The sequence below is a fragment of the Eretmochelys imbricata genome, chromosome 4, assembly GCF_965152235.1.
Source record: "Eretmochelys imbricata isolate rEreImb1 chromosome 4, rEreImb1.hap1, whole genome shotgun sequence".
In the NCBI taxonomy this organism is placed as follows: domain Eukaryota; kingdom Metazoa; phylum Chordata; order Testudines; family Cheloniidae; genus Eretmochelys; species Eretmochelys imbricata.
The window spans coordinates 132,982,915-133,055,003 of record NC_135575.1 but is presented as its reverse complement, the minus strand read 5'-3'; the positions used below and the strand labels follow the sequence as shown (position 1 = coordinate 133,055,003).

Here is a 72,089-nt window from a genome sequence, read left to right as displayed (position 1 = left end):
AAATGGAAATGGATGAACGTTTATGTGTTAACTGGAGTGGGCATTAGCAGTATGATTTTTTTTTCTGAAGGCTTCAGGGAATAGCAGCCACAGCCATATGAGTTTAGGCGTAATGAAGAAAGATTGAGCGATAGAAAAAGGATGCGTCAAGTGTCCACATGTGCAAAGATCCTACATTCCCTGAACCCACGGGGGCTACTGCAGAAATGAAATTCAAGTGCAGGGTTATGGGGGTGAAAGGTAGAGAAAAGTGGCTGAGCCTCGAGTAACAAGTTTGTTTTTAAAACTCTGTTGCAAGCCTGGGATTGGTGCAGTGAGCTCCTGGTACCTAAGTTTGCATTCTTCTTAGGTTGCCTATGGAATAAGCGTCATAGCCTGTCCATCAAACCCTCAGCAGGGCACAATTTAGCATGGTTAGCAGCCTCAGGAAAGTCTGAAATGGCCAGTAACACATGAGGACTGAGGTCTTGGAACAGAACTAGAGGCTTGATTAAAATCCTACTGAAGTCAATAGAAAGACTCCCATTGATTTCCTTGCTGTGAAGCTGGAAGGGACAATTCTGGTAATCTAGTCTGACCTCTGCATAGCACAGGCCAAAAACACTCAGCCAATAATTTTTGCAGCACTCCCATAATTTCAGTAGGTATTTGATTTACATATTCATAGATTCTAAGACCAGAAGGGACCATTGTGATCATCTAGTCTGACCTCCTGTATAGCACATCCCAGCCATAGAACTTTCCCCAAAATAATTCCTAGAGCAGAACTTTTAGAAAAACATCCAATCTTGATTTAAAAATTGCCAGTGATGGAGAATCCATCATAACCCTTAGTAAGTTGATCCAATGGTTAATTACTCTCACCCTTAAAATTTTACAGCTTATTTGCAGTCTGAATTTGTCTAGCTTCAACTTCCAGCCATGGGATTGTGTTAGATTGAAGAGCCCATTTTTCAATATTTTTCTCCATGTAGATACTTATAGACTGTAATCAAGTCAACCCTTAACCTTCTCTTTGTTAAACTAAATTGATTGAGGTTCAACAAGGACAAGTGCAGAGTCCTGCACTTAGGACAGAAGAATCCCATGCACCACTACAGACTAGGGACCAAATGGCTAGGCAGCAGTTCTGCAGAGAAGGACCTAGGGGTTACAGTGGACAAGAAGCTGGATATGAGTCAACAGTGTGCCCTTGTTGCCAAAAAGGCCAATGGCATTTTGAGATGTATAAGTAGGGACGTTGCCAGCAGATCAAGGGACGTGATCATTCCCTTCTATTTGACATTGGTGAGGCCTCATCTGGAGTACTGTGTCCAGTTTTGGGCCCCACGCTACAAGAAGGATGTGGAAAAATTGGAAAACATCCAGCAGAGGGCAAAAAAATTATTAGGGGACTGGAACACATGACTTATGAGGAGAGACTGAGGGAACTGGGATTGTTTAGTCTGCGGAAGAGAAGAATGAGGGGGGATTTGATAGCTGCTTTCAACTACCTGAAAGGGGGTTCCAAAGAGGATGGATCTAGAATGTTCTCAGTGGTAGCAGATGACAGAACAAGGAGTAATGGTCTCAAGTTGCAGTGGGGGAGGTTTAGGTTGGATATTAGGAAAATCTTTTTCACTAGGAGGGTGATGAAACACTGGAATGCGTTACCTAGGGAGGTGATGGAATCTCCTTCCTTAGAAGTTTTTAAGGTCAGGCTTGACAAAGCCCTGGTTGGGATGATTTAATTGGGGATTGGTCCTGCTTTGAGCAGGGGGTTGGACTAGATGACCTCCTGAGGTCCCTTCCAGCCCTGATATTCTATGATTCTATGATTGAGCTCCTTGAGTCTATCATTATAATACATGTTCTCTAATCCTTTAATCATTCTTGTGGCTCTTCCCTGAACCCTCTACAATTTATCAGTATCTATCTTGAATTATGGGCACCAGAACTGCACAGAGTATTCCAGCAGCGGTCACACCAGTGCCAAATACAGAGGTAAAATAATCTCTCTCCTGCTACTTAAGATTGCCCTGTTTATGCTTCCAAGGATCACACTAGCTTAGCTCTTTTGGCCACTGCTTCAAACTGGGAACTCATAGCCAGCTGATTATCCTCCATGACCTCCAAATCTATTTCAGAGTCACTGCTTCCCAGGATAGAATCCCCCATCCTATAAATATGACCTATATTCTTTGTTCCACGATGTACACATTTACATTTAGTCATATTAAAATGCATATTGTTTGCTTGAGACCAGTTTACTCAATGATCTATATTGCCCTGAATCAGTGACTTGTCCTCGTCATTATTTACCCCACACACACACAACACACCATTTTTTGGTGTCATCTGCAAACTTTATCAGTACGAATATGGGGGTTACAAAGTGCCATTTGGAGGTACAATGTGTCACATTAACACCCTCCAGAAATATCAGTAGAATGGAAAGAGTGTTATCGTGGCCATATGATGCAACTGCATCATCTGTTTTTTTCCCAAATACAGAACAGAAATATTTATTGAACACTTCTGCATTTCTGCATTATTGAAAATTCTACCATTTTGATCTAGTAATGGATTAATACCACTGTCAGGATTCTTTTTGTTCCTAATATATTTTAAAGAATGCCATATCATTTTAAAATAGTTTCCAGTACAACACTGGATCTAGATCTTATGACTGGTCTTTATCTCTGTAAAGGATTGAAGTACGAACACCCTGTCTAACTCTATGAATGGGGAGTGGAGGAGAGGGATGAAATCTAGGTCTGAACCAAATTTTGTAGTTCAGGACCAGGTAGAGTTTTAAAATATAAATGCACTTGTAATATTTTGCCTGCAGAAGTAAATGGAATTAACATATTCCAGGCTGAATGCTTGTATTCAGTCCTCTACTGACAAGTTGACCAGTTTGGAAGCTCAGGACTGAATACCACCCCAGAATACTTCTTGAATAATACATAGACTTTGTTCACTTGTCATATTTTAATAGATTCACAAAGGATAGGACTGGTTTGAGAATTCTTCCTCACGCCAAAATTCACTGAGTAGTTTTTTTCAGCAACTAATACAGACCAGTTTTAGACAACTGTATTCTTTATTTTCTGTGCTAAGCGTTTTGCACTGTTAAACAGCTGCTGCATTGACCTCCAGAGATGGCTGCCTTTTAATGGTGGATGGGATCCTCTCTACTGAAATGTAATGGTTCATGTTTCTGAAGGGCTTTGAGATCCTTCAGCAGGAAAGATACATTGAAAAGGTAAGTCATTAATAATCATTATGGACCAGCTTCTGATACCCTTATTCACGATGAATAGCATCTTACTTCCCACGTAGTTCCCACTGACAGCAATGCAAATAATAGACCAGAATTTGGCCCTGTCTTTTAAACTCTTCAGCGTGAGAGGTTTAAGGGAGAAAACAAGAGCAAGTGCTGTTTCATGCTCACTAACAAACAATCTTCAATCCCGAGGTTTCTTTCCATTCAAATGAGTCATCACAGCATTGTAGCTTTCAGCCCTTCAGGGAGCTTCTGCCACCTGGAGTATCTGGAGCTTATTAGCTGCTCCCCAGAGCTGTGTCTGTAAATAACATCATATTCTGATTACGAGGCTCGAATTTATTTCCTTAACTGGAAAAAACAGTATAAAAAATAAAATGCACACCAATAAAATGCCAGCTAGGAGCTAATCTCCCTCGCTGTCTTTCTAATCAGTTGGTTCATTTAATGACACCAAATGTTTTTTAACTAAGGAGCATCAGGGTTTAAAATCTGTAAATCCTCCCAGGGTTGAACCTATTCAGGGTTTGTTGTGTCCGTTGTGTTTCTAAATGGGGATACGGGGGTGACAATTTACTTTACAGGCCTGCTAGGGACACACAGATTAAGCGAGCTTTACACTTTAACTCACGTCCAAGGCTAAACCACTGCCGCCCACATCACATTCCTTCTCCTGTAAATATCCAGGTAATTAATGGTAATCCTCACCATTAATTCTCTGGCATGTTGCTGTTGATTTGAGGGAAATGAAAGTTATTCAGGGGGAGGGTGGAATTCAGCATCAGAGGGACATGATAATGAAGCTGGTACCACTAGGGTCAGATTCTCGCTTGCCCGTTACATCTCCCTGTCCACCCTAGCTCACTGCACCCCAGGGGGATGCACCCAGGACAAACCAAGATGATTATGCCACATGCCCACCATTAGCTTTGTACTTGTGGAAAGTGAGCATCTACTTACCCTTTGTACATGCAGACCCAAGGTCTGGAAGCTCACATGGTGGTTAAGGGGAAGGGGGTGGGGGGTCTTCTGACTCTCCCCTACCCCCTGCGTAACCCAAATCACAGTCTAGTCCATCATTTCTGCTGCTGAAGCCAAGGGATATTCTGAGTAACTTTCACCCACCAGCCCAAACAGACATAGACGCTGGGCTGAACCTGACCCGATGTGTCATCTTACGTCTCATGCTAATTCCGTGTCATTTCCAGCTGTTAATAGCAGTCCTTATGATGTGTAGAGCTGGTTGGAAAATAGATGTTCCATCCCATGAAAAATGTAGAGATTTCGAAAACAAATGATCCCAAATCACGGAAATTTCTAAATCTTTCACAAAATAAAATTCTAAAACAATAAAAAAATAAAGAAGTTTGTAGTCAATTGAAACCCAGGATGTTTTGACACTTTCAAAATGTTTTTTAACAAAATGTCATATGAATCGATACAATTTTGTGACAAATTTTGATTTCATGAAAGTGCCATTTGCTGAGGGGAAAAAGTCTCAATGAACATTTTCTGACTAGCCCTATTTATGTGCTGAGACCTTGCTTCCTATCAAGATAAAAGGAGACAGGAAGCTATTACAGCTTCTAATCTAAACATAGCTTTGTGTGCAAGGCTGTTTCTGGGTTATTCAGTTTGCCTCACTGCAATGCAGGCTCTGTGGAAGGATAGAAATACAGCCGTGTCTCTCTTCTTCAGACTGGACACTTGGAAATAGGCTTTTTCTATGAGGCTTAACTTCTGGCTCTTCTTTTCTCAGTTCTGACTCCTATTGATTGAAAGGATTTGATCAGGCAAACACTTCTTATTTTCCCTTCTGGTCTTAGATCTTCTTTGAAAACCATTGCCAAATTTTCACACTGTGATCACCAAAGATTTGAAAATCAGCATAAGAAGAAATGAGCCTCAGAGCTTCCCAGTAATTAACCCTATCACAATTGTCCCCTTATTTATTCTTTTCACACTATCAGAGGCTCGTTCACCTGCACATCCATCAATGTGATACATGCCATCATGTGCCAGCAATGCCCCTCTGCCATGTACATTGGTCAAACTGGACAGTCTCTACGTAAAAGAATAAATGGACATAAATCAGATGTCAAGAATTATAACATTCATAAACCAGTCGGAGAACACTTCAATCTCTCTGGTCACGCGATTACAGACATGAAAGTTGCAATATTACAACAGAAAAACTTCAAATCCAGACTCCAGCAAGAGACTGTTGAATTGGAATTCATTTGCAAATTGGATACAATTAACTTAGGCTTGAATAGAGACTGGGAGTGGCTAAGTCATTATGCAAGGTAACCTATTTCCCCTTGTTTTTTCCTACCCCGCCCCCCCCCCCCCCCGACCTTCTTGTTAAACCCTGGATTTGTGCTGGAAATGGCCCACCTTGATTATCATACACATTGTAGGGAGAGTGATCACTTTAGATAAGCTATTACCAGCAGGAGAGTGGGGTGGGGGGAGAGAAAACCTTTTGTAGTGGTAAACACCCATTTTTTCATGGTCTGTGTGTATAAAAAGATCTTCTGTACTTTCCACAGTATGCATCCAATGAAGTGAGCTGTAGCTCACAAAAGCTTATGCTCAAATAAATTGGTTAGTCTCTAAGGTGCCACAAGTCCTCCTTTTCTTTTTATTCATTCTTGTGTCAAAGAGAGATATTCTGAGAGGATTTGGCCAGATCCTCAGCTGGTGAAATCAGTGTAGCGCCATTGACTTCAAGGTAGGGAGTTTAGCGCTGGTGAAGGGCACTTGGCTGAGACCTGTGCTGGTTTCTTTAGCAGTAAGTGATACCCAGGGGGCAGAGCTAAGGGTAAGAGATCAGCATGCTGAAAGGCCAGTGTCACATGCTGAGGCGAGTTTGTATGGTAGCAGCCCAGTCTTGCCTTGCATTCCTAAACCCGTTGTCACACCAAACCAGGTCCCTCCTGAAATCTAACCCTCCTTTTCCAGTTCCTCTCACCCAGCTCTACTCGTATTATCCTTAGAAGAGATACAGCAAAGGGTGCAGGCTTCCCTGTACTTCTCTACCCATATACCCCATCTCTGAGGATGACAGCTTGTTCACTGATCCAGACCTTGCCTTCTGTGCTGAGAGAGCCAGCCAGGGGCCTTACCTGAGCTTTCTCACATGGTTATTCTTCATAATTCATGAGGCCTAAATCTTACCCTGGGCTCCACCAGTCACGGTACGGGTGGTGGTAGAGAGGCTGTGCAGCAGCCAGAGTTCCCAGGAGTAAATCTAGCTGAATTGGGCAGAATTCCTCTGAGGGCTCCTACTTCCAGGCAGTTCATAATGTCATGGCAGCTACACCAGCCTTGACAAAGGGTACGGCATACACCCAGTGAGCAGTGCTGGCCAGTACAGGAGAGGGAGAACCATGGCTCTTCCCCTTCCCTCAACCCCTTTCAGGCACTTGAAGTGCATCTTGGAAGGAGCAAAGATTACACTTTCCAAAGCGGTTCTGGCCAGCTCTTGAGTAGAGGTGCACATTTTTGGGGTGGGGAGAATTCCTTGAGCCTTCCTCCTCCCTGGCAGGCCCAGTCAAGGACTGGCTGGTTTGTGGTAGTGTAACAGCCACCATCTTGGCCAGCACACCAGGGTTTGAAGTGGGGCTCTCCAAAGCTACATTTACAAGCTGCTACAGTTTCTAACGCACTCTGAGTGGGACTGTAACAGGCTCTCATCCCTTCCCTGTGCATTAGGCACAGAGGGGGACCTGGAACACACACTTGACCGGGTTACATTCCACATTCATGTCATTTCAAGCTGCCTGTGCCAATATCCGACACATCTTGTATTGTACCATTTCCACAGAGGGGCCAGTGTTGAATCTGAAGCTTGTGCAGCATTGTTAACACCAAGCATTCAAATATCATGAGTCAGGCCTCAAAGGAAAATTCATGCTTGGCTTAAAAATCATCAGATTTTAAAAACACAATAAATTTGAGGTTCTTTCTATTTGCCTTTTGACTTCTTTGGGTATACGCAGATCAAATTCTCAAGCTTTTCTTTATAACTAGAGCTAGAAATTAACAAAAACAAACCAACAAAAACTAGTGGGTCTTATGAAATCACTTGAGTCCAGAAGCTGGGGCTTTAAATGACAAACTCAGCATCACACACCTCAAGATGAAATTGCAGGTTTTAACAATGCTGCTTTCAGTTCAAAACTAAGAAAGACTTGCAAGCAAGCAATATCAAAATCCCATTCTCACAAAGACTTCCAGATCTCTGAAAGTTGTGACACTTAACCAGTGTCTGAGTGATACTGGTATTTAAAAGAAAATGAGTTTATAATGGAGTCGTCCACTTAAAAATAAAGTTTCAAGCCGTAAATCAGAAGGCCCAGCCTGTAGCAATGTAAAAAAACAATACATCCAAGAGAACACATTGTCTATTAATGCTATTGCTAATATTGCTCAGACATTAAATCAGAACTGACAAAGTAACTGTTTCACTTGAGCAGTTTCCATTCTTCTTTTTATCATGATAAAACAATTCCACTTTTTAACAACCTCCATCTGAATCATATAGATGCACCATTAGGGTGACAGTGCAGAACTCTAAGATGATGTGATTTTGGCTTTTCAATGCTTTACCAAGGCAGGGTGCTACTGAATTAGAAAGTTATTAAAATTTGTTTTACAAGAGAGAGTATTTTTAATTGTATAAAAATAGTTGTAATTATCAAGTATCTTATTATCAGGTCAGTTTCTTCCTCCATAAAGTCAGTTTATGATCGTAAGCCATTCTAAATCTCTCACCAGGTTTAATATAGTTGCCATTTGAAGACCATGATGCTGGATTTCTTTGCTGTAATCTAAAAAAAAAAAAAAAAAACAGTTGCAAGAAGCCACAGTTCATTTTTCAACCATCATACATAAAGCCGTCACTGGAGGACTTTCCAGAGCAAGTGTCTATGGGACAATGGTCTCACAAAAGGCACTGGAAAGGTGCACAGGGAAAAAAACACATTTTTATGTGGATTTCAAATTTATGAATGCAAGGATTTTACAGAGGCTATGTTGTTACCAGTTTTATATTAACCATAAACTAAAGGTAATAAACCCTGCATAGAATAGCTCTGTGTTTACTACACCTCAGTTTCCACTGTGGCAAGCAAGAGTCCAATGGACGATTTGCTATGTTAATTGGCAATGTAATACCGCAAGGGACCTGAACGTTCACCCTCAGGCCAGCTGTGCAGGGGATCGTCTATCTGTAGTCCCTCATCGCAAACAGGTTGATCACGGGTCACTCCACATTACAAAGATGACCTGGAGAACCCTGTCCTTCAGGGACCGCTCATGGCTTAGGGAGAAAACCCTGCTGAGATGAACCATGATGATTTTGCACCCCAGTAAATGGACTGCTCCCAGAGTGATGTCATCACAGGTTGATCACCTCCAGGCAGAATACCTTGGAATGTGCCCTTCCCTTGCTTGTACTGTCAGTGAGTATGTGAACCACTGAGTGTCTGATGTGGTCACAGAAGGCATGACATGCATTGCAGAGGCCAGACGTTCCAACATGTTGATATGGACCAAAGTTTCCTGTTCTGACCACAGGCCCTGCACCCTTCATGAGTCCACATGTGCCCCCCCAACCCAGAAGAGAAGCATCGGTAACCACTGACTTGGTCGGAGAGGGCCAAACAAAGGTCCTTGGGACACACTGTGCAGGGACTTCCAGCAGCGCAAGGAATCTAGGACTGTGGAGGAAAGCGAACCAACCTGTCCAGAGAATGCAGGGCAGGACGGTACACCATCCTGAGCCACACCTAAAGAGGGCAAAGGTGCAGCCTGGCCAACTGGACCACCTGCGTGCAAGTAGACATGTGGCCCAACAGGCTCAGACACATGCAGACTCTTGTGGAAGTCTGCGACTGCGGACTGATGCAGAGCTCTTGTAGTGCCTGGAAGCAGTCGGTTGGCAGGAACGCCCTCCACATATGGAATCTAACAGGGCCCCAAGAAACTTGGTTTTTTGAGTGGGAGCCAAAGTTGACTTTGCGATGTTTAAAATGAGTCCAAGACAGTCCCACAAATGCAACCTGGTGTCAACGTGGGTGAGAACCTCCTCTCTAGCACCGCCCTTCAGCAACCAGTCATTGAGGTACAGGCATATGTGGATTCCCCTCCTCCTGACCACCGCCATGCATTTGGGGAAGATTCAAAGGGAAGAAGAGAGGCCAAATGGGAGAACCATATACTGAAAATAGTGGTTCTCCTACCACAAAATAAAGAAACTTTCTATGGGTCAGTGGAATTGCCACACGAAAGTAAGCGTCCTGAAGGCCCAGAGCAGTGAACCAATCATTCTGGGACAGTGCAGAGAGGATAGCCAGTAGAGTGGCCATGCAGAATCTCATGTACTTGATCAATTTGCTGAGGCCATGAAGGTTGAGAATGGGTCTCATCCCGCCCTTGAATTTTGGTATCAGGAGGTACCAAGAGTAAAAGCTGTGGCCCTTGTGTTCTGGCAGAACCTCCTCCACTGCTCCTAACTGCAACAGAGAGCCTGGTCAATGAGCAGTGTCTTGTGAGCAGGGTCCCTGAAGAGGGACAAGGAAAGGGGATGGGAAGAGGGCATAGAAAGGAATTGGATTGCGTAGCCTGATCTGATAGTTTAGGACCCAGCTGTCAGAGGAAATCGAGTCCCAAGCATTGTAAAAGCAGGCCAGCCTGTCCCCAAAGGGATGGGGGAATGGAGATGGCAGGGTAACTACTGGACCAGTGTTCTGGACTAAGGAGTCAAAATAGGGGCTTAGCCCCTGCTGAGGGAGGGCGGGAGGGTGGGCTGCCCGAAGCCTGAGCCCAACTGCTTCCTCTTGTGGGATCTCGTTCTCTGCCTAGGGTAGTCCTGCTCCTTCCGGGGGAACGGTTGTGCAGGGGAATGCTGAGGGTGATCTTGTTGTTGCTGCTGCATGCCACAGTAGCCCTGGAATCCTTGAAGGAGTGCAAAGTGTCGTCAGGCTTGTCCAAGAAAAAGACTTGGGCGTCAAAGGCAACTCCTTGATAGACTGCTGGACGTCCAGAGTGATTGCAGGGTTTTGCAACCAGGAAACCCTCACAGTTACCACCGGGACCGTTACCCTGACTGAGGTGTCTGCAACATCAAGATGTCTGCAACGAACACCTGGAACTCTTCACTCTAGGCCTTGGGCAACTGGTCCTTGAATTTAGCTATAGCGAACCAGTTAAGGAAATGATACTTGGCCAGAAATGCATGTTGATGTGTGATCCTCATCTGTAGGGATGATGACGTGCAGATCTTCCTGCCCAGAAGATCCAACCTCTTGGAGTCTCTATCCTTACGGGGTAGACTTGAACCTACCCTGCCGGGCCCCATCATTGACCAGGGAACTTGGGGCCGGGTGGGAATAGAACCCCTCAAATTCCTGCATGGGAACAAAGTAGAGCTTTCTCATGCACTTAGCCACTGGTGTTACTGAGGCTGGTGTACTTTACAGGGCTCTTTCTGGCTGGTGTCACAAACAGTCCTGGTATGCCTTAAAGTCCTCTGGGATAGAAGTGTGTGTGTGGGGGCAGGGGAATGAACCCAGCAGCACAGCATCATCCAGCGATGAGGACAAATGTCTTGGATGAGCCAAAAGAGGCTCTCGCTCCCAGGGAAACGTGCCCAGGAGGGAGGACTCCTGTGGCTCTATGGAGAGGAAAACCACTGATGCCTGGGCCGGGGCAAATCTGAAGCTGCCACCATTGACCTGGCAGGTGACTTTGGCTTCAAACAGGATGAAGAGCAGGGTCTCTGTGAACAAGGAGCATCCCACTGAGTCCATGGCCACTGATATAGGTAGGGCCTGTAAGGGGCAGGACAGCAACCTCCGTCCTGGCCATAGGATGCAGACCAACTCTGGGAGCCATATTGGTCCACTGACAACCCCCAGAGCTAATCGGGTGATGCGGAGCAGTAGGATGATGACTCCAACTTGGAATCAGAGCACCTGAGATCTCAGCAACATGGGAAGAGTGATGCTTGAGGGAGCCAATAGGCAGTCCATTTCAACCATTGCACAGACTAAGGTGGAATTGGTGCCTCCAAAGAAGGCAGCATCATTGGTACTGAACGCAAAGGTCCTAACGCAAAAAGCAGTGCGAAAATGTCAATGTGGATGGTGGATGGCTGGGACCACTTGCGGTGTTGAATACAGCCGAGGGTGGGGGCAAAGAGGGTCCTAGTGCCAAGGTCTCCTGCACTGATTCTGGTAGCAGGTCCATGCCCACGATGGGGACGGGAGTGTCTACGTGTCATGCCGAGAAGCACAAAGGCTCCATTGGAGGAGCTTGCCGAAGACACAAACGTCAGAAAGTCCTCACCCAACAGTGAGGAGAGAACAGAAGGGCAGAGCAGGTCCACCATAGGCTGGTATGCTGACGCAGTGGTTACAGTCAGTACTGGCATTGCCTTCATTGGTACCAGACTCAACGGACGCCTGGAGGCCGGAAGCAGAGTCAACTGTACGGGGTTTCTGCCCTTCCCGCTGGGTACCAGGGAAAGGTCAGCGGTAGCCATACCATCCCATGCACCAGCACCAGTCCCATGCCAGTCTGCACTTTTCCTGGGGTAGGCAGAGGAGTCGCCCCAAGACCTGGAGCAGTCCTAGTTGGTCTTATGAGACCTCTTCCTCAATGCCAACGATGGAGAACGTCTCCTCTGTCTCTTCAGAGCAACGCCTGCCATGAAATGAGAGGCAGCTGTACTCTGAGTCTGAAGGTGTTTTTCGACCTGAGGAGGGCCTCGATACTGGATCAGGCTGTGTGGCCTGTTCAAGCAGGTAACAGACTGGCTGTGTAAAACCCAAAGCCGGGGTACTCAATAGGCGGACTGTCCCCTGAGCTTACACCCCGGCCTTGTGTTCCCTGAGCCCACCTCCATCTCAGCCTCATACCCCCACCCCGTAGCCCACCCCAGCCTTGTGATCCTCACTCTCCAACCCCACCCCAGTCTCATGCTCCCTGCTGCTGAGCAGTTCACAGAGCCCTCCACCCTGCCCTGATGTCCTCCCTACCCCACATCCTTCAGGGCCAGTTCCTGGAGCCCTCTCCAGCCCCCAACCCCACCCAAACAGGCCTCTTCCCTCCACAGTCCGCCTCCAGTCACCTGCTTCTCCCACATCCTGGCCTCCTCCCATCTCCCCAGGGCTGCTGTCTGGAGTCTCCTTAGTCCCTCCCAGTACCCGGAGCCTCCTTCCTGTCCCTCTGCTATCCCAGCTCCCAAAGGGGCATCACACTGCTAGCTGGATCATAGTCCAATAGCGTCACTGCCTGGCTCTGAGCAAGGCCTCACACACATACACATCCTGCTTTGCTGCCCAGATCCCAGCCCATACCCATTCCTCGCCCCCTGCCCCATCTCCGCTGCTTGGCTCAACTGGGGGCATGGGGGAATGTGTGGGGTTTTTGTTGGGGGGGGGTGGGGGCGGAGGGGGGAGGAAATAGCAACACCAAGTGGCTCAGGCCAGCCCCATGTGTCCCGTTTTCAGTTTAGGGAAATAAGGTCACCTAACTCTCTAGGCAGGGAGCTGGAAGACGATCATAGAGCTTTGGCGGAGGCGGGGGGGGGGGGGGAGACTGGGGAGTTAGAGGAGGGGAGCTGGGCCAACATTCCCTCGAATTTTTAACAGGCCTTGTGCGCAAAAAATTTCTTCTCTGCAAATTGCTGTGCAAATGTTTGTGCGTGCGGTCTGTCGCCGTGTGTGTGGGGTTTAGGATCTGTGTGCTCGTGCACACAGGCACAGCTTAGAGGGAACAGTGGTCTGGACTGTGACTATGCCTTGACCAAGAAATTTGGACCGTGACAAAAAATAATTTTTTACCCCTGCCCTAAGGCATGATTGATATCAGCAAGCCAGGCCAGCCCTGGGCATGTCCTAGTTAAAAGATACTATTTCTCAGGCTGGTCGGTGTAGAACCAAGCCCACCTGGAAATTAGCAGAGCCCATTTTCTTTAGTTCACTAATTCTTGTTTATTTTTTTGGAAGCCGCTGTCATAAAATGTACAATCCGATTGCAATGTGCAATGGTTTCGAATGATATTGTTTCCCATTGCTGCAAAAAAGCATGGATTAATGGTGTGTGGGTTGGCTTTCTGTGTTACAGATACAGCTCCCAGTGTTGCAGGTTCATTTATAAAAGTCATATTAAATCACTTGTTTAGTAGAGGTTTTGCAACAGAAATAGGCCATCGAGTAAACAGGACCAACTGAAAAATAGTGGGTTATTGCTTCCCTCACATACACATGAAATGATACTATAATAAAGACGGTTCATTGTCTATGACTGTTTATCTGCACTATAAGCAGAGAGGAGGAGCTGGGGCATAGTTGAAGTGCTGGCCTGGAATTCCAGAGAGCTGTGTTTGATTTCTGGCTCTGCTACAGACTCCTTTTGTGACCTTGGGCAAGTCGTTTAATCCTTCTGTGCCTCGGTTCCCTACGGGTGAAATGAGGATGATAATGTTTCCTTGCAGGTTTGTCTGTTTAGATTGTAAGCTCTGTTGCGCCTTTGCTGATTTATAGGTAGTCACGTCTGAATCCATCCCTGCTGCTACAGAGCCAAGCGCAGGGTCCAAGGGGGAGACACAGCAACTCCCTTAGCCTAGGGCTGCAAAACCTTGACTGTTGCACTAACTTGCTCCACTATAGCCATAGCTGCTGCGGGTCACTGCAGAACAGCAAGGATGCACAAATGTCCTGACCATGTCCCCAGCAGCCCCTCTGGTGGGGGTGGAGAGGGGATGTGCTATTTATCCTAGCTGGGAGCCTGCTGATGAAGCCCCTTGTGCTGGGGGCATGAGTATACCGACATGAGCGGCAATCACACCTCTGACTGCAGGATAGCCATACCCTTAAATACAAAGGGGGTCAGGTTCCCAACTGAAAGGTGTAAATTGGGCCATTGAAGGCAATACAGCCCCATGAGCTGAGATTCTGGCTCAGTGGCTTAAAACTCATCTCTGGTGCAATTCCGTTGAGCTAACAGGGCTGACTCTGGGCCCTGCCCCAAACTGTCCAGCTGCTTAAGTGCTTTGCTGAATCCGCACCTTGATTTGCAGGCCCCAATGCTGATCGCGCAGCAGTGTAACTCCTGGTGGCGTTAATCCTGATTCACTCATGTGGTGGGGGAGAGGGCGCAAGCCAGTGCCACTCTAGCATCACAGTCATTGCACGCGGATGGACTTGCAGGTGCAGGAGACCCCTGGACATTTACTGGGACACAGCCTGTTCACGGGCCGCCTTGGGGAAAGAGGACTGTGCCTTCCACCTACCTCTCCCCCCAGAGTTTGATGATCCCCAATAGCCTGACTGTTCTTGTCCGAGAGGAGAGGGATGAGGGGCAGGCAGAGGTTCTGCACACAAGCCTGAGACTTCTGCATTTCCCGCCTATGGCACAAACCCTCCAGACGCGAGGCCAAGGCGCACAGCACAATTTAGATGTGACAAAACTACTCTGGAGGAGCAATTTTTATTTTTTTGCGTTGGTTCAAATATGACAGATATTCTCAAACTCTGCTCATAAGGCACAAAGCCCTGGACTGCTTTGTGAGTGATTGAGTGCCTCGTGTGCAAAGTTTGAACACCAGCAGCCTGGTTGTTGGTTGCTGGAAGTCAACGGGAGTTAAGTGTGTGGAACAATTTCAGAAACAGGCCCAAGAGGCCACATCATGTCCACCCCAAGGCTTGCTTGCCGCGACACCTCAATCATGTCTAAGTGGCAACGCTGTCACGATTCACGTGCTCTACAGCGCAGTGCCTCGTGCTCATATAGCGAAGTAATTGAGAAGAATCTTTTCTTCCCAGTTTAATTTTCTCTATCTATAGCTCAGGGGAGCAACCAATGACTGCAGAAGTCTTTGGTTCTTTTTAATTTTAATATGATATTGCTTAAAAAAATTTCTGTTTGAGCCTAACAATGCTCTATTCTGTTAGTGGGCAGAAGAGCAAACACAAAGAAGGTATCAGAGGATCTCGGCACCTCTAGAAATTCAATTTAAAACTCATCCAATTTCAAAGTGAGGAAGGTGCTTCTTTGAGCCCTTGCCCTGACGCCTCTCTGAGGACTGCACTGCATCCTGGGAGATATATTCATGCCAAGGATAGAGGATGTCCATAGAGGATAATGGCAGCATGAGGGAGCACAGCTACATTTCCAAATCAAAACATTTGGGATTTCCGACCAAGCATGTAGTTTTTCAGCTGGCAATTTTTGGTATTTGAATTTTCCCAGAAAAGCTGAAGTTTTTCCATAGAAAAAATTGATTACAATGATTTTTTTTTATTGGCAGTTGTTTTCATTGAAATTTTCCTCATGAAAAAAAACAAACATTTTTCAACCAGTGCTAGGCAATACATGGACGGTGGCCTTGTCTCCAGTATTAATGAATACCATGTGAAAAGGACTATGTTGCATTTACTAATGCCCAGTGGCTCACTGCTTAACCCACTTCTATAGAAGTGAACTTGGCAAGCATTGTTTTGGAAGTTAAAAAAAAAAAAAAAACTATACATCCCTGCCCACCACCACCAAACTTCCCTGAACTTCTTGGGTACCTGTCAAGTTCGAGCACCTTGTCACTTGTAAAGCAGGCATGGGCATGCCTCTCAGAAGTGCCTCACACAGGAAGTCAGACAGAAACAGACAACTCATGAAGTGTGCAGAGCAGCATAGGAGAACCTAGCCATGATGCAGGCATGGAAGTGTACTTTGCCTAGGGAAACAGGACCATAGAGGTGAATGAGGTTCAGAGGCAACCAAACTACAAATCCCATGAGACAGTACAGTAGCATTTTCAAATTGAAATATTTCAGTTTTCACAACATTCCGGTTTTTTTACAACGATCAAACATTTCCCCCAGAAAGCAGGCACCTTCTGTGAAAATGTGTTCAGTTAAAAACCCAATTCTCTATGAAAACATTTTGATGCAACTTGTCAGTTAGCTCTAGTGATGGCTAATTTTCAGGAGGTAACACACATCCAAAAGTTGAGGCTTCATGGAAGGGTAAAGGCTGAGTCCAAGAAGGCTCGTAGGCTTGACCAAAAGCCCATTGAAACACATGGAATGGCACCTGTTGACGAATCAGGCTCTCTGTGAAGCTGATCCTTGAAGGTCTCATGGTAGAAAGACAGGTCAAAATTCTCAAACGTGCTTTGATTTTGGGTGCCCTCCGTTTTGGTCTGCAACTTGCAAAACTTTGGGCCTGTCTTTCAGAGGTGCTGCACACCTGCAGCTTCTAATGAAATCAACAGTGGGATACACAGTCCAAAATAAAACAAGGAAAGAAGTGCACATTTTTAACAGTGAGAGTAATGAACCATTGGAACAATTTCCCAAGGACAGTGGTGGATGCTCCATCACTGGCAATTTTTAACTCGAGATCGGATGTTTTTTTCTAAAAAAATCTGCTCTAGGAATTATTTTGGAGCAGTTCTCTGGGCTGAGTTATACAGATTAGAATAGATGATCACAATGGTCCTTTCTGGCTTTGAAATCTATAAAATGTTATAAGCTGAGAAGCCACTTTTGAAAACACTGGCCTATGCTCATGCAGTAGTTGTGTGATTAGAAAGGGCAAAGGGAATAAGCCTCTGTTTATAGAAAACCCCTCCAAAATATCTGAATTAAGAGGACGGAAAGAATACTCCCTATACCCCATGCCATCGCTGAACCAAATGTATCACCATTTTTGTTGGGAACTGCCACAATCGCTCACAGTGACCTCTGTACTCTGCAGATACATAATGGTCTTTTAAAACATGTTGTTACAGTGAAACTGCAGTAAATGTACAGACTGCAGCCCAGCGGCCATGTCATGAGCCATTCAGAAAATAAATTTCTGCTCATTTGCCTGGTTTTTATGTTGTTTGGGAGAACAGCTATTAAAACACAGTTTGGGCTCCCATCTTTATAAGCGGGCTGGAAGTGCAGTTGCCAAAATAGAGAGTAAAGCAAAAGTGACAAGACTTTTCATTCTGTAAGATGTTAAACTGAATTGTGATGAGTATCATCTCACGGTTGCTTTGGGCAACTGCAAACTGTCTGGTGTGGGGAGTCACCATGCCTGTGTTATTTATTGATAGGAGAGGAGCATCTAAAGTCACCAGTCAGGATCGGGGCCCCACTGCAATAGGTGCTGTACAAAAGTATAGGAAGACACAGACCTGTCATGAAGAACTTACAGTTGAGTTTAATACAAGACATGACAAGTAATGAACAATAGGCGGGAAGGGCAAGGGAGGACAAGGCTAACAGTAAGAAGAGCACATGGTTATATTCAGTAGCTCCACACAACTTCATGATTCCAAACTGCTTAGAAGTTTTGGGATTTTTTGCCTCTGATGCGGCCATCAGGTGCTGACTGATATCTTGCAGACATTGCCTCAGAAGCAAGTAACCTTAGTCAAAGATCCACCAAGGCTTTTTCACCACCAGTACAGTAAATGAGTATGACCTGAATTCCAGGTAAAAAAATGTGTTTTTTTTTTATAGTCCTATAGATTTATGTTTAAAATGCTCTGCTGTCATTAAATTCCACTTTCAAATGAACCCATTTTATGGAGGTTGATGGCATCAGTGTTTATTAGCCGATGTTCCCAGGAATTCATTTTATTGAACTTAATAGGGTCTTTAATTCATAACATCTTTTTAAATACAGAAGGTAATTTTCCACGTAGGGAGACTAGTCAAAAATAGTCATATCCCTAACATTCCAGAAGGAAGCAAATGGCTGACCCTTAGAAATCATGTAAGCCATGTAGAATACACACACAAAAAGATGATTTTTAGAATTATTGCATAGACTGCCAAGCCAATCAATACACTGATTTGTATATACACAGTATGCACTCACTGGGCCCAGTACTCTCCTCTTCCTCATAAATCAGTAATAACTCAACTGAAGTCAATGGACATACACAAGTGTTAGTGAGAAGACAAGGTCATAGTGTCCAAGGGCAGACGCAGCTATCAATGAAAAGGAACGTAGAATAGACCTGTGGCCATTTTTTAAATATATAGCAGAAGTTGTTCTATGCTAAACTTTCTTACATTAACTTAAATGAAGCCTCTGCTATTGCTCCTCCTTAGGAGGCATGAGTGACTTATACAGCCTGAACATAAGCAGGAGACAATTAAAATCAGGCCCTTCAAATTTAGAATCAGCCTCTTGGAAAATGATTACATTTAGTGAGTCTTGACAGTTAGCTTGTCATTACAAGCAGGCACTCTCTCTTTTTCCATCAGCAGGAATTAAGTTACAGGGAAACAGAAGATCAGTGAACCAAAACTGTAACAAGACTTAATGGTAGAAGGTATTTGCCTTTTCTTTTTTTCTTTTTTTTTGGGGGGGGGGCCGCAAAGGAGGACTAATGTTCCCATTCCAGCCTTTTAAAGTATTTATGCACAAGCACATGAAACATTAACACACCACGTTCTTGAAGCAATTTTAAAAAAATACATTGCCTATGAAACTGTAACAGCAGCAGGAGCTGACAACTTACATTTGTTAAGAGTTATACTCTCACTTCAGAGGCAGCTGCACAAATTAAGCTTTATATCCAGGTAAGGATATACTTCGCCCACGTCTGTAAGTGTTGCAGAGTTCTAGGCTAGCAGAGGCTGTCCTACTATATAGGAGAATGGCTGGCTGGCTAGTGAATAGCTGGTGGTGAAGTGTTGTAATTGTTAAAGCACATGCAATTTAAAACACCACTTTTCAGAAGTAGAGGTAGCATTCTGTCACCGGATAATTGCCATTGGTTTTATGGTAGCCTGTGCCCCTGAAAGGGCTTTAATGAAGCAGTCTCCAATAGGCAGCTTATTACACTGAAGGTGGGTGTGACTTTGCATGTCATACTTCTAATGGCATGGAAGTTCATGCAAGTTGAGCGGTAGGTGCCTGCTGGGAACTGTCCCTGGGCAAGCATCAGCACACCACTGAAGGCAACTCAACTATTAAGAGGGGGTCACTGCTACAGTGGTCTCAAAGCTGTCACAGCTTATTGGTTAAGAGGTAGGCATACATTCTCATAAATTAAACAGTAATTTCTCTCTCCTCATCAGCAAATGTTCCAGATTAAACCATGCATAGGTTGCAAAGCTCAGCATATTAGCAAGAATAATTAAGAAATTACTATTATAAAGTCTAACATAAGTATAGCCCTATTGGATAAGATCAACTGTCCATCTAGCCTAGTATCCTGTTTTCTGACAGTGGCCAGTGTCAGAGGGAATGAACCAAAGAGGAGAATTTGTCCAGTCCCAACTTCTGGCAGTCAGAGGTTTAGGGACACCCAGAGCATGGGGTTTTGTCCCTGACTGTCTTAGCTAAGAGCCATTGATGAACATATCCTCCGTGAAATTATCCACTTCTTTTTTTAAACCTAGGTATACCTTTGGCTTTCACAACATCCCATGGCAACAAGCTCCACAAGTTAACTGTGTGTTAAGTAGTGTGTGTGAAGTAGTACTTCATTACATTGGTTTTAAACCTATTTTCATTGGGGATCCTTGGTTCTTGTGGTACATGAGGGGGCAAATAACACTTCCTTATTCACTTTCTTTACACCATTCATAATTTTATAGACCTCTATCATATCTGCCTTAGTCATCTCTTTCTTAAGATGAACAGTCCTGGTCTTTTTCTTCTGTCCTCATATGGAAGATGTCCCATACCTCAAATCATTTTTGTTGACCTTCTCTGTACTTCAATTTTATTTATTTGGGGGGGCAGAGGGGAAACCAGAATTCAATGCAGTATTGAAGGTGTGGTCATTCCAGTATTGAAGGTGTGGTCATTCCATGGACTTGTACACGGGTATTATGACACTGTCTTATCTCTCTTTCCTAATGGTTACTAATATTCTGTTAGTTTTTGTCTGCTGCTGCACCTGGAGCACATGGTTTCAGAGAACTATCCACAATGACTCTGAGATCTCTTTCTTGAGTAGTAACAGCCATCATTTTATATGGCTAGTCGGGATTGTGTATTCCAATTTAAATTACTTTGGATTTATCAACTTTTAAATTCATCTGCCATTTTGTTGCCCAGGCACCCAGTAACTCTTCACAGTCTGCTTTGGACTTGACAATTCTGAGTAATTTTGTATAGTCTGTAAACTATGCCACCTCATGGTTTATTCTTTTTTTCCAGATTTACGAATACATTGAACAGCTTTGGTACCTGTACAGATCCCTTGGAGGATACCAATATTTAAGCTCTCTCCATTGTAAAAACTGACCGTTTATTCCTAACCTTCGTTTAGTCTTCTAATCCATAAGGGGACCTTCCCTCTTATCCCATGACTGCCTACTTTGCTTAAGAGCCTTGAAGAGCCTTGTCAACTCTTTCTGAAAGTCTTGTGCAAATGTGCTATTTATCCAACTCATACCACCTTCAACCATCCACTGACAGTCTTAGGACAAGTTACTTCTGTAAACTAAACTGAGATGAATATTGTATTTGTACCCAATAGCCCACCTTGTAAATACTAGGGTAATATTGACAGAGTTTGTTTCCAGTGCTTCAGGACCAAGGTTTCCAAGACCTGAAACAGCCGCCTTAGAAAACCTGTTCACCACGGACCATGGAGCATCAAGACAAACTGCAGAGTGTGCTGCTGAAAACCACAACTACAGCTTTACATAATAAGGACATGAGATTTTGGAATAGAATTGTTATGGCATAGCATTTGTTCTTCAAGAAATGTTACATAAGCAGCTAATTTTGGTTTCCCTAGCTGATTTTATTTGTTTATAATGAAAGCAATCCTAAATTCAGTCACTTATTATAACTTGTAATCCTCATTCACAGGCACTCAATTTGCTCTATTCCTACAGTAAAATAGAACCTTTGCATGTAGCACTGGTGGATCATTTACAAGAAATATACCCCAGCACGTTTGTTTTCAGAATTTTTTTTTTTTACTGCAGCAAGTCCTAACATTATCAGTATTTCAAAACATTCAAAGCAAAGCACCATCTGTCTAAGGTTAAAAGAAGAAAAGTTAAGGTAATATAAGCAGAAAGAATGCGATTTCCAAGTTACACACAGTATGAATATGCATTTTCATGGGAAACTATAATTTAAACTCTTATGAACATAAATATAACTCTGAAATATCAATTAAAGCATTTATGGGGCATTGGCTCCACTCTGGACAAGCATTTAAGTGAAATCCTTGTCAATAAAAGGAAGACAAACTCTCTGAAGCTTTCCCCAGAAATTACACAAAATAACAAGCCCCTCACTAATGTGGGGCTATGCTCTGTATGGTTCAGCAGCTCTGAATAATACATTTTGACGTATACCAACATAGCCAGCTGCAAGGATCAGCAGGACACACTCTGTGGATCCAACAGCAGTAATTCAATGGACGGCATCAACTTTTGCCTAAAGCTCAGAAAGTATTTCCTAGTCACTAATAAGCAAGAAAGACTGCTTGGTTTTTAAAACGTGCGTGCTCACAAAGCGGATATCTTACCCCACTCAATGCATCTTTGTACAAGCTACATTAACTCAGAGTGCAATGAGTATATAAATCTAAAGCTATAAAAATGCTCTCAAATGCTTCCAGATAGGGTTGTGCTGTTTTTTTCTCCTCTTAAAAAGCTGTCTTGCAATGAGGGGGAGGAAAAAAAAAAAATCACTGAGCTGCAGAATTCAAAAATCAAATTTAGTGATAGATTTATTAATTTGCTATGATGTACAATCAGGTGACCGTTTCTGAGCAGGAGACAGTGAAATAAAGTTTATGGCTTTAAAGTCAAATTCAGAACCAAGTATCAGTCACATTCAGGCAGCTGAAGATTAGTGGACGACATATACAGAGGCAAGGTGCTGTCTTGACTTTTCTGTGATAACGTTCCAGGGGTTTTACAGCAGTTTCCTCTTCTCAAACTCCTTCAGAGAGAGCAAAAAATAGACATATTACTGTTGTGACAAGAGAGTTTTCCAAAAAGCTGTACGTTTCAGTATCCTTTTAAAAACACAGGCAAAACACACTAGAAGGAGGGCACTTAAAAGAAATGCTATTCCAAGTCACCCTTGTTTGGGTCTGTTTAAAATTTCACTGAGCCAGGTGCAGGGCTTTAACCTCCCATATACAGATTCACTCAACCTCATTTTCACATTGCAACTTGTTTTTTGTTGACAGTTTCTTAAACAGTGAAAATATTGACAGTCTTACATCTTCCTTTTATTATTAAATGCATCTGCCCATGTCATTATTGTATTATATTTTATATATATCTATATAAAAATCTCCACTCACGCCTTTATCTCAAGTGAAGCTGATTTTTGGAATGAAAAAGATGGCAGAATTTTGCTGCCAAATTCTCAAAAAAGATGGTAACACCAAACTATATATCCACTTCTCACAGTCATTTCCTAGTCGACCCTCCCCTCTACCTGCTAGCAAGATGGACAACATGCCTCAATTTTCAATCAGAAGCCTGATACACCAACAGGGAGTCTTAGTACCAAGTTAAAATTGGAAGATAGTGGATTCTACAGGAGAGAAGGAGGAAAATATCTCCCCCATCTCATACCCCAAAAAGAGTCCATGGCAGATGCAGGAGGGGAGGGGAAAGAAAAAAGAACCAATACACACCCCACTGTGCGGGGCCTGTAATATATTAACTCATCAGCCTCATCTAAATATGATGTTGTCAAGGCGCTCCTGTTGCCCCCCGTCAGGGTCTAACATTCTTTCAGTGAATTCTTATAACGGTGCTGCATCAGAACAGCAGTTTGCATTTCAGCTCTTTAAAGAAATGACTAGAAATGGTTAAGGCTAATAATTGATTTGTCAGTCCAAAGGACGAACCAAAAACATCCAAAAAAAATTCTGTTTGGAACTAAACTGAACTCTTCAGATAAATTTCAAAATGGTCAAAACGAACTGTTTCAACTTTTTGAAAAAACTAATTTTTCCAAGCCGAAACCCATTGGAATTTGGGAATAGTTTTGCTGTCCTGAAAAATGCATTTTTTGGTGAATTTCCTATTTGCTGAAGAAATTTCACCCAGCTTTAGTTAAGACCTCCATTTTAAAGTATACAGAAATACAGCAGAAACCGTGAAAATTTTCTAAATATCTTGCAAATATCTTGCTGTGCAACAAGAAAAGGAGTACTTGTGGCACCTTAGAGACTAACAAATTTATTTGAGCTTATGCTTTCGTGAGCTACAGCTCACTTCATCGGATGTATGCAGTGGAAAATACAGCGGGGAGATTTATATACACAAAGAACATGAAACAATGGGTGTTACCATACACACTGTAACGAGAGTGATCAGGTAAGGTGAGCTATTACCAGCAGGAGAGCCGGGGGGGGAGGGGGGGTCTTTTGTAGTGATAATCAAGGTGGGCCATTTCTAGCAGTTGACAAGAACATCTGAGGAACAGTGGGGGCGTGGAGGGGGGGAATAAACATGGGGAAACATGCTGTGCAACGTAGACAGTTATCCCGAAAGAAAAGCAAAGATAGTTAAAATAGATGTTAAGTGACTGTGTATACTTTGAAAAATTTAGGGCTAGATCCACAAAAAGGCCTTAGGTGCCTACCTGCAGCTTCAGGCAGCACAGAGATCCTCAAAACCCCTGCTCAGCTGTCACCCAATGCTGAAGACACCTAAAGTTCACAAGCATCTAAACTTCCACCATTCAAGTTCTGTAGGCATCCTACTTTTCTGCCAGTGAGCATGCACGCAGACACATCAGTCTAGAGCCCTGTTTCATACCTAAGCCCCCTGGGGAGGAAGGGGTCATCAAAATAGGTATTCCCCCACCTATCTCACCTGCAAGGCCCAAATCAGTAGGTGTGTTCTGAGCATACTCAAAACAGTTGGCGGGGGGGGGGGGGGGGGGAAGCGGGAGACTCCCTTGTAACTTTCAGCCTTGTGGTTAGAGTACTCATCTGGGAGATCTAAATTCCATTGCCCACTCTGCCCAATGTGGAGAAGGCATTCCAACTTGGGTCTCCCATCTCTCAGGTGAGTGCCCAAACCACTGGTCAATATTCATTGGGCCAGAGAAAATGAGTGATTCTATTTAATTTGTACCCAGAGGAATAGCTGCAACAGGTGAGAATGAGTCTCCAACACCAGAATACCCCATAGTCCAGTGCTTAGGGGAAATCCCTGCCCCTCTTCTCAACATTTCCAACTGCCTAGCTTAGGTAGCTCCATGTTGAGCGTGTTGGCTTTTGTGGATCCCATCTGTAGGCTCCTAACTCTCCCCATGAGTTGTACAGAGAACCTAGGCTCTAACTCAGGGCTGTGGATTCCACCAGACGACAAGGTGCTTAGAAGTTCAGCATCGCAATTTGCTGAGTGTTGCAATGCCTAAGACCCTTTGTAGATCTATGCGGGAGAAATCAGAAAGGAGTTCAACTTCTGTATGAGGTACAGGATTGTTATGAATTGCATGCATGTGCCCAGGGATATGAATTAGCTTTTTTTTTTTTTTTTTTTTAAGTCAAAATAATGTTCTTAAATAACATCAGTAGATAGCTGTGGAAAAAGATAAGCTAGTCCATGCACTGTTACAAAGTTACCGAGTATCTGTAATGTAAAAAAAGTAAAGGGTGTTTTCTGATCTAGAATCAATTTAGGTTCATATGATGTTTAGCTGCTGTAAAAGAAGAGTGGTACTAGTCTGTTACTGAGCCAAATATTCTCTGAATTTTGCCACATGGCTTTGACAAAGGAGAACATGACACAAAGTTGCTTGTGTGAATAAAGACTCAGCTGCAACTGTTATTTAATGGCTTTTTTGTTCAGTAGAGCCGCTACATGTCAAGATGCAGTTTTAAATAGACTTAAATGAGGAAACAGTGTATTATAACTGTTCACTTGGAAGAAGCAAAACTGACACAAAAGCAAAAGGCAGCTTTCATATGTCTGTTGTTCTGGTTATACTGGCTAAATGCCATCATTTCAAAGCACTTCTGACATCTGTGTAACTCACCTTGTGTATAGTGCTACCCAACTGAGCAGGAGACATACTGACAACAACGCCAGCATTTTGAAGAGCAGCAATTTTCTCTTTAGCACCACCTTTCCCCCCAGCAATGATTGCCCCAGCATGACCCATTCTTCTGCCAGGAGGAGCAGTCAGACCAGCTATGAATGACACTACAGGCTTGGCATTTGGACCCTGTGGTGAAAGAAGAAACACCTACCATGAAAGAGATGTACCACTTCTGGCCAAGTACTCAAAAGGGGAGCAAGAACTCGACATCTAGATTTGGAAAACCCCGCGGGTAAGGGACTGAAAGCACTGGCCGAGGATACTTAGAATGGCTTCTCTCAGAAGAAGTGTGCATGTAAACAGCAGTCATGAATATATAACAGTGCTTCTACAGAGGAGCCATATATGGGTCACAAAACAATTAAAATATAAAAACTTTGTTGTTGTAGCCATCTTGGTCTCAAGATATTCGAGAGACAAGGTGTAGGAGGTAACATCTTTTATTGGACTGACTTCAGTTGGTGAAAGACAAGCTTTGAGTTACCCAAAGGCTCTTCTTCTGGCAGACAGCACTGTAGAATTGTGACCCAAAATTATTCTCAAGAGAGTCTTTAAACCCTAGCTTTAACTGGCTTTAACTGCATTTTCCAAACTTTCTAGTAGTGGCTTTTTATTAATTGAGAACTAAACAAGTTTCTCTACAGTGGTAAATGCTTAAAAGGTGGTACACATTTAATAGAGTCTTTTGGAATGAATGGCACATTCTCTGAAACTTACGGAATTATTTTCCTTCAAGAACGCTGCTGCATCTTCTTCGGCATTGCCTCCAATCTCACCAATCAATATTATCCCCTCTGTTTGGGGATCCTTCAGGAAGACATCAAGACAGTCAATAAAATTAGTTCCATTGAAGGGATCTCCTCCAATCCCTGAAAGGCATTAACACACAAACATGAGTAAATGTGAACATGAACAACCAAGACAAACCAATTTAATTTCAGTCTATTATTATTTGTATTACACTGGCACCTAGAGTCCCCCAATCAAGATCTGGGCCCCTCTCTGCAAGGCACTGTACACACAGTACTAGACAATCACTGCCTCAAGTTCTTATAATCTGAATAGATTAAAAAGTGCACAGTGGTGGGGGGAGGGGAAGGAGAGATTATTAATCCCATTTTACAGATGGGAAACTGAGGCATAGGCAGATGAAGTGACTTGCCAAAGGTCATACAAGATGCCTGTAGTAGAGCTGGGATCCTCTCAATCCCAATCAGGTTTTTAAAAACTGTGTTTTGACTTAACCAAACATGTAGTGGCAGGTATTTCAAACACAAGAATAAGGCTATGACTTCACTGCCAAGAAAGGTACGTTTTATAGTGGATGACTAATGCCAGTTAATTCACTGTCCAATCCAAGTGGAGACAAGGCACAGGTAATTTTTACCTCAATGCAGCTAGGCGAGGTGAGCCTTAGGCGGAGGGCATAGTGAACTCACCTAGCAACATAAAAACTACCTTGTAGTATTTTATGGCAAGATAACAGACTTGCATTAATCATCTCACTGTAAAAAAAACAACTTTTTCGGGCAGTGAAAACACAGCCTAAAATAAAGAGCTCACCAAGTCTGGAAGCTCAATACACATAAGTCAGAGCCTTTTAAAATTTTAGGTCAACATTCATCTTTGTGTGCCAGTCTTTACAAAACAAAGAAGAATGTAATGGATGTGACAACTCCCGTTCACCCGTCGTCAGGTTTAAGGAACGTGCTCAGAATGATCAGTGTGAGGATGCCTGCATTGCCTTTGTCAGTGTTACATAGAGTCTGTGGACAAAAGAATTTCAGGCAGTCAATCTGACATTTCCAACCCAAAGAAAACCTGTCTTTACCACCTTTGTTCCCACACTGTACTTCAACGCCAGAGATGACTAGGATAATCCGCCACTAGCAGGATGTTTTATGAACAAATGTTTTATGAACAAATGTTTTATGAACAAATTTTAAAACACTGAAAGGTAGTTCAACATAAAGGCTAAGTAAGGGTATATCTATATTTGAGCTGTCAGGTGTGATCCCCACGCTTGCTCTGCTCAAGCTAACACCTAAAAATAACAATCTGTGGCTGCCGTGGCACCTTGGGCCAGCCACCCCAAGTACAAACCCATCCTAGCCCCTGCGAATGTACTCTGGCAGTTAGCCCGAGCCGCCATGGACACACTGCTATTTTTAGGCATTAGCTCAAGCAGAGCTAGCGCAGGTATCACACCTAGCAGTTTAAGGATAGACATACGCTAAGGTTTGTATCGTTTAAAAACAAAAAACACTCAAAGCAACTCTGATCTCTCCAAACAGTTTCCATGGCTAAGCGCCATATCTTGATTTTTAGTCTATGCACACACGTGATGTCTTTAGGGCAGGGATTGTCCTAGGTTTGTAGAGCACCCACCACAACAGGACCCAAACCTGGATAGGCCTGAAGGTGTCACTGCATTATAATCAGAAATTACAAATATGTGCTACATTCTCCAACAGTGTAAAAGGGTGAAACTTTTTACACCAATAGAAAATTTGGCCCAAGAAGCTATATTTTCTATGTTGTGCCTTAAAATAAAACTAAAACCACAGTAGGTTCCAGCGTATTGGCAGTTTTCCATGCAAGATTGCTTTGGCCAGGCTTTCGATGAACTCAGAAAATGAGAGTTAGTTAACAGAAAGGGCTGGTTATATTCTGCTAAATTGCAATTGTTATTGATGCAAAGTCCCTGAGTTAGGTTGGTTAGAAAGGTGTAACATTTCTAACCAAAATTAAAAGACATTCAATATTTTTCAATAGTTTCTACAATCTAATGTGTTGTGGTTCTTACACACTGACTGGGCCTGTCTGTCTTTAACAGAAGAGGTTCGGTGGAAGAAACCCACCAACACAGAAGGACTGTCCCAATCCAACTTGCGTCGTCTGATGTACAGCTTCATACGTCAGGGTGCCAGACCTTGACACAATACCTTAAAAGGAAGAAGACAAGGTTGATAGTATTGTATGTAATGAGCTGGTTTCTGGATATGCATTAGTTCACATGTTCAGGGATATAACTTTAGAAAATTACAGGGAATATTCAATACTTCCTAGATATCCTTGCATACACATGAAGATTCATATTCTACAGTAGTTAAGATTAGATTTGCCCTCCCCTCTTGCTTTCTGGTCGGCTTTCCTGACACTCAGTTGTGAGTTATCTAAAGTTGTCCAACAAGCCAGTAGCATTGGCCAAAACAGCACTCCTCACAGTACAGCTTTACACATGGAGCCAATTACAAAAGCAAACTGACAGTAGTTCTCAACCTTTTTAGGCTCAGGACCCATCTTGTAAATTTTGATGGCCTATCACGACCCAGTAAATACGTTTTAATACAAAAAAAATCTGGCTTATTAAATATTTTTCAAATCTGTATATTCTATATTATGGGTAACAAAATAAGTACGCTCTGTGCACCATAGTGGCGGCTCCTGCAACTCCTGTCCAGCAGGACTGGCTGAGCTTGGCTCCCTGCTCAGGGGATTGCAACCATTTGGGCAGTAGGATCATTCAAGTTTGGCCCAGGCCCCTTGATGGGGGGACAGCTGGACCAAATTTGTGGAGTAGTATTGCGCCGTGGTGCATGAGGTTGCAGTCCCAGTCACTCAAATTGTGTGTGGCAGGTCCCATGCAGTCATTATGCTAGAGGGGAGCTGGGCCAAACCTGAGCACCACTGCGACCACTGTGGGAAGCCAAACTAAGCCCAGGTAGTCTCTCAGGACTGAAGCCACAGGAGCAGCTGCTTTGAGGTGAGCTGCAGCCCAGAATGCGAACCCCCGACTTCAAGACCTAACCTCCCAGGGCTTCCCACACTACCCTTTGGTCATGACCTAAAACTAGGTTGTCAAAACGTGTCTGCGGTCAGGTGGCTGCCCCACACAGGTAGGTGGAGGGTTAAAGCAGCCCTCAGGGAGGCTGCGCAAAACCCAGCCAATGGGAGTAGGGCTTGTAAAGAGCCAATCAGGGGAAGGTTTGATGGAGCAGCCAATCAGAGCCAGGGAGGGCCATAAGAAGGGCTGCTAAACAGAGCAGGGTCAGTCTCTCCCTGGAGTACAATGGAGAAGGACTGGCTGCCTTAGAGTACCACCTGAGAAAGCGCAGTGCAGTGCTGGGCAGGGTCAGGGGAGCAATAGGGAGCTCCACCCTGAGGAGGCCCCTGATACAAAGGGCCAGGAAGGTGCTAGGGCTACGGGGAAGTGGCCCAGGGAAATAGGAGGCGGGAGTTGGAGGAGCGGCAGCACGTGGCTGCCAGCTATAGGGTCTCTGGGTCTGAATAACCCTCAACTGGAGTATTCTGTCCAGTTCTGGGCGCAACATTTCAGGAAAAATGGACAATCTGGAAAGCCACCCTGGCCGGTGCCATTGAGCAAAGGATATCTAATAGGGAGTCTGATGGTTCCTCTAGCTTCTCCACCTGGAGCGTGAGGTTAGAGGCAACTCTTTTGAACAGGTCCTGATGAGCCTTAGCATCATCCTGAGGAACTGGGGGAGGGGGCCCCCACAATTGCCTCATCAGGCGAAGACGAGGAGGAAGAATCTGGTGCCATGGGGTCTGATGCATCCATTGGTGGTCCAATTGGCTGATCCCCAGGATCCATGTGAGCCTGAGGAGTTCTCTCTTCAGGAATGGCTGGCTTGGGGGGGGAGGGCGGGATACTGAAGCCAATGGTTTGTCCGAGGCCCCCGCCACCGACCTGAGCCCTTGTGAAGGCTGGGTAAAGCCCCATAGGTTCCACAGGTACCAGGCAGCCAGCCACTGGCCCTGGGGCCATGGAATAGTTGGTGGTACTGCCAACATCGAGGGAACCACCAGTGATAGGTTTTGGCTCACCGGCAATTAATCCTGCCCGGTGCCGGCGACTGAGGCTGAGTGGTTGCTCTCAGGCGACCATGTCTGAGTGGACTGGCGACCCCGTTCGCTGTGCTGCCTATCACTGCACCTTGATGGGGAGCTCTCCACTCAGGATTAGTCCCTTCTGCGGGTCCTCTGAGACCAGTGGCATTTGGCAGATCGGCAATGGCATTCTGGCGATCTATGCCTTACACAGTTTGACCAGTACTGGGATCTGGAGCAGCACTGGAAGCTGGAGCAGGTCCGCCTCTGGAAAGACCTTCCGCCCAACCTAGGGAATCCATGTCACAGCGATGCATACCGGCGAGCTGACGGCTGACTCCGCTCCTGGGATCAACTGTCTCGGGCCCGCGACCAGTGCCAAGCCATGGGTGAAGTGCTGGGCTGGTCTCAGTGCTGTTGATGTCAGGAAGGGCGTTCCCTCTACAGGCCTTTGCCAGGTCACCAGTGAGGTGCGTCTCAAGCCCTGCGGGCAGTGCCCTGAGGCTGGAGAACGGTCAAGGCTTTGCTGAGCCTGCCTCTCTGCCTTCGAGACCTGGTGGCTCCATGCAGACGAGTGCTGGTGGGACGTCCCCCACGATAGGGAGTGGTGCCGCTGAGACGGGGACCTATAAAAAGGACCCAAGGTGCATTTACCCTTAGACTGCGGTACTGCCGTAGTTGGTTTGGGCAGCACCGGTAGCGCCACGATATCCTGCACTGCCTGCAGGGCCTCGGGCGTTGACGGGACCGCTAACTGACGAAGGCCCGTGTCACTGTCAAGCATGGCAGACATGGGTTGGGGTGGGCTGGACCACTTGACCTGAGCTGGGGCCCGACTCCCAGTTGGAGGTGCCGAGCTGCCCTCCTCCCCTCTGCTTCCCCTTGCGGGATGTAGATTTTCCTCTCCTGGTCTTCTTTTGTCGCTTGGCCGGTGCCGGGGAAGGGGATTGGTGACGGTCTGTCGATGGCACCCGTGGGGTGCTCCGCACCGCAGCTGCGGTGCTTGGGGCAGAGTCAGACTTCAACTGCTCCGGTGCTGGAGTTGGAGCAGACTCTGTAAGGAGCACTTTGACATGGATGTTTCACTCCTTCTTGGTCCGAGGCTTGAAAGACTTGCAGATACGGCACTTGTTGCTTATATGCGACTCGCCCACACACCTTAAACACCTGTTATGGGGATCTCTGAAGGGCACAGATTTTTTGCGGCGATCGCAGGGCTTAAAGCACGACCTGTCCCTAGCCCAAGTCCCGTTCACAACTAACCAAGTCAAACACACTAACACTAAGGGATAACTTAACTATGTACAACTATTCTACAAGAAAAAGTTCTTAACACTGAACAAAGCAAAAAGGCTAGCCAAAGCAGCAGACGCTCCAGCACCATAACTGGTGGCAATAAGGAACTGAGGGTGGGGGGAGCCGGTGGCCTCCACTCCAGATGGGGCCAGAGCCAGTCCCCTACGGATACCACTGAGGGAAAAACTTCTGGCACCGGTGCATGTGGGGAGCACAAACACCTAATATGGAATGGACATGAGCAAGCACTTGAAGAAAAATTGTTCTCTGAACCTCTGAGGACAGGTCAAGAAGCAATGGGCTTAAATTGCAGCAAGGACAGTTTAGGTTGGACATTAGGAAAAACTTCAAAACTGACAGGATGGTTAAATACTGGAATAAGTTGCCTAGGGTGGTTGTGGAATCTCCCTCATTGGAGATTTTTTCAGAGAAGGTTAGACAAACACCTGTCAGGAATGGTCTAGATCAGGGGTCGGCAACCTTTCAGAAGTGGTGTGCCAAGTCTTCATTTATTCACTCTAATTTAAGGTTTTGTGTGCCCGTAATACATTTTAACGTTTTTAGAAGGTCTCTCTCTATAAAGTCTATATTATAACTAAACTATTGTATGTAAAGTAAATAAGGTTTTTAAAATGTTTAAGACACTTCATTTAAAGATCTGCATTTTAATTTAATTTATCAGTTTAGTGTGATCCTTGCCCTTGCTTTTCCTTGCTGAGTTTTCCAGTGTCTGGCATGTTTTTGGATACTTTAAGCAGCACACGGGTTTTTGAGTGATCAGTTGTTAACCAGCTCTGAGAGGGACAGAGGACAGATTTCATGTGTGAAAATATCTGTTCACACAGGTATGTGGATCCAAATGCTGAAAGCATTGCAAACACCATTTTCTTCAAGAGTTAAATTTCACAGGCAGGGACGTCCAGCAGGTCAGAACAGAGGCCCCATCATCTCTCTTGGTAGCTTCAAGTGCACTCCGCAGATCTGCAAACTTTGATGCCCACAATTCTGAGCTTTTTAACTGAATAAGCTGCATTTCAAAATATTCAACACCCATCCACTGATATACAGACAAATCCAAGTCGCTTTTGTTGAACTTTTCAGGTTTAATTAGAAAAGAAAGCATTGGGCCAAATCGCTGGAAATCTTGAACTCTGTCAGAAAATTCTGATTCCAGTTCTTGCATGTACATTCCAATCTCATTGACACTGACAGTGCAACGTGTCAATAGCTTTCTTATGCGTTGGAAGTAGCGGAAAGTCAAAGTTCGAATACCCCGAGAAAAAACTGCTAGTTTTACAACAAATGCCTTCCAGGCTTCATAAAGATCAGAACCATTTGCCCTGCACCCTGGAGATAGAGGTTGAGTTTGTTTAGGTGAGCGGTGATGTCAGTTAGAAACATGAGCTTACAAAGCCATTTGTCATCATCCAGTTTGGGGTAGTTTTGTCCCTTTTCCGACAAAAAGGCCTGGATTGCATCAAAACAGTTTACAAAGCACACCAAACTTGCCACGACTTAGCCACTGAATATTACTGTGAAGTGAAATGTCGTTATAAGCACTGTCCATCTCATCTAGGAGTGCTTGAAACTGTCTGAGTCAAAGCAGATGAAGCAACAAGGAAATTCACAATTCGCAACACTCTATTCATTACATTATTAACCTCTGAATTAGAAATTTTAGCATACACGTTTTCTTGATGGATGATGCAGTGAAATTTGACTATCGGGTAGCCAATTTGATCTTCAAGTAACTTTACAAATCCCTTCTGTTTTCTGACCATGGCAGGAGCATCATCTGTTGTCACACAAAATATTTTTCTGACATCAACTCCTCTTTCTTCAAAAATGGTTTACAAAACTTTCCACTATACCTTCCTCCTTTATTGTGCCATGCATGGGTTTTAGGCAAAGTTCCTCTTGGATTTCATTGAAAGCACAGTATCTTGCAACAACTGCCAAACATGGAACATCGTTTATATCCACGCTTTCATCAACTGCAACTGCTGTGTCTTTTAATGTAGTGGTCTGCTTTTCGTTAATGTTTTCTGCCATTTTGCTTATGCATCTCTCAGTTGTTCTGGCAGAGACAGGCAGTTCTTTTATTCTAGATATGATCGTATCTTTATTTGGCAAATCACTGAACAAAACCTCTGAATTGCTGAGAAAAACTTTTTATATACTCCCCATCTGTATACAGCTTTTTGTTTTTTGCAATGCACTGTGCAATCTTGTAACTTCCTTCTGTAGCTTGATTTTTACTTACACTTAAGCATTTAAAAACACTGCTTTGCTTCTCATATCCTGCTACTGTCTTTTTGATCGATTCAGTCTTGTCTGCTTTGTCAAGAAAGGTTTTCTTGTGCTTCATTTCAAAATGTCGAACACCTGATGTGCGACAAACACTTTCACAACAGAAAGCACAAACAGTACTGTCCTTCTTTTGAATAAATCCAAATGTGTCTGTCCAAGAAAGCTTAAATGAATGGATATCTAACTTTGCTTTCTTAGGAGCTGACATTTTGTCAAATGTACCCCTCAACTCACAGTGGGGGGGGGGGGAAATCATAACAGACGGAGCACAGTGTCAAATGTAGTGCACTGTTCTATGTGGTGTGATATATGCAGCAAATCAGGACTTAGTATCTCATTGGCGCTGGAAAAATTTTTAAGGGGGAGGTGCTGAGATGCGCCCCCTCTTGCCCCTGTCTGCACCCCTCACTGCCCCAGGCTAGGGCCAGTGGGCCACAGCTGGGGGCAGCTGCAGAGCACCGGGCTGAGGCCAGGAGCAGAGCCCCTGGTTGGCAGCTGGGACACCAGGCCGGCGGTGGGCTGAGCGGGGCCAGCGGCCGGGACCCTGGCTGGCAGGGGGCTAGGGGCCGGTACCCCAGGCCAGCAGTGGGCTGAGCGGGGCTGGTGGCCGGGATCCCGGCTAGCAGGGGGCTGGCGGACAGAACCCCAGGCCGCCAGCGAGTTGAGCGGGGCCGCCGGCCAGGACCCCAGCTGGCAGGGGGCCGGTGGCCTGTACCCCAGGCCAGCAGCAGAGCCCTGAGGCCAGCGGCCAGGACCCAGGTAGTGAGAGTGCCACTAAAAATTGGCATGAGTGCCATGGGTTGCTGACCCCTGGTCTAGATAATACTTAGTCCTGCTGTAAGTGCAGGGGACTGACCTATAAGACCTCTAGAGGTCCCTTCCAGTCCTATGATTCTATTTACTAATTTAAATCTAGTTCTTTCAAGCCTAACTGTGTTGCTGGATGGTGGAGAGTTTCACTCAGTCCATGAAAATAAGGTAATTTCTTTTTTTAATTGAGATCAAATATCCTTTAAACAGCTGGAGGTTAAATAGCAGGAAACAGGCCACTTTTTTACTGTAGTCGATGTGTCTTTAGAATGTTACTAAAATATATTACTACGAAGGATCCAAAAATCCTTCAGAAATGGGGGGTGGAGGGAGAGAAGATGAAAGAGACCCAAGAAGCACATGGCACAAGAAGAGTCAGGGAGGGGGACGGGTGCCACAAAGCTCACATTTGCACTCACGGGATTCTTAGAACACTGCTAGCTGTGCTTCCATTGGGGGGGACAATGCGAGAGGATTAAGTACTTCATGGGCCTTGCCCTGGATTCTCTCTCTTTCAAACATTTTATGAGTATCTGACATCTCTTGCAGACTTTTAGAAGAGGTTTGATTCAGAAGGGAATGTCAGACAACTTGAGATGATACCATCAAACCAATGCTTTATGACTATTAAAAGAAGTTATCTACAAAGGGCATAACTGCACTCGTCTTTGATTTTTCAATTTCAGGTTTATGGCTACTTTTGAAACCAGAGGTGTGACCCGAATGCTAATACTTAATACTGCATCCAGCTTCTGCTTTCACCTTCGAATTTGCACTGCAGTGACACTAAATGCAAGAGTTTTGAAGCTTAGCTAGCACACTCCTCTCCTTCTGATTCTGACTCAGGATGTCCCAGCTGGCAGTTAAGAAGCACCATCTCACATGTAAAAATCTTGTGAAGAGTGACACCAGATGGTGCACAATTCTGAAGTCAAACCAAGTGTACCCTGTCTACAGTAGAAGCCCAAAAGCTCTGTGTAATAGCGCCTAGTTTACATGGCGTATCATACATTGTAGCTTTAACAAAAAAGTTTCTAGTGTTTTAAGAAGGGGAGTAGGAATCAAGACTCCAGACATCCTGGTTGTGTCATTGACCCTGTGTGTGATGCTGGGCATGTCGCAGCCTCATACAGTCTATCCTCCCTGCCCCCCTCTGAAAATATCTACCCCAGGGGTTCTCAAACTGGGGGTTGGAACCCCTCAGGGGGTCAGGAGGTTATTACATGGGGGGGGTTGCGAGCTGTTAGCCTCCACCCCAAACCCTGCTTTGCCTCCAGCATTTATAATGGTGTTAAATATATAAAAAGGTGGGTTTTAAAAGGGGGGGGGCGCGCACTCAGAGGCTTGCTATGTGAAAGGGGTCACCAGTACAAAAAGTCTGAGAACCACTGATGTGCCCTATTCAGATATTTATCACATACTCATCAGCATGGTATATAGGTGCAGACAAATCAACATTCAGTGAGAAGCCTATTTTCCTCCCTCTTAAAACCCTCACAGTGTTGAGAAAATAAGTGTTTCGGAGTTTGGTTCTTTATTTGAGGATTTTAATGCTTTTTATAGGCATAGTTCCTTTAAGAAAACAAAGTGGCTCACATTGCCTCAAGAATCCTTTTCAACCTCTTGCTTGCATTACTTCTGCTCAAGCAATGTCTGTGGCAAAATAAGGGGCTTCAGTCTCCAGAATTGTCAATCTGGCTCCACTGACCATTGCTAAATTCACTAATAACTTGTTACACAGTATATCTATTGCTTAGTTATACGTCATGACGTGACCTGATAAAGCAACATATTTCAGCTTCAGCATGAATATGCAAGGCTTACCAATTCTTCCTTTCTTGTGAATGTGGCCTGGCATGATACCAATTTTGCATTCTCCAGGCTAAAAGAGTAGAAATAACAAATACGTTAAAAAAAAAAAAATCATGATGAAAATATTTTTGAAAATTCACTGAAGATGAATTAGTCTCTAAAAAATTAGAAGAAATGTTTGTTTCAAACACTTACATTGATGACTCCAGGGCAATTTGGGCCCACTAGTCGAGTCTTATCCTGACGGATCAGTCTATGTTTAACTCGAACCATATCCTGCTGTGGAATACCTTCCGTAATGCACACAATTAAGGGGATTTCTGCATCAACAGCTTCGTTAATTGCAGCAGCAGCAAATGGAGGAGGCACATATATAACAGAGGCAGTGGCACCTGTTTGTTCTTTAGCCTAAACATGCATTAACAAAAAGCATATTAAACATTCAGTAAACCTTAAGAGTACATTGGGCAACTAACTCTTTAAATGTATCTATTTAAATATTTATGACAAAAAATAAATCAGAAGTTTAAAAGTCTATGGTCACAGCAGGTCTGTGCATAGCAATTTCATTCAGATTAACAGGAGATATAAACGGAGTAACTGCAGAACTGATTCTTAAAATAGATTAATCTTCCAGGGAGTTTACACCACATACAGCAAAGTGTCCTCTTCAGTCCATTTATTCATTCAGTTTTTATGATCTATTTATCAAGAGCTTAAGTCATGAAGGATATCTAAGACTCTCCATATAAAATAAAGGTAAGTTGACACCAAATGACATCTAGGCCCTTATTTTATTTATATGTACAAATCAAAAAGTGACTTTTAAAATGGAACTCCAACTTGATTCATTAGCTGTGCCCACTATTATACAGACACTGATCGCAGACCACCTTGGTTTTATCTCTCACATATTTTAAAACCAGAAATGTAACCATGACTCCACTCAAATTCTGTCCCTCTTCAACTCTGGATGCTAGACGTGTTCTAGCGTGTTCAACTTTGACACTCTTCCCACCCGCATCTTTACTGTCTAGTAGTCAATCCATTACTATTCAATTACCTCTTTCACGGAGTTAAAGACTGGCAGGCCCAGATGAGTTTTGCCCCCCTTCCCTGGGGAAATTCCACCTACTAGTTTGGTGCCATATTCCAATGCCTGTTGGCTATGAAAGGTGCCCTATAAGAGATACACAGGAAACTTCAGATGCAAGCAAGAACGAACACTTTTATACACCTTCAAATAAAACATTTAAAAATTGAAGGCACATTATGAACAAATTATAATTAAAAACAAATAATGTAATTAAGAACAAATATATGCCAATAAGAGAAAGTAAATTAGAAGCATATGTCAAAGTCAGAGTAAAATATAAACGACAAGTTTTATGTATGCCATCTAAAAGGCTCATTTCAATGTATGCAAAATTGCAGCACATTTATCAAACATTCTAAAGAAGTGTAATATTCTAAATCAAATTATTGTTTAAAAAAGGAAACCCAACTATTCACTATTAAAACTGTTGGTACTCTTAACATATTCCTGTGTTTGTATAATCTATGTAGAACCAAAGCAACTTCACAGTTGTAAACTGAGGAGAAGAGAAAAGTTTTGGAATGAGATTTAGAAGAGAGGGAGTGATCTCAATCTTGAAGGGAAATAAAGAGGTGCAAAGTTTCTAGATAAATGAGGCAGCACAAATTAATAATGAGGGCAGAGGAGCATGGGCCTGGAAAGGAGGGTGACAGGGGAAAAGTGGAGTAAATTCTTGGAGAGATCTGAAAATCAAGAGGGAAACTGTTATATGTGGAAAAACAGCGAAAAATGAGCGAGATAAGATCTCACTCTCTGGAGAAAGGTATTAGTCTGCCCACAGCACTCTGTACCCCATGGAGTTTAGTATTGTTAAAATGAAGGAATTCATTGTCAAGCAAAGGAGTTACAAAATGAACTGTAACACACACACAAACACACACACACTTTAAAATAAAAAGTGGGATCAATTTAATTAACACAAACAGGGTTTGAGATTAAGGGCCCAAAACTCAGGGCATAAATTTCTGTTGAAAATGTATGAAGACAAAAAAGCTGATGCACAAGCATAAAAACCTTTCCTTTGAGAATTCAAACAGAATTCATTATGTTATGAACAGAAAAAACAATTCTGGGTATTCACATGGAAATGAAGGCTATAATTAGAGGTCATTTGCACTATATATACACACAATATATAATTACTGCTGAGGAAATTCTGCACCAAAAAAATAAAATTTGCAAAATTTTATTGGTCAATAAATAAATGTGGAGGCTACAGCATGGCAGTGGGGAACCCCGGCCACTGGATGCACAGAGGTGGAAAATCATCCTGCAACCCCTCTTCACCCCCAACACACACTTCCCTGAACATTGTCTTGGCCACAAAACTGCACCCGACCCTGACCCAGCACAAGGGCTAGGCCTGCCCCAGGAACACCCCACGGCCCTGCCCCTCTGCACCAGGAACATCAGGTGTGGGCAGGCAGGTTTAGCCCAGCAGGCTCCAAGTATAGAGGGGCTTAGTATGGGGGGATCCAAGTGTGGGGTAAGAGGGTTCTCTGTGGGGCAATCTAGGTGCAAGTGGCTCAGTGGGGGACCTGGATGCACAGGGGCTCATTGAGCGGGAAAGGGGGTGTTTCCAGATGCAGGGGGGTCCAGAGGAAGGTGATTGAGGGTCAGCGGGGTAGAAGAGGGTGAGATGGGGCTTGACAGGGCTAGGTGCTGGGGGAGCGGAGCTTGCCGGGGTGGGGGTCCAGGTGCAGCTAGTTGAGGCTCCATAGGGTAGGGGTGTGGGGGGGCTTGTCAAGCTGGTTCAGGTGCAGGGGGGGTGAGGCTTGTTGAGGTGGGGATTTGATGGGCTTGCTTAAATGGGAAAGCCCCAGCTGCTGCCACCAAGGGGACATTGCATACTGGGCTCCTGCCCCTCCCCATGATTCCCCCCATTCCCTCCCCCTTTCTCTCTTCACTATCCCCTGCCCCATCCCCCTTCCCTTACTCTCACATCCCCCTCCTCTTGCCCCATCCTGCCCCCCTCTCCTATTTCCCCCATTGGCACTCACTGTTGCTCAAAAAACAGGATAGTTCCCAGCACACAGAAGAGGAACATGACCGGCACTAGTACCCAGGAGGCAGCATCCAAGTGGCACCCTCCTTCAGCTGGGCAGTTCTGCGCTCACAGAAATGGGGGGCAGTGGCACATGACCCTGTGTGCCCCTACACATCTTGCCTGCTTGGGAGGGCAATGTCCCCCACAAAATTACACCCAGGGGTATCCCACTGCCCCCACTCCACCACCACCACCCACACCCCACCATAGCTTCCCTTTGCTTCCCCTCAGAAAATGACAAGGAAGCAAAGAAAACTGCAGGGGGACATGAATTCTGCAAACGTGCAGTGGCGCAGAATTCCCACAGAAGTAATATAATGTGACACGTGGACATAATGAATAGCTATTTTACAGTGCACATTAAAGTTTTAAATGACCTTCAGAATACAGCATGCCTTTTTTTCTTTTCTATCAGAGCAGTTAGGCTCCAAATCACAAGATAATAGTTCAGCTAGTTCTCTCCTGCCAATACATTTTCAGACAACATAGGAAAGGCCCACATTTTATATTCCAAATCAGCTTTAAACAGATCACAAACATGATAATCAAGTGGAAAAAAAAAACCCATTGGCAGCTGCTGCTAATTCATCTCAATGCACTTCTATCTAATGCAGTCTTTTCCTCATTCAAATGTGTAACAATGAGAGAATGTGAAAGGAGGATTAAATGAATTAAGATGACAAAAATTACAGATTCCCTGTGGAAAATAAACTCTTAATTTAAAACAAAAAGCATTGTCTCAATGATAACAGCATTTGAATGAACAAACACTAACCAGAGAAGCTAAAGAGCCCAGTTGCTGAATTTGAGCATGAACTGGATTGGAAACAGTGGGATTCCAGATTGCTATCAGAAATTGAAAATACAAAGAATAAAGTGACTACAAGAGGCAACCTCTTACTCAGAGGTCACAAAGCTTCAATTAACATACCATGGAGGATTGGTTCTAAACAAAATAAGGATGAAAGTCAGTGGTGTCAAACAGTAACAGAATTATATACAGGATATGGTTTTGCAAAATAGCAACACACAATGCTTGAAGCAAATTGCTTCATCAATGAAAAACATTTCCCTTTATCCAGAAGATAATTCAGCATAAAAAATTCAAAGCAGAAAACAGAAAAGCTCTTTCTACAAAGAATACATATTTTCCTTACAGAACTTTTTGAAGAAATACCTTATATTAGATGTGGTGACAAGGCTAAATAATGCAAACAGTGATATGATAACTCAGCTTTTAAAAAGTCTGCATTTGCTAGAAGGACATATATATGCACAACAAATGAAACCAAAAATATGGAACACCTGTTAAATCTCTTGGCTACTCAATTTTTTCCATTTAAAGAAGGTTATGCTAAGCATTTCATCTATACCAAAGATACGCACCTGTTTGCCAGTAAAACCCTGGCAAATAACTTTTGTATTTGTATTGATATTAAGATTTTTCCGTGTGGCTGAATAGGAACAGTGACGTACTCCATTCTGCTGCACTAAAAAAAAAAAAATAATAATAAAAAGGTTAATCTCTTGTGTCTCTAGAATTTTACTTTACCCTTCTATATGGCCTTACAAATGTTACTAAACTAAGCCTTTCAACACCCCATGAATCAAACATGACTCCATTCTACAGTTACATAAGGGAAGGACAGAGTCTGAGACTCAGATTTTCAGAAAGCTTTAATTTTGGGTGCCCTACTTTAGATACTTCAGGATGGATTTCCAGGGGTGCTGAGCACCTGTAGCTCCCATTGACTTTGTCTGGAGTGTGGGTAGGGTTGCCAATTCTCCCAGACTGGCCGGGAGTCTTCCAGAATCGATCTCCCAGTGGCTACTGAAATCAATCCGGGAGATTTTAATAGGCTACTAAAAGTCCAGGCAGCAGCTCCTAGAAGCAACTAGCACATCCCTCTGGCTCCTGGGCGCAGGGGGTCTCTGCGTGCTGCCCCCGCCCCGAGTGCCAACTCTGCAATTTCCATTGGCCAGGAACCACAGCCGATGGGAGCTGTGGGGGCGGAGCCTGCAGGAAGGGGTAACACACAGAGCCACCTGGTCACTCCTGAACCTTAGAACCAGACATGTCAGTCGCTTCCGGGAGCCACCTGAGATAAGCACCGTCCATCCGAAGCCCACACCCCTCATCCCCTCCTATACCCCAACCCTCTCCCCTACCCCTGAGACCCCTCCTGCACTTAATCTCCCTCCCACAGCCTGCACCCCACACTCTCTCCTGCACCTCAATTCCCTGTCTCAGGCTCAGCCTGGAGCCCTCTCCCACACTCTGAACCCCTTGTCCCACACTCCAGACCAGAGCCTGCACCCCCTCCCACACTCCAACCCCTTACTCCAGGCCCCCACCCTCACCCACTTGCACTGGACTGGGTCAAGCGGGGTTTTGGGGAAGGGGCAGGGCAGGGATAATGCCTCAGGGAAGGGCCAGGGCAGGGCATTTGGGTTTGTGCAGTTAGACAGTTGGCAACCCTAAGTGTGGGTGCTCAGCATGTGAAGAGTCAGGGCCTGTTTCAAAAAAAAAAAAAAAAAAATACACCCCACAACAGAGGCCACTTTTAAAAACATGGCCTAAGACTTAACCACGGCCACAGAGTGAGGCATTTCAGAACTGGGAATAGAGCCAGCTCCTCAGTCCCAATAGCCAAGGTACCACACAGCCCCGAGTATATACATAGATTACACCTTAGCCAATATGAAACATCTAGAAGGATCACTCAAGGCTAAAGATTCAGTGAGAGAAGCTTTTTCCAATAATTTCCTAGCTGCTGGGGCTTAGAAACCACAAACCTAAAATCATGCTTGGACTTGTGGGGAAAAGGAAGGCCCTCCATCACCACTTTCCATCTAATTCAGCAAGAGAATGCTTGCATGTGCCTCTTCTCACTGCTTTCAACACCCTAAAGATATACAGCTAAAGAAAATCAATTAGTACAGAAATTGCATACTAAAAAGAAAGGGGACTTGCTAGCTAGGTTGGAGGCTGTGAAAAGCAATATTAACATACAAACAAATATCACTTTTCACAGCAGACTTGATAGCTGGCTGGGAGGCTGTGAAAAGTGAATTTTGCATGTTTGTTAATATCACATTTCACAGCCTCCAACCTAGCTAGCAAGTCTGCTGTGCAGTCTGCACTAGTAAGTTTGCTGTAAAAGTTGTATGTTTTGTTAATATAAATATCACTTTTCACAGCAGGCTTACTCAGCCTGGGCAAGCCCCAGCACAGCAAGCACTGTGGGGCGGGAGGGGAGACCCTGGGGTCCCAGGGCCTCAGGCCCAAAGTCCTACAACCCCCAATAAGGTGGGTCAGGAACTCACTGGCCATCTGGAGTCCAAGGTTCCCCCATTGTGCCTACATGTCTCCAGAGGCAGTGCAGGGCACCAACCCCTGCTGGCAGCATTAGCAAACACCTAGGCAGCCATACACAGTAGCAACAGGGAGGGGAGGAGCTGCTACTTTGCCCTCCACCACTCAGGAGGCTGTCCTGGCTGCAAGAAAAGTGACTGGTAACTGCATGCGGCACGTGGCCACATTTGGGAAACACTGGTCTAATGTCTAATAAAGCTTATGCTCAAATAAATTGGTTAGTCTCCAAGGTGCCACAAGTACTCCTTTTTTTTTTTTTTTTTTGCAAATACAGACTAACACGGCTCTTACTCTGAAAACTGGTCTAATGTGTGCACTGTATCTGAAGAGTAAATGGGGAAGGTCTGCTTATCCTAACCATGTCCAAAAAGTGACTGTAAAAATGGCACAATAAGGCCCATGTTTATTGTTTAAGATCTTCTCTATACTGGGAAATACCAAGAATCCTAATCCTAACTTATTACTTATTGTTTGAATTACAGTAGTGCTAGAGGCCCCTGTAACACTTTCCCAGAGTATCCAGAGTTGTGAGCACCTAATCACCACCACCTGCACTTAGCATGAGGAAGTTTTGTATATGCCTGCCGTGGATCAGCTCCCTGAAACCACCAGCCTCTGGCAACATAAGCAGAGCTGCTGAGCTTTCCAGGCCTGACTCACTCTGTGTCGATTAACGATAGGCGCACACCAACCACCGTGTCCTCCGAGCGTCCCTCTGGAGTGCCCAGCCCCAGTTATGCCGAACGCTCACAGAACTTTTAGATGCTCTATTCACAAAGGAACAGTACACATCAGCTTGTAAGATTCAACTCAGGATCACCACTTCACACACAGCATATATTTTTACACAGTGAAAACAAGAATAAGTTTATCAAAGAGATTCAAGTGATAGGGAGTGAGAATACTGGAAGCAGACGGTTGTATATAAAACAAAATTACCACGTTTTCTAGAGACTAAACTTAACTAACAAGGCATTCCCCTATTTCCTACAAAATAACTTACTCCAAGGGCTTTCCAGCTTTTCAACCAACCCTGGCTGAAATCCCTTTTCATGAAGCCAACCCACTGTCAATTTACTTCCTCAGTGAGGACACCAAGGCCTCTCTGCACCCCCAAATATACCTGAACATACCTTTGATGTTCACCTGAAACTACCATTCTCCTCCGCCTTCCCAGTTGTTTACTTCTTTCTGTTAATTTCCTTCTCAAGGCTCTACAAGTTCTTCATTAGCATTTGACTTAGCATGTCATACAAGTCAACTAGCACACCATCTTCATGGTGGACCACTGTGTATAAGTGTTTCGAGCCACCTATCCTGGAGAAGGGGGTCTCCAGAAATGCTACCTTTGTGTAATCTGCTTTTAACTAAAGAGCTAGATAACATAATTTTTAGTATACAGACACTTAACTGGTACACTGATCATAATCATTGTGACACAGGCTTTCATTAGAGACCTCACATGACAGTCCTTTGGTGAACCCAGGGGATCCCTGTATTCTCTGCCAGTTGGCATCCAGAGGTTCTTGGGTCACAGCCCCAATCAAGATCAAAGCCCCATTGTGATAAGCACATAGAATGTAACTATCCCTGCCGCAAAGAGTTTGCAATCTAAATAATCAGGACAGAGTTAGGATAAGAGGGAAACAGAAATGGACAAGTGAAGTGACATCCCTAATTCACAGTTGTGAAGAGTCAGGGCCAGGAACAGAACACGTGTCTTGATTTCCAAGTAAGGCCTGTATCTACACTGCCTCTCCACAGTTCTAACGCCAATTCAGCTGACCAATTAATTGGGAGTTAAAGTATTCCAACGTAAGTTTACTCACAAAAAGCTCTGTGTACTTATGACAGAATAGGTATTTTTCACTCTACTAGAAGAGGTCTGAAGCCTGGTAGCTAAACATCAGGCAATTTGTTTCTGCTGTTAAATGTATGCCTTTTGCACTCGTACAGCTTAGCCTAGTTTTAATACAGTGCAGCGACCTAAGTGGCTATGTCCAGTGAAGACAGATTTTCAGTACAGACAGCTCGAGCTGACACTGCTACTCCACCACTTTAAAAAGCTGCAGCACAGTGAGTCTGGTCAGCTTTCCTTGCTGTTATTTAGAACCCTGTTCATTTCATAGGGGTCCACAAGAATCAGGAGAATTTTATTCTCTGCTGCTTGGAAAAGCTTTGAGCAACTGCAGATTCAGGATCAGGGTGTATTCATTAAGAGGAATCAAATACAGAAGCGTGGCAGGGGCACAGCAAAGACATTCCCTTGCAGCAGCTGAATTAACGGTAGCATAGCGAATCCACACTGTTATTCCAATAGCCAGGAGGCAGGCAAAAACGTAGAGGAGGGTAACTCTTCCTCCTACATCCCCTTGAAATAGTCAGGAGGTTTTGGGCGAAGGCACAAATAGGAAGAGAAAAGATTGTTCCTTCTCCTCTCCAAGATCTACATAAGGTATTAGAGAGAGGCTTCCAATTTCAGACACCTACTGGTTGGAAAATGTAGCCCCTAAACAGGGTCCACAGAAAGAACACTGGTGAAACTCCAGAAGCTGCCTCCTCCTCCCTTTCCCCTTGTCCCTATCCCCACCCCTCACCCCCATCAGCCAGGAACAGAGGGATTGCTACTGGATAGCCACTCAAACCCAATCTTTTGTATATTCCTTTAGCTAGGTTTAGTCCTTGGCCTATTTCATGACCAATAAGATCTCCAACCTCTTTATTGGGTGAGGGAGATAGGACAGAGTGGATAACAATCAAAGTTTTCTGGGAACCATCTCCCCCATCAGATTGTATTATTTAAAATTATAATTTTCTCCTTTTAAAACTAAACCTTTTAAAAATGAAATCTGAATTTAATATATAATATGTTAAGGCCTAAATTTATTCTCATCTCTTAAAACATTCAATAAAAAACTCTGAATCCATGAGCCTCTATCAAAAACTAACACAACAGCTGCTTCTCTGTATAAAGAATCAGGGAATAAACCTCTAACTTTATAAATACGGCACAACAGGTCATGTACTGTATTAAGGACTTGTTTTCTTTAATAAAAAAATTGTATGCAGTTTTCTGTGTTTAAATTCCAATTACCGTACTAATACAACTTGACAGATCATGAGCAAAACATCAATTTAGTGAATAAGCAATATATCATTCACCATTTTCTAACGTACTAAGAGTGTACAATTAGAATCTGAAAATATTGAGCAATACAATTGCTTAAATAAACGTATACAATTATAGTGTACCCTCCTGGGTAGCAAAAAGATGTACAAGATCTAGCGTAGAGATGCTTTATGTAGGTGCAAATCAACATGATTTAATGGTTATATCAACCAAAGGCAATGCATCTTTCTTTAGAAAAGATCTGAAGTACAAATTGAAAAGTAGATTAAAATTGAGGCTTTCCACTTGGTGATTTAAATCAATCCACTCTAAGATGAGAGGAAACATGCAGAAGCCAGCTTTGGAAAAGATACACCATAACCTCTTATGTGAAGAAAAAAATAAAATGGAGTGATGATATGAAGGGACAGAAAGTATAATAAAAGCAAGAGGGCTGTAGCAATATTTTTTAAATAGTTTATTGAATAGCAAGTTGGTGTTCCAAGTACATACAGTACCCCACTTTCCTCTTCACCTTTGCCTTGTTTTGTCAATCAGGATCAGCAGCTCTTGTTCCTCATCTCCAAGCATTCTTGTCAAGTGCATCTTCCAGGCTGACACCAACCTTCTTCATGTCACAGAACCATAGAAATGTAGAGCTGGAAAGGACTTTGAGAGGTCATCTAGTCCAACCACCCTGGCTTAGGCAAGATCAGGTAAAAGCAGACTGTCCCCTGACAGATATTTGTCCAACCTGTCTGTCCAGTGCTTAACTGTCCTTATAGTTTGAAGCTTTTTACTAATATCTAACCTCAACCTCCCTTGCTCCAGATTAAGCCCACCACTTCTTGTCCTACCTTCATTGCACACGGAAAACAATTGATCACAGTCCTTCCGTATAACAGCTCTCAACAGTCATCACATTGAATCAGATATTCCTCATTTTCTCAAGATTTAACATGGCTAGCTTTTTTTAAGCTTTCCTTATAGGTCAGGTTTTCTAAACCTTTTATTATTTTTTTTTTGCTCACCTCTGGACTCTTTCCAATTTATCCACATCTCTCTTATGCATCATGCCCAGAATTGGGCACAGTATTCCAGCTGAGGACTCACCAGTGCTGAGTAGAGCGGGATAATTACCTCCCACATCTTACATACAACACTCCTGTGAATACACCCCTGAATACTAGACTTTTTTGCAACTGCACCACATTGTTGACTCATACTCAATTTGTGATCCACTATAATCAAGATCTTTTTCAGCTGTACTATTGCCTAGCCAGTTATTCCCCATTTTGCAGTTGTGCATTTGATTCTGCCTTCCTAAATGAAGCAGTTTGCACTTATCTTTATTGAATTTCATCTTGTTGATTTCAGACTAATTCTCTAATTTGCCAACCTAGTACTGAAGTCTAATTTTGTCCTGCAAAGGATTTGCAACCCCTTGCAGGTTTGATGTCATCTGCAAGTTTTATGAGCACACACTCTACTCTATTATCCAAGTCATTCATGAAATTAACAACCAATACTGGACCCAGGACTGACCCCTGCAGGACCCCACTAGATATGCCCTCCCCATTTGACAGAAACCACTGATACCTACTGAGTACAGACTTTCAACTAGTTGTGCACCCCCTTATAGTAATTTCATCTAGACCACGTTTCTCTAGTTTGCTTATGAGACTTATGTGGGGCTGTGCCAAAAGCCTTACTGATATCAAAATATATCACTTCTAGAGCTTGCTGCCCTTGAGTAAGCCAGTAACCCTGTCAAAAAAAGAAAATTAAGTTGGCTTGGCATTATTTGTTCAGATCTGTGCTGGATATGCTTTACAATCCTATTATCCTCTACGTACTTACAAGCGGATTTAATAATTTGTTCCAGTATCTTTCCAGGTATCCAAGTCAGGCTGACTTGTCTATAATTCCCCAGGTCCTCTTTGTTCTTCCTTTAAAGATAGGTACTATAGCTATCCTCCTCCAATCCTCAAGGACCTTCCCTTGTCCTCCATGAGTTCTCAAAGATAACTGCTAACAGCATTGAGATTGCTTCAGCTAGTCCCTTAAGTACCCTAGGATGACTTTAATCAGGCCCTGCCAACTTGACTACATTTCACTTATCTAAATATTATTTAACTTTCTCTGACTCCTAATGTATTTTAAGGCAATAAGAAGAGATTATTTAGGTTCTTTGCTAAGTAAAACTCATTTTGTGTCTTAGCCATTCTGATTTTTGTCCCTACACGCTTATGCTATTCTTTTCTACTCCTCAGCAGTTCATCCATGTTCCCACTTTTTGTAGGATTCCTTTTTGATTTTCCAGTCATTAAAGAACTCCTGATGGAGCCATACTGGCCTCATATTATCCTTATCTGTCCTTTCCATCAGGATAGTTTGCAATTGTGCCCTTAACATCATCTCCTTGAGAAACTGCTAGCTCTCCAGAACTACTTTTTTCCTTAGATTTTCTTCCCATTGGATCTGACCTACTAGTTCTTGGAGTTTCTTAAAGTCTGCTTTTTTCAAGTCCAATTTCAGTATATGTGCTGCCGAAGATTTACCTCAGCGGATGTCCGCAGACCATATTTGCAGATCATGCATGGATGTGGGATGGGGCGGGGCGGTTCGGGGGGGGGCGCAACAACCACTACCACGGCCACCCTGAGATACGGCAGTGAAGCACCTCAATAGTAGGCGCTTTAGGTATGACAGGCTGAGCTGGTCAGCCCTATATCAGATAGCCATCTTGTGTAATCATTCCTCTTCATGCCAAGAGAAAGGAAACCCAAAAATAGCTACTGTTATAGTTATCCTATAAATACGAAAGCCTGAATATATTTAACATAGCTATAACATTATGATATATAGATATTCAAGTAACTTTGTAGCTGAAACAGCAACCTTATAAGTTGCTCATATTTTTCTATAAATTATATCAATCTCCCACCCATCCCCAGCTATTCCAGGAATGTCTAGCCATTTTTTTTTTTAAAGGTGGTGGGCTTAAAAAAAAAAAAAAAAAGATTCTCATATGATTCCCCCCCCACTAGAATCCTGACTTATTTCAATTCAATCATGCAATATCTTCACTTACAATACAGTGTGTGCTTATCTACATACATATGTGAGAAGTCTCTAATGCCTCAACATTCCATATATAAGTGGTGCATAATTTCTAACCTTTGAGTTAGTTTGCCATTCATTAGCATTTTACAGAAATTATTTCACAACACCAAGATTTAAATGCTGATTCTTTACAATTAATATAATCAAGGGCAGGTTGGAAGATTATCAAGCACAAACAAAAATAAGTTTGTACCTGCCTTACAATCAAAATCAGAAACTTACAATCAAAATCATTCTTGCATCACTGTGCAGAGTAGATTTATTAACTGTTTTTGTACAGAAAAATATATTCAGCCTCAAATTCCCTGTGGAAAAGGGACGAGGTTAATGTGAAATTATACGACAGGAGATGTTGATATAGAATAAGTGTTAAGTGGAGTTGTATGATGGAGTATGTTGTTGGATGACAACCAAAATAACATATGCTGTCCGGGTGCAGATACAGAGGCTTGGACTCCTGGACAAAAAGTTTCACCAAACCCTCCCATTTGGAACTTTAGGTGTTTGAATTTGTCAACTGGCAGTTTGTTTTTTAAAATATTATTTTTAAAAGTGTTGTTCCTAACAGAGTAGCTGTTAACCAGTACATACTAAATATCTTCCCCAAAATCCCTTAAAAGAAACAAAAAAACCTTCGGTGAGCGTCTTTCTTCCTGATGCCTTGTCCAAGTTTTGTAAAGGGAGCAGAAAGGGATGTTTGGTTCAGCAAGAGTAGAAACTGATTTAGGCTCCAATCTGTAATTTAAAGCACACAGGCAGATAGCTGCACCTTCATGGAGTTCCAAAGAATTCAGGGAGCTTAGTCGCCCATATGCTATCAGTTGTAGGATAGAAGCCTGACAACTAAGGGACCAATTCTTCAATGGATTCCAAATGAGCAGATCCCTGTGCAGATCTCCATTGACCTCAATCTGTCCATTCAGTGCTCACTACAGGATCTGTGTCTAACTTATTACACAGCGATACAGCGAAACTTGCTACACACAGCACTGCCAACTGCAAAGTAAACAAACTAAAGGCAAAGAGAATGTTTTCGTGAATCTCTTTCAGTTGTAGTAATCTTAGGTGTTACTCGTAACTATTATAACCACACAAAGTTTTCAGGCAGAATTGAGATTTTCAAGTTTAAATAAACTTCATAATTTTTTAGTTATTAGTAGGGACCCACCATACCAAATTTGTGGCCAAGAAAAATACATCATGGACCGTGAAATCTGGTCTCCCTGTGATATCTAGTCTTTTGTGTGCTTTTACCCTATACTATACAGATTTCACAGGGGAGATCAGCATTTCTCAAATTGGGGGTCTTGACCCAAAAAGGAGTTGCGGGGTATGGAGGGAGAAGCGTGTTGCAAGGTTATTTTAAGGGGGTCCAGTATTGCCATCCTTACTTCTGCGCTGCCTTCAGAGCCGGACAGCCAGAGAGCAGCAGCAGCAGCTGGCCATGCGCCCAGCTCAGAAGGTAGTGCCCCACCCGCAGCAGTGCAGAAATAAGGGTGGCAATACCATACCATGCCATCCTTACTTCTGCACTGCTGCTGGAAGCGCCTCTCCCTTCAAAGCTAGGATCCCAGCCAGCAGCAGTCACTGCTCTGTGGCTGCCTAGCTCTGACAGCAGCGCCATCGTCAGCAGCAGTGCAGAAGTAAGGGTAGCAGCAACCTCCACTGAATGCATCCGATGAAGTGAGCTGTAGCTCATGAAACCTTATGCTCAAATAAATTTGTTAGTCTCTAAGGTGCCACAAGTCCTTCTTTTCTTTCTGCGGACACAGTCTAACAAGGCTGCTACTCTGAAACCTACAAATAACCTTGAGACTCCCTCACAACTCCTTTTTGGGTCAGGACCCCTACAATTAGAACACCATGATATTTCAGATTTAAATAGCTGAAATCATGATATTTATGATTTTTAAAATCTTATGACCGTGAAATTGACCAAAATGGACCATGAATTTGGACATTAAAGAAATACCATTTGTTCTTATCCTTTCTAGAAACCCCCCCGTTTGTTCAATGCTGGCCTTATGACATACAGGACTTTCAGCTAACAGAGAAAAGGAAAATTAAAAGGTATTTTAAGAAAGAACAACAGATGACCACCTCTGATTTTGCTGGCTGGCACAGCTCCACCCAGCACCGTCAGCAGTTGGGCCTGCGTGTTCACACTTTCCTCACCATTTACAGTACTACAAGACAATGATGTCCTACACAGGAGGTTTCCTCCAGTACACGTTTACGGAACTTCGTAATTTTTCACAGATTTCTCCCTCTCTTTTTAAAAAATACAGGCCGTCAGCAACAGGTGTTAAGCGCCAGAAGGAAAAGTTTGCAGAACCATCACACATACAACCTTTTTTTTTCTTTTTTTTTGAACAGCTACGAAGTTTTGCTAAAAGACAACCTCACCTGTACCCTCGAAAGGGCCCACGGAGGGTTGAACGCTGCCTGACAGAGCAGGGACACGGGCCTTTAAATACCTTTCCGGACCCGAAAGAGTTCTGCGCGGCTCCAGAGCGTGGCCTCTTTCCCCAGCAGAAGCTGGGCCAAGAACAGAGATGCCCCCACCCAGCGCGCCGCTCCAAGAGGAGACTGAAAAGCAAGGCAGCGACGAGAGCACTGGACTGGGACGCAGGAGCACTGGGCTCTTCCCCCGGCTCTGCCCCCCACCCCCGCATCCAGCCCGCGAAGGGAGAGAGTGACCCCAGCTTCCCCGGCAAAGCGCTTGGCGCTGCACGGCTGAAACCCGCCCCGGCGCAAGGGCCGGGACCGGCTACGGACCGGGACGTCGCGCTTGCGGCGGAGCGAATCGCGCCCTCCTGTTACCCCGGGCGGCAGCTACACAGCGGCGATCCCCGGCCCGGGCGGGGGGGGGGGGGGGGGGACCCAGGAGGAGCCCGGCAAAGAGCAGCAGCAGCGGGCAGCACCGAGCCGGGGGCGGGCGCGGGGGGGGGGGCAGCCCAGCCCCGCGGGGCCCGGAGACACCAAGCCCCGCCCGGGGAGGAGCAGGGACATTGGGGTGTCTCTTCCAGCCCCAGGCCAGACCGGTGTAAGCCCCCCGGCCCAGGGGGGGCCCTTGAGGCCTCCCCCCAGCCCCGGCTGCCAGCCAGACCTAGCGCCCGCGCGGGAGGCGGCCCGGCCCGGTACTCACAGAGCAGGAGGCGGCCCAGGAGGCGGGAAGCGCCGCTGCAGTGAGACATCGTCTCCTTCCCCAATGACACGGGGGCCCGGCGGGCGGCTGCGCTCGCGCCCGCGCGCGCAAGCAGGTGGCCAGCGAGAACGCCGGAGGCCAAACCGCCCCTACACCCGGCTCTGCCTGGGCAGCCCCGCCCTGCCACGGGGATATGGGGCCCGGCGCTGGCCCGGCCACCAATCCCACATCTGGCCCTGCGCGGCGGCTTCGCAGCTGGCGGGCAGGGGTCCTCGCGAGCTGAGGGCAGGACCCCGCCACGCAGGGGCTTGTGGGGCTTGTAGTTCAGTGGTGGAGGGAGGGAGGGAAGAGAGGGCGGAGGGCTGAGGGGGAGGGGAAGATGTGAGGGCGAAGGGCCAAAGGAGAAGGGGGCAGAGGCGGGAATGTCATCCCCGACTCAGACCAAATCAGGGGAAAGGCTCCTTTCACCGTCCGTTCAGCCCCACCCCTCATGGCTCCATTTCGGACTCAGCCCGACACGGTGTGGCACAGCCTGGCCCTGAGCCAGCGAAACTCTTCAACACTTGCCAAAGCGTGATCATCTGGGCAGACCCATTCAAGCCAAGTTCAAGTGCGTGGCTGGATCAGATTAGGGTCGCCAACGCTCCAGGAATTGGCCCGGAGTCTCTCAGAATTGGCATCCATCTCCCGGTGACTACTGCCAGGGACCCAAGACATTTGAATAGGCTATTTTTTAAAAAAATGACATTGCATCATGTTGGGGGGTGGGGAGTCTCCCGGGCTAGGTTCAATCAGAGTTGGCAACCCTAGATCAGATCTGGACACCAGAGTGCCCAGTATCTTGCTGGCTTGAGCGCTTAGTTTGGTCTGATCTCTAATTAAGAGTTTCCCTATACCGTGCCAGACTTTGCCATCCATAATTTTATGAAAATAAAAACCAATAATAATTTACCTAAACAAAGGAAAGACAATGAAAACTGGCCCACAGATAGGGTGACCAGATGTCCCGATTTTCTAGGGACTGTCCCGATTTTTGGGTCTTTCTCTTATATAGGCTCCTATTATCCCCCACTCCTGTCCAGATTTTTCACATTTGCTGTCTGGTCATCCTACCCACAGAATTCCCAATTTCCCTGTTTGAGTTTAACAAAAATAATTTAAAAAATACTGGCCAAACAATAAAACCCAGTGTTCCCTATTAAAAGGCATACTGATTACTGACAACAGATCAGCAGAAAGCAAAGTGAAAAGAGGTCTTCACATAAAACTTTTAGCAAGCAAAGGTTATGTATTTATTTATTTGCATTGTAGTAGTGCATAATGGCCCCAGTCAGGAATCAGGGTCCAGTGTGCTAGGCATTATACAAATATACAACAACAAAAAACAGTCTCTGCCCCAAAGAACAAAGTAAATATAAAACAAGAGACAACAGCTGGATACAACAGATAGATTCAACAGTGAGATTATTATGATCAGCATAATCAGCAACAGTCACAACACACAAGTTGCATAATCATTGTCAACATGGGAGATTAAATGATTTTGAAATGAATTGAAAAATAATTGCTAATCATAGTCCTTGTATACCGTGAAGTTTACTGATCTGGCTGACTTTTGGAGTGAGCAAACATGTTTGGATAAATTAAGTAATCACCTGAATCTTCAACCAAAATTCAAACTGAATTTTTGGGGAGGATTCCTAAAGGTTGCGGGTTTTCTCCCAAGTTTCATGCATCTCTGCACTTTTTTTGGCCAGTACTGAAAGAGGAAATGCTTAAATAACCACAAGAAAGGCTGTTCTTGTGAGATTTGCAACCCAGTTTTTGTACACTGAAGCAGTTTAAGTAATGTCTGGATGAGCTTCTAAACTTCTAGGTTCTCAAAACCTCTAAACCTTTGAATGTTCAGTCATCCATCACTTGTTGACATACCTGCCAGATTCTCAGCTGGAGTAAATACAGTGTATGCCCATTTATCCAAATGGCCTGAGAGACATTCAAAACTTTTGGATAACTGGGCTTTCAGATATACAGAAGTGCTATTTTCAGCTGCAATGTCACTGATATAGAAATACAGGGAACAAAGAGAGTAGTCCTGATGTTTGCTTAATGCTTTGTACTTTATTGAAGAGTAAAAAATCAGCTGAAATGGTATTAGGTCTCAGTAATTTAAGGTAACGGGTCAAAATTGGTATACAAATACAAAGCCGCTGATTAAGGCTAACAGGCAGAAAGAAGCTAATAGGGAAGTTAATAGTGGGTGATTAACATCAGACTGGGGGGGGAGGAGACACACTGGATTCATATAAATAGGATTTTCGGATAAAGGGAATTAGGATAACTGGAATTATACTTTAGTTCAACTGAAGTCAATGGATCTGTACCGATTCATACCAGATGAGGATCTGATTCAGAATCTTTCTAGGTAGTGAGGATGAGATTTTCAAAGCTACCTAAATGATTTAGCAGCACAAATCCCATAAGTTTTCAGTGGGACATGTATGCCTATATTACATAGGCAGTTTTGAAAATCCCATCCACAGACTATATAGATGAAGTTTACACCAGTGATGACTACATTCTTGTGTTGAAAAATTACAGTTGAACTACAACTTGGAGGAATTTGCTCCCACCCACAACTGATTGTCCAAGTTTACCAGTTTGACAGAATAATTTATAAGTTGGCAAGAACAATGATCAGTCACAGGGGTCTGACAACTGCTCCCTTAGTACAAATTGAGAAAGTGTACGTGTAAGCATCCTTTTTAAGGTCAAAATAAACATACTGGTTTTACACCAGCACATCTCAAATTAATCCATTCACTTAATGCCAGTGTTACTAAGATCAGAATGAAGTCTTAAATGTTATATTAAGCCTTCAGATGCTCAATTTCTGGTGAAGTTATATTTTGCCCTGGGATTACATGCCCCACCATTTCACATTAGCTTTAGAAGTACATTGCCTGCCATGAGCTTTATGCCAGGGTCCATTTGATAACCTAATTTTCTTCAATATGTGGCTTTCACTGAGACTCATGGAATGATTATGCAGTTTTAGTTGAATAGCCATTGTATTATTATCAGCATATGTAGTTGATCTTTCCTATTAGCCATTTCTATACAAACTGCAGAGCCATGAGAAAGCCATTCAAAAGGAGAAAATGAAGTGGAGAACAGGAAAGAATGAAATTAGGAGAATAAAGAAAACCAAAAGGGAGAATAAACAAACAGCTGTTCTCAAGAGATTTCCCTCATTTTGATTCATGTATTGGAGCCAAATTCAAATCTACACCATTGTTAGGAGTTGGATAAGAATCCAGTCCCTGAATTCTAACTTTGGTAGTATCCAGATCTAGAGAATGAGTACACTTGTAGATTATATAATGGTGCCTTTTATCCTATTAAGATATTTGGTCTCCAAAAGAATGCCATCTGTGAATACGTTGCAGGGCTTCATAATTGAAAGGACATCCATGCATGAAGAAAGCAGTATGGAAAAAATAAGACATGTTCCGTTTTGGAGTATTTCTGGAGCACAGTCAGGGTTTCGTTTCAACTCCCAACCCCAGAAGCTGAAATTGGCCTTTAGCCATTCAAAACCTGAACGTTGGTTCTGGATGTGAAAGTTCGTTTCAGGCTCCTCATATACATGGAGGTTTTTAATCATCATTACATCAGAAAAGATTAAGGTACAGAAGCCTGGCCATTCCCAGCTAGAAAATATATAATTAGGCATATATGTGTGGAGGCTGAAAAAATTCCATGTTTTTAAGACAATAGACTAGCTCACACCAGAGAACACTGTTACTCACTCCACTTAAATTTACTGCTTTGGTAAACTTCCAGGAAATAACTTGTTCTGTCTGGGTAGGAATAATATAGAAATTACCAACACCCTCATGAACTGGTATGGGATCAGGACACTTCTAGGTACACAACAAAGCAAATGCACCCTCACAAAATACAGCAGAAAGACTACATGGTCTGTCATAGATTTCAAGGCCAGAAGGGACCCTTGTGACCATTTGACTGACCTTCTGTATAACACAGGCCATAGAATCTCCCCAAAATAATTCCTAGAGAAGAGCTTTTAGAAAAACATCCAATCCTGGTTTTAAAATTGCCAGTGATGGAGAATCCACCATGGCCCTTGGTAAATTGTTCCAGTCATCAATTACTCTCACTATTAAAAATGTACACCTTATTTCCAGTCTTGGTCAGGCAGCCAGGTGCCAGGCAGCCAGGTGCTACTGTGACACAAGTAATAAAAATAACATTGGGTGGTACAAAATCCATGAGGAACAGTGTGATTGCTTCAAATGACAGCAGGACTGGGAGTCAACAGCTCTTGAGTTCCATTCCTGATTCTGCCACTAACTTCTGTCTCTTCTTGGGGCTAGTAATTTAGTTCAAAAGCTGCAGTTTAAAACTAGGCACCTAAATCCATATGTAGACTCCTAAATAATAGATCTATGTATAAAATATGGATAATAAAAAGGGTTGTGAAGCTAAAATTATGTTTGTAAAGTGCTATGAGATCTTCCAATGGAAGATGTGATAGAGGAAGACGGTATTATTATGACTAAAATAAAGAAGACAGCATGACACACTGTTTTGTTTTGAAGTCTCAGTTTTCTTTTTATTTATTTTGTGAACATGCACTTGATGTCACCAGTGCTGAAACAGTCCTCAACACCTTTCTCTAGCCCAGGACAAAGTGATGAATGATATGTCGGTCTCCTTTGCACCCTTTCCTGATTTTGGCTTCTGGTTTTCCAGAATAGCTCCTTGAAGCAATGCAAAACCCATTCTTTATTTTCAGATTCTTCTTGCAATAGCGGTTAAAGTGTTGTTATGGCTAGAAAAGTGAGCACGTAAAAATGGTACCTTTTTACTCTACTTCCTTTTTTGGCTCTGTAGAGTGAGTCTGGACAAACACTTCAAGTAATTTTCTGCTCAAGTTTAAGGTTGAATAGCTGGTGGTTTACAAAAAAATATTTCTATCTGTAAACTGAGCAAATTGGTTCTGGGAGACAATAAACATGGAATCAATCCCACCAGGTCATTTTCACACAGCGTTCTTTCCAAATAGATTCACATTTTAAAGCACGACAGCTTTTTGATTACTGCTTCTTGTTTCTGCTGCCTTTATGCATTGTGTGGTTTTGCATTTTGTGCTGAGCTTTTTGGACTTTGGGTCTGATTCTGCTCCCTATGAACAGGGCCCATTGACTTCAGTTTAGTCACTCTGAATTGACACCAACATAAATGAGAAGAGACTCGGGTGCTTTGGTTCCAGTTTTAAAATCTAATTGGGCTTATTTCTTACTTATTGTAAATTACATTTTTGTTTATTTTGGTTACGGTGCCCAAAGGGCTTCAGGCCTGCATGGTCATTAGTTAAAGGTTGAATCACAGAAATGTCATGTTGGAAGAGACCTTGAGAGATCATGTAGTCCAGCTCCCTGCCCTGAAGCAGGACCAAGTAAACCTAAACCATCGCTGACAGGTTTTTATCTAATCTCTTCTTAACACCCTCCAATACCAGTGATTCCACAATCTCCCTTGGAAGCCTATTCCAGAGTTTAACTACCCATTTAGTTAGAAAGTTTTTCCTAATATTTAACCCAAATCTCCCTTACTGCAGAGTAAGCTGATTACTGCTTGTCCTACCACCATCCTCTTTGTAACAGCTCTTAACTTATTTGAAGACTGTTATCAGGTCCACCCTTAGTCTTCTTTTCTCAAGACTAACCTTGCCCAGTTTTTTTTTAGCCTTTCTTCCTAGGTCAGGTTTTCTAAACCTTTTATCATTATTATTTTCAAAGCTTGTTACATTCACCATGAATAAGTGATCACATAGTTGAGTAACACTTCTAGATTGTGGGGCACCCATATACTATGCTGACAAGTAGAGCTGGCTGAAAATGTTTCCCATGAAACAGTTTTGTGTCTGAAAATGCAGATTTGACAGAATTGGAATGTTCCGCAGGAATTAAACAATTCTGTTGAAGCTCTTGATGGAAAATAAACAATCTGGCCAGCCTGCCTCGTTTCCTGCCTTCCTTCCTTCTCACTGCCTGCCTGCCAGCAAACTGGCACAAAACCAGGATGGCCGGGTTCCCAGCTCCCTTGGTTGCCTGAGTGGGTGGCAGGGCCGGCTTCAGGCACCAGCTTTCCAAGCAGGTGCTTGGGGCGGCAATGAGAATTGGGCGGCAGTTCGTGTTCCGTGGCTGCAATTCAGCGGCAGCCCCGCCGCTCTTCCTGCCATGGCGGCAATTCGGCAGCGACTGCTTGCGGCGGCAAAATAGGTAGAGCTGCCCCTGGTGGCATACCAGGTGGACAGGGTGACCAGATGGCTTGCCAGCTGGCCAGCTCACCAGCTTCCTGTTTTTTAAAATGTATTTTATATTACCTTATTTTTATGGTTTTTTAAAAATTTTATAGCGATATTTTCATTTTATTTTCATGTCATTTATATTATTTTTTATTTTATGTTGTTATTTTATTGTTTTATTTTTATATTTCATATATTATACCAATTACTATAGGAAATTATCCATTATCAAACCAGTTACCAAAGCAAATCCCAGTTATCACTTAGAACAGCATTTACAAATGAAAAATTAGAATACCAGTCGAGCAGATCAAATTCCAATTACCAAACCAATCAGAATAACAATGCCATGACATAATAGCTGAAACCTTTATTTATATTATATTACAGAGTCATGGTATAAATCTTTAGACAAATGGGATACAGAAAATAGACCAGATTCTGCTGTCACTGGCGCCAGTGTAAATCCATTGTAACCTCACAGATTTACTCTTGATATATCTCAATGTAACTGAGATCAGAGTCAGTTCAAACATACGTAGTACTAAGACAGAGAGAACCGTTCCTAATGTGGGCTTCATGAAGATTCAGTTCTCTCTGGTTACTCATGCTCTAAGGCAGCAGCAGATCTCAAAGTTCATAAGAGACACAGACTTCATTTAACCATATACGTGCCCACAGGGCCTGATGTGTTAATTTTGATGGAATAAGTGGGCCCATATAATCAAAGGTGTTAACATGACCCTACCACTGTACAGCACAAAACAGTTAAGCATGATTCAGGCGTTTGAGCACAGAGACTCAGCCTGCTTAGTCCCACGGCAAAAATTAGAAAATTCATGCCAAAATTTGGAAATGTATTGATTACGATGTACAAGAGAAAAGGGAAACAAAACATAAGGCATTTTGAAACTCAAATTTAATAATTATGCAAAACCAACTCAATTGAAACTTACAGTCTCATTTTCAGAGAGAGGATATCAAAGTCTCTTATTCAGTCAAACAATTCAGTAGGGGAGAAAAGGTTAGTTCTGTGGCTGAATTTTGCATTGACTGCTGTGAATGGTGGTTACTTTTCCTGCTTTTGACATGACAGACCAGACAGACACAAGAAGGAGAAGAGATATATTACTCACAGTGGGGGAAATACAGTTTTTGTGGAGGTTCTTGGGAGACAAGGTGGCTAGTCAGTCATGGATGGCTGTTCTGGGCTGCCAGGTTGGCCACAACAGCTGTTGCTCTGGACCCTGGCTCACTTTCCCATTCTAGGATGCAATCTAGTTAGTCTGGTCAGGCCCTCTCCTTTACTGGTCCTCTTAAGGGTGGGCAGTGCCCTCTGATCTCATAGTGCTGGTGCTGTGTGCAATTGGTCTCAGAACTAGGTGAAAAGACCAGGCCAAGCAAGAGAGAGAGAGGGAGAGAGAGGACAGGAGGAAAACAATGGCAGGCAGAAGGAACACACAAGGGAAAAGACGACAAAGCAGTATGTGTCACATGTATCAGCCTGGAGTCCTTGCTGGTCTAGCAGTGATGGGCAACCATCCTCACCTGTTTGCTGATCAGGATATCCCAATGATCAAGGCTCACCAACACAGGACAGTCTGTGGTGCAAAGCAGAGGCCTGTCAGCCGTTCCCCAGGGAATCCTACACAGCTAGTTCCATACATGCCATTTTAATCCTCAAAGTCCCTCTTTATAAGGACCCCAAAAAAGCAATGGTGAATGGGCAGAATAGCCCATCCCCTCATTATTTTGTCTGCCAATTAGGCCTAATTTATGACACATCAATTTTGGTCCAATAATTTCCTGTTCGAGTCTCTTCTTATTTACCTGTCGTGATCTTAGCATGGTATCAGTAAACCTTTTGATATGGAGTAATCCCTGTCTCCATTTTGCACCATTTTCTATCCACATTCATTGTTATCGGTGATTGTAACTTTTATGAACTTTCACCCACTTTCCGACAGGTGAGCTCACAATTGGAGTAGGCCTAGTAGCCAGGTCTCATTTATTACAGCAGGTCCATTCGTGCCTTTTTGGAATATAAGGTTTACCTGAATTGTAAATTCTTATCTCTAGCTTATAAAATCTGCAGGCCAGGGACCTTCCCTTCACACAGCACCTGTCTGTTATGCATCATGCACACTGAGTGCTGTACAAAGGCTACAGAGCAGCAGTTTTCAACATTTTCCATGCTCTGACCTCATGTTTCAACAGGGAAAAAAAAATGTTGGCACCCCACTTCTACCTAACGAAGAAGAAAGGGAGGGTGATCACGATCTCAAAAGACCTGTTCACACCCCCCCCCAGAAGTGGTGACCCCTAAATTGGGAACCCATCATATAAAGGAATAATGAGCTTGTGGTCAGGGTGCTAGACTGGGATTTATGCAATCTGGAGTTCTCCCCTAATTCTGTCAGAGACTTCCTGTGCGACGTTGGGCAAGTCACCATGTGCCAGATTTTCAAAGGTGTTTAGGCACCTTCAGATGCAGAAACATGCCTAGTAGAAACATGCCCCAGTAGCGGTAGTGGGACTTACATGGCTACACCTGCATAGGCCTTTTGAAAATCCTAACAGGTGCCTATTTGCCTCTTTAGGCACTCAAATGCCTTTGAAAATCTGGCCCTTAATCACTCTGTGGCTCCGTTTTCTCCCTGTAAAATAGTACTTTCCTTCTCCTACCCTTTGTCTGTCTGATCTGTTTCGATTGTAAGCTCTTTGGGTTGAGGACCATTTCTCGCTATGAGTTTACACAGTACCTAGCACAGGGAGGCCCTAATCTCGGTTGCATCTACTGGATGCTACTGTAATGCAAACAGATAATAACAACAGCAAGATCCATGAGATGTTGGGATGAGGACAGGAGACATGCTCCACATATTAAAAGGGATATTTAAAAAAAAATTAGCAGATTTAGTTCATGTCAGTGGCCATATATGCAATACAGTTTGCAGAGCAGCAAAGGCAAAACAGCCTTTGTAGATACCTGAGATTTCAGCCCATGGAAAGTCTACGTGCCTCCTATTTGGAACCCCAAATGAGTTTGTCTCCTAGCATTGGCTGTGGCAAAGAGACCTCTATTCCATCTATAACACATTGTTCTGTGCATTCCAGACCTGCAGTCCTCCTACTGTAGCATTAGGAGTCTTTGATGAATGCATAAGCCAGCGTTAGGGTCTAATTTTAGCAGATTTTACAGAGAACAATTCCAACCTTTTTAGGGATTGCCTGAGACTGAGGCCCAGATACTCAGCTGGTATAAACCAGAAAGTAATTAATAATAAATAATAACTTAGATCTTCTAGAGCACTTTTCTTCACTAGATCTCAAAATGCTTCATCATCACTTTCTTGAATTCGCTGGAGCTTCACCCAGTTACACCAGCTGAGGACCTGACCCTGAATCACAATTTTATATAAGATTAAATAAATATGGATTTTGTTATCCCTCTAGTACCCATCACCCTTGTATCTGGGTGCCTCACACGTTAAGAACAAACAAATGATCAAGTCATCCATATGGATGGTCTAATTGAAATACTGACCCTTCCTCACCATAAACATCCATCCTACACTGCTGCTAGTTCAAGGCCAGGATGAACGGATAAGACTTGAACTAGCCAGCCTAAGGCTCTGGTGCAACAGCAAGGGAAGCAGGCGTTTCAGAGGCAAGGACCATTTCACAGCACCATGCTGCCACCTTTCATCAAGGTGGAAGCTTGAAGGGCCAAGAGTTTGAGCAACCATTAACACTCCCTCTAATAAATCCCAGGCCATTAAGACAAATCTCAGGTTAAATGTAAAAACCTGCAGATGTGTGCGTGCATCAAACAGGATAAACTCCAGAGCACCACTTTGGTAAAGGAGAGCTAATACCCTTTATAAAGAAATAACTTTCAGAAAGTCTTGTTTGTGATTTTCTCTGTTTTACTGACAGATGGTAGGCAAGAATAAAACCTCAACATCTCAGTCCTTTGAGAATGGCCCAGAGGGGCTGAAACATCAGCTTTGTTCTCATCTGCCATGTGTAAATTACACAGAGAAAATCAGAAGTAAGGATTCCTTTTAAGGAGATTAGCTATCCGTACTCTTGCAGTGCCCCTGTGGTTTAACCAGCTTGATTTTTCCTACAGCAATATGCTGTGGGCAGAATGACAAAGCTATGGTTGCTTGCTGAAAAATAAGCTGGAACCAGACTTACTATGGCTACAGAGATAGCTAGCAATCCCATGGATGTATTTAGATGCCACTATATGGAGCACAGTATAAAACCAGAGGAAGAGCTTGATAATGCTCGTGACTTGACCATTGTTCCCTGTCTATTGTGACGGGGCAAGGCCAGATGGCTATAGAAAAGTAGTGGGAGACAGTAGATATATTAGCTCCAGGCTAAACAAATCCCTGGTACCAGGATAAGTGAAATGGCAGCTGCTCCGGGTCAGTTAAGACACCTGGGACCAATTAAGAACTTTCCAGAAGGCAGGGAGAAGGCTAGGTTGATTGGTACACCCGAAGCCAATCAGGGGCTGGCTGAAACTAGTCAAAAGCCTCCCAGCCAGTCAGGTGGGTGTGCATGTCAGGAGCTGTGGGAGGAAGTTGTGCTGTTGGAGAGGCTGAGTAGTACACACCGTATGAGGCACAAGGAAGGAGGCCCTGAGGTAAGGGTGAAGTGGAGCTTGAGGAAGTGAGGGCTGCTGGAGGGGGGAAGTAGCCTAGGGAATTGTACATGTCATGTTTCTAAAAGGTCAGCTACCATAGCTGATACTAATAGGGTCCCTGGGCTGGAGTCCGGAGTAGAGGGTGGGCCTGGGCTCCCCCACCCCTGCATCTTTGCCCCCTGATTAATCACTGAGACTGGGAGACAGTGGAGACTGTGCAAGGAAGGATAACTTCTCCTCACCTCCCTCACTGGCTTATGATGAAAATGGCTCAGTAGACTGTGACCCTTGTCTCTAGAGAGAGAAGGGTTACGTGGAGGGTCACAGTGAGCTTCTGAGGCTAGCGAAATCCGCCAGGAAACGCGGGACCCATGGAGGCAAGGACAGAGCTTTGTCACACTATATAATCCAAGTTATAGTTATCAATGGGCAAACATCTAAAGACTTGCATTCATTTCCATCTGGATGATTATCCAAAGCTTACATTCATTAATTACGCTGCTGTTGTTATTATTAAGCAAGAGAGAGGTACATTGAGTGATATCAGAATATGAAAAGAAGGATCCATAGTACTTCTGTGGTGCCCTCCACTTCTCAGCATTCTTTACAAATGGTGAGCCAGATCTTTAGATGGTGAAATTTGTCATAATTCCATGGACTTAATTGCAGCTATGCTGATTTACACAGGTTGATGATCCAGCCCATTATCTAATTGACAGTTCCCAAGTGAAAAGGGTTATTAGTGTCTGTCTGTTAGTAAAGGTAATAAACCTTTATGAGGGATTTATAGTTTTCTAAGAAAACCAACCCCTTCTCCCCTGCCCCACCTCCCTGAAAAATATAATAGCTTGGAAATTAAAAGTTATGGTTAGATTTAAGAAAAAAGAAAAAGTTGCCGGTAAGAAAACGAACTCAGGTCTGGGTTTTTAGGAGTGATCCTGTGGTCACTCAAGATCATCAGGTGCACTTCCAAAAAGCATACAAAGAATGTGTGCAGAATCCTCAACAATATTTTTGTTGGTTTCTAATTAAATGCAAATAAAGCTGCCGGTACAACAAGGTCTACAGCTGATGTAGTGGTGGGCTGTGTCAGTATAAATATTCCTCTGCACTCTGAGGCCTCACTTCTGCAAACGCTTAAAACACATGTGCACGGGAATGACTTTATTCATGTAAATAGTCCCACCGGGTTCACTAGGACTCCATGCACCTAAAGTCACTTGTGCATAAGTGCTTGCAGGATTGGTGCCTTCCATATCGCTAGTTCTCCGCTGTGGTAACTGCATTGAGACAATAGTGCACATTTAGAATTCTCTCCAGGATTTATACAGGAGATGTTATTGATGCTTAATTCCAGGCTTTGATACTTCAAAAAGGTTTTTGAAAATCTAATCCTGTGTTAATATGCTGAAAGATATCTCAGTACATGCCAAACTCTAGGGAAAAAGCTCCTTTCTCTTAAGACCCCTGGGAATTCTTTCTGCTGTGATACAGATGGCAGTTTAATTGGGTCAAAGACTTTGAGTTTGCTTTTTTTTTTTTTAACATTCACTTTATTCCTCAGCCATTTGAGTTTATTGCATTCTATGGCAATGTTTACCTAAGTCCAGCAGCAATTTTGCATCCAACATAGGTTTCCCTATCAGTTTAGAGTAGCAGTTATCATCACAGCAAGGACACAACATGCCTGAGCCAAAACACATTGCAGAACAAGCTGCAGCAGCTAGTCCCCAGGCTGAAGTGGCAATGCAGCCATCACGCACTGTCCATGAGCATTACTCATTCTGAGATGTGACAGTGTAGAGTTAGCCCCAGACAGCAGGAGAGCCCCATATTCTCCCACCTACTGATTCCCCTCATTTAACAGTGTGGTGATATACGCTAGGGAGAGGTGGCCATTCCCTAGCATAGTATATTCAGAACAGGAAAGACAGCATATGTTAGCTTTGTCTAATTGTCTCTAATCGGAGCCTAACTTTTACCATACCACGTCTGGCCAAGGCAGGGGACATGGGAGGGAGGGTGTGACTGTACCCCCTGCCTTCGGAGAAGCTAGTACAAATTCCAGTGCTAATTTATAACTTCAGTGACACAGTATGCAGTAGTGAAGTTAAGTATGTGGAAGTGTTTGCAGGATTGGGGCCTTAGTGCTGTCAATGCATACAGTTCCTGCTGTGTACAAACTCTCATTAGCACTGGTTTTGCATTCACATTTTTCCAAGTGTTGGCAGCATCTGATTGAGGGGTTTTTCCGATCCAGGCATCAGGTCCAAGCTTATCTCTCAAGGTGCTAATCAAAGTACTTTTACAGTTTTTTACTTTCCTAGAAACCTTAGCAGAAGATTCCCTGCCTTTCCATTGCCAGCTCTGTGATTGAGCTTTTGAAGCACCTCTGCTGGGTTTGAGTTTTTGTCAAGAAGCAAGCTTGTTATGTTAAGCCACGATAGCAAGGGACCTCCATGGTACTGTCACCGTCTTAAATTGATAGTCTGTTTGGTCCCTTTGGGTCTGTCTACACTGCAGCTGAGAGCAAGCCTTGCAGGCTGGGTAAACACACTCACACTAGCTTTGGGATGGGCTTGTTCTTGGGTGGCTAGCCCAGGCCACCATGTCCACACTGCTATTTTTAGCATGCTAGCTTGAGCAGAGCTAGTGTATGTCTGGTTGGGAGAAGTTTGGAGGCTGACTTCCAGCTGCCGTGTAAACACACCCGTGTTGTTGATGTTATAACAGTACTTCTCTCTAGTGCTCTCACTCTTAGGAATGACCCTTTAGAGCACTAGACTCCTTCACAGCACTTTATCCTAAGGGAATGGAGCCTCTTGCTCCTCATTAGCTCCCCTTTCCTGTCCCCACCCCAATTAATAATCTTTCCGTGCTGTCAAGGAATCTTGTGAGGCTAAACTCATGGCACACTGATGCAATAGCTCCCCACTTGCTGTGGATAACCCTGGGCTGACTGGTACAGATGGGCGCTGTGCCCATTCTGAGGTAAGATCCATGGAGCAAACTCATTGGCTACCCTACTGAATTCTTGTGTCTCCTCTGTTGCCTTAGGGATCTGCCATGGGGGGAGAGAGGGACCAAGCTGGATCCTTTAAGGTTCACTCCACAAATGGAAAAAAAGAGAACTGTCTTGGGGAGGTGGGCAGAGTCCCTGGGGGCTGCTGAGGCTTTTGATTGTCTTCCCCACATCCTAGCTAATCAGCCTGATGGGCCGTCCTCTCCTGGCTGACAATTCTATTGCTTCCTGTATAGCCCCACAAAAGACCTCACCGAGCCATAGACTTCATCTACTGAGCAGGGGTGGGTTTGGTCGCCACGTAGACACTTCATGGCCACCCCAGATAGGGGATTACACCTCTCTCCAGATACTGGTAACTCTGTTTGGACACAGAATAAGACCAGAACCCTCAGACTGAATCAAACAGGAGAGGAATGCTCTCATCACATCAGCCAAGGAAGCAGGAGTGCTGCTTATCCAAACCAGGCAGAGGATGGGAGGAAGAAGTGCCCCTCTGCTTCTAGGTGTGTGAGAGGGAGCTCCATGTCCCCCTCTTCCTCATTAGCTTAACCCCTGTCTATACACCACAGTGACCAAATACAAATACCCTAGATAGATCACAGCCAATGGCTGGCTTCATTCCAGGAAGTACAATCCAGCCCATCATTGCTGTTCCCATATTGTTCTCCAGCAGGATGGATGACATGGAGCTACGCAACTGCTTTCCATCCTCTGATTTTCTCTAATGATTTTCTCTCATTTGGGGGCTCAGTTTGAGGCAGGGCTGGCTCTGTCACTTAGCAGGGCTTATCAGCGCTGACTTGATTTATTCAGACAATTTCACCAGGGATGCTTCAGTCACTCAGGCTGTTAAAGATCTTGACATTTGATTGGCTTTGGTAGCAGTTCAGTGGTCTGGAGCAAGAAGAGTCTTACATATTCCACTGATGTTCTCATCTTAGTCAGTCAAGCGCAAGGGTCCAGTTTATGAAAAAATGCAGGTGGCAGGCCCTGGGACACCCCAGGAAATGTTCCCTTTGGGAATCCGTGGGACCCAGCATTCCAGGTAACCAAGTTGTTGGGCCAGTCCTGTACAGAAGAAGCAGAAGTTTCAGGGCTCAACATGGGACAGGATCAGGGAAGAAAGCAACAGGTCAGGGCAAATTCAGTCCTGAATTACACCCCACATTGTCCCACTGGGAAATGAACTAGCATGCACATGAGCCTTCATCCATTTCTAGAACCAGTGTTAAAATAAACTAGGAGAAGGCAGCATGGTTCAGTCTCCAGAAAGCTGGGCTGGGACTCAGGGGTTGGGGTGTGTTCTCAGCTCTTTCATGGACCTGCTGTGTGAGGGGCAAGTCACTTCCCCTCCATTTCTCTTGCTACCTGTTGTCTGTCTAATCAATTTAGATGGTGCTGTCTTTGAGGCAGGGTGTGTGTCTTGCTATGTGTTTGTACAGTGCCTAGTACAATGGCCCCTGATCTCAACTGAGGTTTCTAGGAGCTACTGTAGTGCAAATGATGACTGAAACAGGATGCAGAGCTCTCACCACACCATCCAAGGAGAAGGAAAGGGTGCTGATGGGGAGCACTGCTTATCCAGGCCAGAGAAAAGAGTGAACTCTTTCTCTGTTTTTAGGGGAAACAGGGTGAGCTATTCTTCCCCACCCCCCCCCACCCCTGCACCTACTCCCTCTTACTTTACACCCTGTCTAGATCTGAACCTTTCTTAATGTTCAGCTATGCAGAACTCTCCTATTCCCAGTTCTGGTCTTTGACTCGGATCAGAACCAGGATTGGCAAAATACCACAGAAGAAACTGAACCGATGGTATTTCTGTCCAGGGATTGGAAATTAAAGTGTCTGAAAAGCCTCTCCATGCGAGATGTCATGGTCACTGCTACAGAGGTAAGAAGATCAGATATGGTCCTGGAGCTTGAAAATCCCACTTTTCCAGCAGAGAGAATGCCACTGAATAACAATTGGCTCCTGTTAAAATAAATAAATAAATCCAGCACTCTTCTCCTGCTGGCCGTGTGGAGTTTTAAGGCTTTGGGATGGTGAGATGCAGATTAGCACCAGAACGTCTGGAGGTTTATGGAACCCTGAACTTGCAGCGCCAGGTCTTTAAACCTGGTGCAACTCCTCCCCGCTGCATTAACCTCAATGGCCTGAACCTTTTGAAGTTCCTCTGTCAGTGTCATATCCCATATGAAGTGATCACTTTTCCTTTAGGGTTTGGTTTTTTCGTTTGAGGCTATAAAATAAGGTAACCAAAATTGGGGAAGAGGAAGAGAAGTAAACACATTGGATAAGGTGATCTCAGTTTACCCAATTACAGCCAGGCCTATTAATATCTCTGTTCAGGTTGTGACTTCTTGTTCCTAGGTATTGGCTGACAAATGGTACCTTCTCATTAACCATGCAAAGGAGCAGCCACAGCCACAAAGGGAGCTTTGTGCCCAATCCCCTGCCTTCCTATCATTCTCATCACCTATGCTTCAGTTTATAAAGGCCGTGAACTATGTTCCCTCCAGTGCATATAATTCAGCAAATCCTCAGTGCACTGCCTGGCTGGATGGGAGTGGGAGGACAATTAGCAGTGTGGATAATGGGATCTGGTAAACAACCTGTGTTTGCTACACACATTAGTTAATAGCTAACCAAAGGGCTCTTTTACTGCCTATATGTGCTGTACTTTGGATAACATTTCATACCCCTCCCAGCTTTATGTGGTGTTTACACTTCGATCCTCAGGGAAGGAGAGATTTTTGGTGGCTGCAGAAGAATTAGGAGAGCCTCAAAACTCCACTCCTAAGCAAGCTGTCCTAAGCAAGCTCCTAAGCAAGCTGTCAGAAACAAGCAAACCTTTCCTCCCTCCCTTGCGTCCACCCCCACACGAAGTGGGCAGTGACCATGTATCTTCAATCATTAAATTGCTGGGAGAAACACAATAGAGGTACTTGGACGGGACGCATAGGCCTGGTCTCATAAAAATGTTGTTTCTCCAGCAGGGCCGGCTCTAGGTTTTTTGGCACCCCAAGCAAAACATTTGCCCCCCCAAGCTCTGAGAGCACAACTGCTCAAGCGCAAAAAAAAAAAAAAAGGGATGGCCGGAATGGCGCCCCTGGAATTGCGCCGCCCCGAGCATGTGCGTGCTTTGCTGGTGCCTAGAGTCGGTCCTGTTCTCCAGCTCTTCCTATGTTAGACAAAAGAACAGGGGCTGTGGCCACATCTAAAACCAGTGCTCAGAGTGAGTCAGAGGTGAGCCGCTCAGCAGGAGCTCCATAGGAGCCGCATGGAGTTCAGAGTCAGCGAGAACTGAGCTCCCACAGCGGGAGTAGTAGGCACTGAACCAGGGTGCCGAGCTCAGCGTGAGCAGCTCCCACGCTGCTTTCCCCAGCAGGAGCTGAGCTCTCGCACTTCCCTGGAAGTAAAACAACCCTCCTGTCCTGCTGCAGTTACTGCAAGTGTCTGGGAGGCAGGACCCCCAACTGAAGTTCCCAGCTCAGCCCCTGATTTGCTGAGTAACGAACTGAAATCAAAGGGGAGTCTGGGGTGTTTGGCAGCAATCTCAGTTTAGGCCCCCAAAATAAGCGGGGGGCTGGGGGAGGGGAAATTACAGAATGTAAAAAGTTCAAAAGGGAATTTTTAAAGTGATCATTTAAAGAAATATATCCCTGATTGGGAACCGCCCTGTTATGCACATTATTAGTGGATGTAATAGCAGGAAACTCTTCCTGTCATGCCCCTTTTCCCTCCTATAGTTTGTTACATTCGCTCATTGTGATTTTAGAACTTAAGGGGCTTGATTCTCATTTGCATGCCAAGGCGCCTTTATACCACATTGGTTGTTCACTGACACCCTCTTAAAAGCCCCTTTAATCCAGACTAGTGAGGGGCTGCGTCACCAGCTGCCCTGCAACCTGGAGTGCCTCCCAATGCTTTGCTTTTGTAGCTCCCAATATGGATCACTCACAATCAGCCTGCCAGCATGCAGGTCATACCCTGCGTGTCTATGTGTAGCCAGAGCCCTGGTCCAGCAACTCTGACCCCAGCAGCCTGTCAGCAAGACACCAGCCACACTCTGGCTTGCAGCAGCCTTGGTTACTACCTGTGGGGTGGCTGCAGCACACTCCCAGTCCCAAATTTTCCCCCAAAACATGTACTCTGAACTGTCCAGCCCCCTCCTGGCCCACCCCATGGCCAACATTTCACTACTTTAACTGGAGTTACCCAAACAGTTCAGTTTAACCATCTCACTAAAATAGTTTTGATTAAAAAATACAACAAGTTTATTTAACAACAAAGAGAGGGATTTTAAGTTAGTATAAGTGTACGGCATTAAAGTCAGAAATGGTTACAAAAGAAATAAAGATAAAATGCTTTCTGTAACTAAATTTATCTAGACTTGGTTCAAAGTGAAATCCTTACCACATGTTCCCAGCAACATAGCTGAGCAAATTCTCAAGTCAGGATCTCCCCTCAAAGTCTAAAGGGCTGGTTCCTTTGTCTTCTTAGGTGAGAGAAATACCTGGGGTGTTTTTGCCCCTCACTTTCATAGTCTAGTCATCCTTTCAAATGCATTTTCCTGAGGCTTATCCCAGATAAAGTTCTTTCCAGCTGTGAGGATGGAGACACAGTGTCTAGTGGTTAAAGAGGTTCCATGTTGTTAAAATGCAGATCAATCTGTTTCTGCTCCCCTCCATTGCCAAAGAATGGCCACTTGACCAGTGATTGCCAGTTAACTTTGATGACACCTGGCTGGAGGCATCAGCTTGTCCTTTGTCTTTGAGGAACAGGCTTACCCCATTCCCAGACTTGTCTGGTAAATATATTTCAGTCATAATTTCAGCTTATGTTCATAACTTTACATATAATGCTGCTACACACATTTCACCATGATATTACTGACTGGTGAGTTATGAGTTTTCAAATGATACCTCACAAGGCATGTTTCATACAAAGATTTTTGCAACAGCGTGTAGGATGTAAACACAGGGGTGCATTGGGTCACAAAGGGGCTTGAGTCTCATTTACATACCAAGGCCCCCTTACACCACTCTGGCTGTATATTTACAGCCTCTTAAAAGCCTCTTCACATGGCCAGAGAAAATAAGCACCAGGCTCTGAAGTTTTCAGAGCAGAGAATGATGTTTACCTTTGTGTTTGTATAGTACCAGCCACAATGGGGCCTTGATATTCATAATATTAGTAATGATTAATAAGTAATAAATAATAGTGAGAAATGAAAACAGGAATAGAGGTACCAAATGCAGTGGGAAAGCAACGGGGTAGGGCTGTTAAGGTGGACAGCACAGTGTGAAGAGAAGGGAGTCAAATGTGGAGGAGAAGAAAGAGCTACTCATGGAGACCAGTACTTCTCCACGTCGACAGAGTTGCATTCCCATGACACTATGCACTGTGGGGGGCTCCTATGTTTCCACACATCAAATTCTATGATACCGTGGAAAAGCATGAGCAGCAGCTCTGTCATTTGGGTAAGACTGAACCCTGGAGGGGGGAAGTGATAGAAAAGATAGTCTGAGAGGCTTGTGACAAATTCACATTGAGAGACAGGAGGGAAATTGCCATGCTGAGCACACTTCCTAAGAGAATACCAGTGTAGGAGCGCAGTTCAAAGGGTAGCTCCTGTCCCATTCCCTTAATACCTTAGTGATTCTTCTGCCAAAGAGGTCAAAATAAGCTCACTGCTTCCAACATGCCAAGAAGCAGGCTGAGTTGCATGAGTAATGACTTGCCTTGAG

The 72,089-nt window shown here is 44.1% G+C and overlaps 1 protein-coding gene across 1 annotated transcript; it reads right to left on the bottom strand.

Annotated features, from left to right (window-relative positions):
* Positions 1-21,363: 21,363 nt before the first annotated feature.
* Positions 21,364-52,453, bottom strand: SUCLG1 (succinate-CoA ligase GDP/ADP-forming subunit alpha). The gene is made up of 9 exons (XM_077816018.1): positions 52,318-52,453; positions 40,945-41,048; positions 37,479-37,595; positions 36,611-36,823; positions 36,428-36,485; positions 28,198-28,281; positions 26,054-26,205; positions 25,274-25,462; positions 21,364-22,204 (listed from the first exon to the last, which is right to left on the bottom strand). Exons 1-9 carry the CDS (start codon positions 52,364-52,366, stop codon positions 22,178-22,180), a joined length of 993 nt encoding a protein of 330 aa, XP_077672144.1. The 5' UTR covers positions 52,367-52,453; the 3' UTR covers positions 21,364-22,177.
* Positions 52,454-72,089: the final 19,636 nt, after the last annotated feature.

What these genes read in the sequence shown, in the direction of transcription:
- SUCLG1 (XM_077816018.1), bottom strand. Translation starts at nt 52,366, where the DNA reads ATGTCTCACTGCAGCGGCGCTTCCCGCCTCCTGGGCCGCCTCCTGCTC. An exon ending in TCTTTAACTCCGTGAAAGAG is followed by an intron (nt 36,824 to 37,478) that starts GTAATTGAATAG and finishes ATGCATGTTTAG; the next exon opens with GCTAAAGAACAAACAGGTGC. An exon ending in TGGGTAGCACTATACACAAG is followed by an intron (nt 22,205 to 25,273) that starts GTGAGTTACACA and finishes CTCTCTCTGAAG; the next exon opens with GAGTTTGAGAAGAGGAAACT.